Source organism: Gobio gobio (genome assembly GCF_949357685.1).
Source record: "Gobio gobio genome assembly, chromosome: 7".
NCBI classification, from domain to species: Eukaryota; Metazoa; Chordata; class Actinopteri; order Cypriniformes; family Gobionidae; genus Gobio; species Gobio gobio.
Window position 1 is genome coordinate 52,869,180 of NC_137103.1, and position 72,089 is coordinate 52,941,268.

General features: G+C 41.7%; 1 protein-coding gene across 1 annotated transcript; it reads right to left on the minus strand.

The window, feature by feature from the left end:
- Nucleotides 1–32,779: 32,779 nt before the first annotated feature.
- On the minus strand, nt 32,780–36,678 carry tbr1b (T-box brain transcription factor 1b; the record flags this gene model as incomplete). The annotated part of the gene is made up of 6 exons (XM_079821392.1): nt 32,780–33,635; nt 34,175–34,236; nt 34,324–34,482; nt 34,946–35,067; nt 35,339–35,493; nt 35,996–36,678. 6 exons carry the CDS (start codon nt 36,676–36,678, stop codon nt 32,780–32,782), a joined length of 2,037 nt encoding a protein of 678 aa, XP_079677518.1.
- Nucleotides 36,679–72,089: the final 35,411 nt, after the last annotated feature.

Here is a 72,089-nt window from a genome sequence, read left to right on the forward strand (position 1 = left end):
AAAGTCACTGGGGTCTAATGTTGTTTGGCCTTCAAAATAAAGAATGCATGACTGTGAGTAAATGATGACCAACTTTTAATTTTGGGGAGATGTATCTCTTTAAAGCAGCATTAGGGGTCTGTCAGAGAGGGCAGAGATTAGCGAGCGTGCCGTGATGGTTCTCATCGGTTTAATTGGATGAAGGAGATAATCATATTGAAAGCATCCTGAAAGTGGCAGATGGAGGAGAATATCACTATCAGCTGCAGCAGGACAAATCCATTCCCAGTGCAGTAAACGCTGTAGCGGCACACAGATGAGCTCTTTCACTATACATTTTGATATGTATTGCGCTTTTCACAATACACATTGTTTCAAAGCAGCTTTATAATATCTTAATATCTCCATACCTTTCAGTTGCATTTGGCAGATTAGAGATGTGTGATATGTACATTTTGCGATGATTCAAGCAATCAAGCATTTGAGATTTGCTAAAGTAGCTATTTTTTGTTTTATGCGAGTATACTCTATGTATGTTATCTAACTTTATAGACAGAGCTGAGTGTACTGTATGTGGTTGGATATACTTGCAGTAGTTGTTTAACTTATAATTAAGTATTAATTAATTCAGTGATTATGCATATAATACTTAAATAGCTGTTTGACCAGAGATGCGCAAATGGCAATGCTGCCTGCGAAGTCATTGCAGTGAAGCAACGCATCAAGTTTTTTCAGACACACCTGTTGTGTGTTGTTGCTTTCCGATACATGCTGATTCAAAAATATACGCAAGTATCAGTGTTGCCATAAGGGGTGCTATACTGGACATTTGCATGAACTATTTTCTTCAGACAGATTTATACTAATGTCAAGCCAGGGCCATTTTTAATGTAATAATGCTCGGTGGGTATTGTAGAGGCACGATATAGGTTAACTAGACTGGGTAAACCCAAGCCGTCGATTTGATTTCGCCCTTCAACTCAGTCTGGAAACCAGTACATACATTTCTACTGCTTCTGTTACACTTTTGCGGGAACCAATCACAGACTGGCTTATCCACCTGGCGTGCTATTGGCGAGTTTAACACGATGACGGATAGAGAAGCCCGTTGATCACGCCTCTTGTGGTCTGATTGGTTGAAGGACTATCCAATTGCGTAAAGAGTCATTTAATTTATGTTCATTTATCGTGCCTCTTGTGCAGTAGAAAATACAGAGCAGACTCCCCAGACCAATGTTCAATCTTAAAACGAACTTGGTCTGGTGATAGCCAGACAATAGGCTAACCACACTCACTTTAGCATTTCATAATATTATTATTTTTTGACTCTATAAAGCTTTCTTCTCTTATTTGCACCTCCAAAAGGAGTGTGTTTTTGCGCCACTGGATTGTTAAAGGATCAGTGTGGTATATAAAACTATAACGGGCACTTGTATAGTAAAATGTGTTAATTCACAACATTAATACATCCTTTATTAAATCACTTTTAACACATCTTTACGGATGGTGTTGAATGCTGAATCGATTCATTCAGTTCAAATAGTGCTTAATGCAAACAGTGTCGTACACACAGAGGGCTGAGCGTTGTGTTAGTTAAAGGGGAAGTTCAAGCGTCAATGAGTAACAAAGACCACACTGAATCAGTATTTATTCTTGTTACTTTCATGTGACTGATCAAGCTTTTATACGTAGTTTGCGGTAAATTTGGAAACATTTCCAAATTGTATTTGTATATATTTGTTAATAAGGATTACATTTCCAAATGATATTAATAAGGATTAAAATGAATACCAGTAATACCATGTTGCTTTTTAAGATTTGGCTGAGGGGTGCCAATAAGGATTTCGACTAGGGCGTCAAAATGGCTAGACACGGCCAAAATAACATTTTTACAGAATCTTGCTAGAGCATGTTAGTTAAACTGCTAAATATGTTTATGGCTGGCATATGTTTATGGATGGCATAAATAACACATCTGATTTAATGGCACAGATATCTGAAGGAAACTTAATTGCCCCCCAGAGAGGAAAGCATCTGAATGCATGTAAAATGCATTGCAATATTCATTCATTCATTCTTCGCACACACATATATATATTAATTTTCATTCTGTTTTTAACCAATACTTTTCAGTATTGAATTATATATTTTAGTTTAGCATTTATTCCGCTTAGTTTGCCATCTAAGAAGGACTTTTTTATTCTTTATAAGTAGCCAAAAAAAGGTTTCTTAACCTTGTAAATATGTCATATAAAATAATAGTCATGCATATTTTATTTTGTTGACTATCATATTTGATACACCAGGCTTTTAAGGCTCATATAGTGTAATATAATTAGAATATGGAGATCATATACTGTATTTGAGGAGGAAAAAACACCTTAAAGTTATTCAGAGGGCCAAACTGAGCAAAAATGTGTGCTATAGTGCAGTTGCTGATATTTATAAGGCCAAAAAGTAAGATTTGTAAGATTGTAATGTAAATCAATGAGATCTTCATAACAGTATAGCAGATACTTACATAAAATGCACATAAATATCAGTCATCACTCTATATTTTCCAATATGTCTTAGTAAGATGATATTTAAATGTTTCGTTTAATGATCAAAGCTCTAGTTTCAAAACATATAATGCAATGCAGTGATGATTGAAGCCTGATGAACATATTTGATATTTTTTCTAAAAAATTATGTATAGATCCTTAAGTGTTCATCTTGACATATTACTAACACTATAAAAGTTATTCTTACATTTGCTTTTTTAAAACCAGTAAAGATTTCACAGCATAAAGACTCATAAACGACAATATGAAAAGGGAAGATTTTACAATTAAACTAAAAGGCTTTTACTTTCTAAAAAAGTATTAACTATCAATCAGATGAAATATTAAATATGATATAGTAGGCTTTATAGGGTTTGACCTTTGGGAGACCGTCCAGAAATCACCTATAATGCATTCAAATGGTGTCCACTCTCAGAATGTAAAGCAACTCTATCACATTGAACCAGCCCTAGAAAGAAAGCGAGGGATGAAGCTTGACAGTGTCAGAGATCTGGATTCATGGGCGGTCTTGGCCGACATCTGCAGCACGCTAACCTGTTTCTGACTGTAGCGGCAAAGGCTTCCAGCGCCCCTCCTCCACACCACTAACCCGCATCTGATCAATGACATTCAGCCTGCAGAAAACACTGCTGCATTCGCTGCATTACACACACACATACACACACAACTCTGCACTACTGCACACTGTTAACAATGCACAGATGCACACAACAGTTTTAACGCTCTAAATCATATGCATAATGCATATTATCTGTCAGTTCAATAACAGAATCAAGGCCATTCGTTCACTAAATCCTTGAACTTTTGCATGCAGCCGACAACACAAGCATCCCGGTCATACCTGAGAGTCCAGACGGCTGTAAAGGTCCAAATTCTGCATAGTCCAGGTCTTTCTTGTCAGCTCCAGAATTAGTCAGGACGGTTTCACCTCATGCAGCATGCAGTGCAACTGATCTACAACTTCAGCGCATGCACAACACACACACACACACACACAGCTTAGTCCAGCGATTACAGCTGGGACATCAGCACCGTCCCTCGCATGCAAACTTACACTCTTTATCTTGCGCTGTCTCTCTCTCTCTCATAGGGAGGAACTGCTTCTCATCCTGGGGGTGCACCACTGTATTCTGCCCGCCTCCTCCCCAGAGGCATGCTGGGATAAACTGCTGACCTGTCAGAAGAGGCCTGACCTTGTTCTCTCTCTCTTTTTACACTCATGGTTCTCACCAAGGAGGTCTAATATACCTGGAGAAAACTATCTGTTAGCATTTCCATTCTCCTCAGTGGCAGTTCTTGGCTGGCGTGTGACCAACAGGAAGAACTACTTGAGCCAATCACTTCAGCCAAAAATATGACGGATCAGACTAATCAATCTAGAGCTAGGAAACACAACATCATGAAAATACTGATATCTTCACTGTCAATCCTGACACAGACAACAGCACTATTTCACAATTTTAACAGCCTTCAAAATATACCAGTGAATACCGTTTCCATGAAAGGGTGTACATGGTCTTAGGTAGGTGGTACAAGTACCATCCAAATGGATGGCAGGACCCAAGGTTTCCCAGCAGAACATTGCCCAAAGCATCACTGCCTCCGCCGGCTCGCCTTCTTCCCATAGTGCACCTGGTGCTATGTGTTCTCCAGGTAAGCCACGCACACGCACCCGACTATCCACGAGATGTAAAAGAAAATGTGATTCATCAGACTAGGCCGCCTTCTTCCATTGCTCCGTGGTCCAGTTCTGATGCTCCCATGCCACTGTCGGCGCTTTTGGTTGTGGACAGGGGTCAGCATGGGCACCCTGACTGGTCTGCGGCTATGCCACCCCAAACACTGATCAGTATGTATATAGCTGTGTATTAAACGATATTAGCAATATTCAGCACAATATTTGACCGGACACACACACACAGACACACATGTAATTATATAGCCTAATATATATATTGCATAATTATAAATCACACACATATATATATATATATAATTGGACATCTTTTTATCATTTTACATATGCACCGATTTGAACATTTTGTCTGATACCGATAACCGATAATTCTTTACATTTTAAAGCCGATAACCAATATATTGGCATAAAAAAGTATATAATTTTTGAGAGCCTTTAGAGTCTCACCATTAAAAGCCACGTCCCAAGCACACAATTATGAGGTTCTCAGTATAATTGTATGTATCATAATAATAGATTTGCTCTGCACATGTTGCACTGAACTGTCTTTTCCTTTTGGAAGTGATTTCAAGCAATTCAAAACCATCATGGTGAACAGTGCGCATCTGAAGCTTCTCAGCAGAAGGAAATAATATATTATTTATCGGCTTTAATATATCGGCCAAATCAGGCCTATACCGATATGGTGGCCAATATATCATGCATTTCTAATTAAAAACATCTACAATCTTATGGGTTTGGAGCTGGTGACACAATTTCTTTGTTTATTTTTGGGTGAGCAGCGCTAATGAAAATATTTACAGATTGGCAGATGCTTTTATCCAAAGCGACTTGCATTGCATTCAAGGTTTACATTTTATATGGATGTCCATGGGAATGTTCATGCATTCCCTGGGAATCGAACCCATGGTCTTGGCGTAAGTGCTTAGTTTCAGGTACAGGAATGCTGGAAAAGAATCAACTCTAAAAAATGATTCTGTCAAGAGTTTCGGGTTTGAGCTCTCTCCCTCTACTACTATCACTCAAGCTGTTTGTGATGTCGCTGATTGTCACCGCACCTGTTCCTTCTCTACCCTGATTCTCTCTGCTACTTTCCTCAGCAGTTCTCTCAGCCTCCTTGTCTGTGGTCTTTGCTTTATCTGCAAGTGACTCTACATTGGTCAAGTTTGGTAGTCGTGTCCTGTCGTGTCTCAGCTGGCTGTGTTCGTCACACCTGTTCTCTGCCCTGCCCTGCCCTAACCTAACCCTAACCCTAACCTAACCCTAACCCTAACCCTAACCCTAACCTAACCCTAACCCTAACCCTAACCCTAACCCTAACCCTAACCCTAACCTAACCTAACCTAACCTAACCTAACCCTAACCCTAATCCTGTCTGCGGTAAGGTGTCTGCCGACTGGAGACTGAGTAGCATTATCTGCTTGTCTGCAACGGAGCCAGGTTCTTTCATCGACATGTTATTGACTTTTACGTTTGTTCCAGATCAGCGTCCTCCGCACGGCTGACTGCCTTTGTCTCCATTAGAGATTGTCATGTCATTGTGCCTGCCTTCGCTCTTGGGTCCTCTGTTTCACCTGACAGATTCAATATGAATGCATTGCTTGTGAATGATTTGCACTCTACATAAGAACAATGTCTATCTGATGATAACGCATGACTACAAAATGTATTTCCATGGCTGTCCCAGCTTTTGAAAACACAATTTATAAAAAATGAAAAAAATCCATACTATCCTGCACGAAAAGCAATATTCTGAAAAACTTTTCATCCTTCACCCTTTCCTGTCCCTGTCTGACATACAGGCGTTAGCTTGTGTAACACAGATTCAGAACAAATATAGAAGCAGATCAAAAGCTCTCAGACAACAGAGGAAACTCGATTTGAGTGTCGGTGTGATGCATTTCACTGATCTTTTGCTGCTGCACAGCAGGATTTCCTCTCTATCTCCCAAAACTGAAAGAATCATTAAATGAAAATCCTCCCAAAAGCGCCAGTGCATCTAATAATGCTGCATTGTAAGATCAGAGGAGAATGATTTAAAAACATGCTTTAATGCTGTGGTTTATGTGATATAAATCTCTGTAACTACGCATGGTGGCACCACTGACGTTTCAAGGTCTTTTCTGACTAAAAACCTGCAGAAAAGAAGCAAAATGAGCATGTGGTGAGCAGTGTCCTTTGACAGATGACAGATTTATAACACCTTTTGGTATATCTAGACATTGAGATGCTGCCTGAATGCATAAGTGGCATACTGAGAAAAACAACATGAGGAAGAAACTGCTGCGCGAGGAGATCAAGCATACCGTGCTTTTTTTGTTACATTTTGATGGCAGTGAATTGTCCTTCCCTAATCATGCATCTGTATTGACAGTGTTGACAATTGCTGACAGGATACAGCATTCATCAAGTCAAAATATATGGGCAGTTTCTTTGTCAATCAAATCCAATCCATCCATGTATGATCCAGCCCAGTGTAAAACACGATTCTGGCATTATATAAAGTGTATTAAACATTTCTACTTACCACACTTTGTCTTCCAGGAGAGGTGACCACCTGCAAAATACAAATATTTACAGATCAAATTCATGTCATTGGTTTGGTCTCGCTAATTCTTCATATTTTAGCACACAGCATTCACACACATTTAAAACACCATTTCAACTGCTTCATAGTGTTCAAGTGCAGTGCATACTATATTGTGGGTTTGTGTTTGGGATATAATCCATTAAATAGTTACAGTATACTTAAAAACCATTGTGAATCTGACTGTTCTTGTCAGCTGGTGAGTGGAGCTAAGCTGGTGTTTCAGTTCATTTTCTAAGAGACATTAGTCACAGGCTCAGAATTGTGGGATTGACAGCAGAGTGCAGCAAGAGTCAAAAAGTTGCATAATGCTGAACTGTTAGCAAATGAGAGGCGAACACTGCTGACGTCTGTCAAAAGCATTTCAAAATCTGAAAAGGTGCTGGAGTTTCACTCCATCACAATGATACAAACTAATGCATTTAATTCAAATTAAAAAAAGCCGCTTGCATGCTTTCATTGCACCTAAACCATGCTAAACAAAAGCATATTAAATTGACACCATATGAATAGTTTGAGCATTCAGATATGAACTAGAATCATGCATATACACCGATCAGGTGAAGTGAATAACACTGATTATCTCTTCATCACGGCACCTGTTAGTGGGTGGGATATATTAGGCAGCAAGTGAACATTTTGTCCTCAGAGTTGATGTGTTAGAAGCAGGAAAAATGGGCAAGCGTAAGGATTTGAGCGAGTTTGACAAGGGCCAAATTGTGACGGCTAGACGACTGGGTCAGAGCATCTCCAAAACTGCAGCTCTTGTGGGGTGTTCCCGGTCTGCAGTGGTCAGTCTCTATCAAAAGTGCTCCAAGGAAGGAACAGTGGAGAACCGGCAACAGGGTCATGGGCGGCCGAGGCTCATTGATGTACGTGGGGAGCGAAGGCTGACCCGTGTGGTCCGACCAAACAGACTTGCTCAAGAAGTTAATGCTGGTTCTGATAGAAAGGTGTCAGAACACACAGTGCATCTCAGTTTGTTGCGTATGGGGCGGCATAGCCGCAGACCAGTCAGGGTGCCCATGCTTACCCCTGTCCACCGCCGAAAATGCCTATGGGAAGAAGGCAAGCCGGCGGAGGCAGTGATGCTTTGGGCAATGTTCTGCTGGGAAACCTTGGGTCCTCCATCCATGTGGATGTTACTTTGACACGTACCACCTACCTAAGCATTGTTGCAGACCATGTACAGCCTTTCATGGAAATGGTATTCCCTGGTGGCTGTGGCTCTTTCAGCAGATAATGCGCCGCCACAAAGCAAAAATGGTTCAGGAATGGTTTGAGGAGCACAACGAGTTTGAGGTGTTGACTTGGCCTCCAAATTCCCCAGTTCTCAATCCAATCGAGCATCTGTGGGATGTGCTGAACAAACAAGTCCGATCCATGGAGGCCCCACCTCACAACTTACAGGACTTAAAGGATCTGCTGCTAACATGTGCACAACTCCAGGAACCTTGGAGTTGTGATTGATGATCTAAAATTCACTGACCACATCACTGCAACAACCCGGTCCTGCAGATTTGCATTATACAACATTAGGAAGATTAGACCCTTCCTATCAGAGTATGCCACACAACTCCTGGTCCAAGCTCTTGTTCTCTCAAGACTTGAATACTGTAATGCTCTTCTAGCGGGCCTTCCGGCATGCACTATCAAACCCTTGCAACTGATCCAGAATGCAGCGGCGAGGTTGGTCTTTAATGAGCCGAAGAGAGCGCACGTCACGCCTCTCCTCATCAGTCTGCACTGGCTGCCAATAGCTGCTCGCATCAAATTCAAGGCACTGGTGCTCGCCTTCAAAACATCCACTGGCTCTGCACCAATATACCTAAACTCGCTCGTTCAGACTTACACACCCACCAGGAACTTACGTTCTGCCAGTGAACGACGCCTTGTGGTGCCATACCAGAGAGGCATGAAATCGCTCTCAAGGAGCTTTTCCTGGGCTGTTCCCACCTGGTGGAATGACCTGCCGATCTCAATTCGTGCGGCCGAGTCTGTAGCCATTTTCAAAAAACACCTAAAGACACATCTCTTCCAGCAGCACCTGACCAATCAAGAATAGCACTTATTATATTCATTTTCTGTCTGCCTATTTTTATTTATTTTAAATAAATAAATAAATCTGTCCTGTGTGTTCTGTGCTAGATTAACTGAGACTTGTTACAGCACTTGCATACTGTTGCCCTTGACTGTTCTAGTTGCTTCTTTTGCTCTCATTTGTAAGTCGCTTTGGATAAAAGTGTCTGCTAAATGACTAAATGTAAATGTAAATGTAACATCTTGGTGCCAGATACCACAGCACACCTTCAGGAGTCTAGTGGAGTCCATGCCTCGACAGGGCTGTTTTGGAAAAGGGGGACCAACACAATGTCATAATGTTAAGCCTGATCGGTGTATATGATAAACTGAAAGCAATCACTGAAGACGCACACAAACTATGTTTTGATTGGATTGAATGGGGTGGTGTAGACCTGAAATAATCTGAACAACAACAAAAAATTAAGCATGCAAAACGCTTGAATCTGACTATTTTCTCAATGGGATTCAAAAATACCTTGTGCACATTAGCAGGGCCATGATCCGTCGATGTTTATGTTTTGCATCAAACAAACATGCTTATGATTATTTTAGGTCTAATGTCTTATGAAAAAACCTCTTCTGACATAAATGTCAGCTTTCTTTTTATATACAGTCAGCAAGGCAGCTCTGTTTGGAATATATGTAACACACAAATAAACGGTTATGTAAATTGTTTAGGATTCATATACCTGTTGTACCTTTACAGGCGCTAAAGCTGCACTCATCTGGTGTTTTGGACGGCATTGAGCGGATTTCTTCTGGGTCTAATTTTACCCCCCAAAAGAGAGACATTTAACAGAGGAGGTACCAGGACATCTTGCCTTTCAAACACAATAATCCTGGATATCCAAAGAGCACCAATTAGTTTTAAAACAATCTCAGAAGCTTAATATCTGCTAAAGGCCATTACATGAGCATCTCTAGTGGATTATCCAAAAACAGAGGGAGAAGACTTAGGACATGTTTTTATTCTACTACTGACACATTATCAGTACATTCACTGAATTCATATCGAGATTACAAGCTCTAGACTACAACAGCAGATTAGTCCAGACAATACACATAATTGGCTCTCATCTATCACCGTCTTGGAGGCACAATTCACCTGGTTCAGCGTGACGCTCAATATCAACAGATGTAAGTGCTCACTGTTTATTTTCCATTAGGCAATAATAAGCAGCTTTGACTCACGCTGAGCGGAAAATGTTTTTCAGTGTAATCTCAAAAATAAAGCTTAGCTTTGTCTTATCAGAAAGCTTTGAAAAAGCCATCATTATATTGTCCTGTGATACCAGACGACATCATGTGTGTGTGTTATCTACTTCAAAATGTAAGTGTCAAATTTTTAGTGTAACCATTCACCCATAAAAGATTCCCTTACACCTTAAATAGACGTCTACACATCTAAATATCATGACCTTTTAAATCATTAATATCATTACTCTAATGTATTATTTGAACTAAATTTGCCATGACAGAAAAAGGTCAAAATATATGATATTTTTGCTGACCTTAACACACAATTATGAGAGTCTACAGGGTCCTTTATATGATGTAATTTCCTGTCTTATTGCTTTTTTTGTCACCTGACTCCAAAATGTGATCCTGTATAGTGGTTACACCACTGACTTTGATTTGACTGACTAAAAAGTTTTAATATTAATAATATTATACATTATTAAAATCATATATATATATATATTATTTTTTTATGATAAATTACATACAATTGTTTTACTGCTTTTTTCCCCCTGAAATAATTATACAAAAACTATTATTTAGTCTAAAAATATATATTAAACTTTAATAAACACACAAATGTGGTCCAGGCAACTCCTACATTATCTTCACTGCATGTATATTTAAATATCCTAACAAATAAAGTTATGAAAACTTCTAACTTTGCCCTCTTCTCTTTGAAACTTCTCTTTGCCCTCAGTCAAAACGATTTGGCAGACAACAAATTATAGATTCATGAGACCAAAGATCGCCCGTTAGATCTGCACAAGATTAATTATATCTCATGTTGAACCACTACAGGACATCAGAGCCAGCGGCAAACGTCAGAAGGACTGGCCGAGGAAAGGCTGCTCTCGCCGGGGTTAATGAGCGCTGAGCGCCCGGTGATCACCTGGATCTCACAACTCCAAAAACAAGCAAGATCCTTTTTTTTAAATAGGCTCTCTCTTTATAAATAAACCACAGATTTGAGCTTTAAACAACTACATTCTCACCTGAAAAAGTCTTAAAACTAAATTTTGTGACACAATAACAGTAGTATTTTAAAATTATGCAGAGTTCCTCATCACGCCACTTTACCACATGACAGCTGCGAGCAGGCTCCTGATTGGTTAACGCGGCGCGAATAGACGCCAAATAGACGGCGTCAGACACGAATTCGCTTTAAACGCGTGATTGCACGGAAAAAAGCACCACTTGCGCGTAACGAGCGTATCGCGCAAGACACTCAATTTGCGTCAAATTCGTGTCATGTGCGCGAACTGGACACGCAAATGAGGCGGAATCATGTCCATCACGGCGCGTGAAACGCATTTAACGCAATGCAGGACCTCCAGACACGCGTCAACGCGCCTTTCCATTGAAATCACTCGCTCCAGACGCTCTATTCGCGTTTTTGGTGTTAACGCAGCATTAGGGCTTGTCCGAATCCACTTTTGTTAGTTTAACGACAGAAAAAGGGTTGGCGCAATGCGACACATGATGTGACACAAGTGTTTTTTGCTAGTTTCAGCCCGACACAGTTTTTATTTTCACGTCCACGTTGTTTAAATAGCAAATGGGCGTGCTGGTCTGAAAACCAGGTGTGTTCAGGTGCATTGTTATTTTGAAGCATTGACCAAATGCAGTATTTTTTGTGTTGTTTTAAAGGGCGTGTTAGTAATATGTGCCTATAGGCGGGTGCACAACACACACACACACACACTCTGCTTATTACACACACACAGGGATGCACAGCAGCACACACACATTTTAACATTTAAAATAAAAGGATTCCTCTCTGGAGAAGCGTTCAGTCTTTCCGCTCGCAAATTCCTCCATGTAAATAGTGAATCCGCCATGATGCGAACGCCACTGGCTTTTAAAGGGAATGGGAGATGATTGGTTTATTGCACGTTACGCCCAAAACACACCCATGACTCATTAAGAGACTAGGGACAACCCTTTTAGACCATGTGCAGACCATTTTTCTGTTGTTAAACTATCAAAAGTGGATTCGGACACGCCTTAAGTGCACCTGTGCCATCAGCTTCAGACCATGTGCTCAGATCATTAAAATAGGGCCCCAAGAGTTGTCACGATAGTAATAGATCTAGACAGAAAAAGCATCACATCACTGACCCTTAAATCATAAGTGCTGAGAATGGGTGACACAGCATCCCACAAACAACTCTGATACCTCAGATATCCCCAAATAAACATGTGCTAAAGTGCTTTAAACCACAAACCTAATTAGAACTGTTTTAAGGGTCATTCAAAAGCTCCTTTCCTGCCAGCACTGGATGAATAATGTGATTTGTTCTGAAGTGATTAAAGCTGCTTGGATGATTAAACATTCTACATTTTACTTATAGAGCAGTGCAAGTCCCCAACACACACAAACACACTCAGCGGCTCAGGGTTTGGTCTAAAGGGACTTTGAATCCTTTTTTCCATCTCAATAACATCTTAAAGATTTACACTAAGTCTTGCTCTAAATCTTTAGCAATATATAATAGCATACTAACATTAACCCTGTAAAGCCTGGCATATGAAATGAGTCTGAAAAAATAAACTTTTTTTACTGATCCTTTGGACAAGTTTGCATTTGTGTTTTTGCTGAGGCTTTAATTCCTCATAGTATGATATAGTGAGAATATGGAGCTAATACACATCAAACGGAGCAAAAATATAAAGAAGAAGCTGATGTTTATATGGCCAAAAAGAGAGATTAAATTCCTAAATTCCTATATCTTTATAACAATAGAGCAAAATGCACATAAATATCAGTTGTCACTCTATATCTCCCAATAATATGTCTTAGTAAGATGATATTTAAATGCTTAGTTTTATGACCAAAGGTCTGTCGATTTAAAACATAATACTGCAATGCAATGCAATACAATGAGGATTGAGAGATGAACTGAACAAAACTCAAAAGTCACATTTTAACATCAAGTAAACCAAAGCTGCTTCAGTTCAGTAAATGTTCATCTTGATATATTCCTGAAATCTAAAGTTTACTTTATAAAAATCATTAAAGATTTCACAGCATTAATGCATGTGAACAACGACCTGACCTTTTTACAATTATACTAAAAGTCTTTTAATAGCTCAAAAAAGCATGAACTCTCCATCAGACGACAGAAGGCATGCGGTCGATTGTGTGCAACGGGTTTTTCAGCAACTACATGATCGTGTTGATCATTTAGATGCCTTACAAATGTGTGTAGCAAATGTTATACAGTAGGCTTTATATGGTTAAACTCTTCAATGCATTCTTGCATTCTCCAGACAAACAGTCAAACCAACATTTATTCAGACACCTTCAACATTTTCTCATATTATCACAGTTTATCCAATAGCAGTGCAAGCTCTAAATTCCACCTAACAAATGTTACATTACCAATGTATACACAGGTATGCAATCAAATGTCTGCACATATCTGCACTTTACTGCACATATCTGTCATATTTGCATGGGTTACTTTTGTTTAATTGTACAGTTTCTAATGTGTATGCACTTTCAAAATGAGACAAAATTTCGTTGTACAGCTGTACAATGACAATAAAGTTTTCTATTCTATTCTATTCTATCCGCTATAGTTTAGAAAATGGTGATAAAATATGACAAGAACTCCTCTTGATAATGTCAGATAACTTTGATTAAAGGTTGAATTTGATAGAAAAGGTATGTACACTCTAAAAATGGTTAAAAAGGTTGGGTTGAAAATGGACAAACCCAGTGTTTGGGTTGTTTTAACCCAGCAATTGGCAAACATTCAACCCAGTCGCTGGGTTAAAACAACCCATTCACAATTGCTGGGTTAAAACAACCCAAACGCTGGGTTAAAACAACCCATTCACTGGGTTAAAACAACCCAAACACTGGATTAAAACAACCCATTCCCTGGGTTAAAACAAACCATTCACTGGGTTAAAACAACCCAAACGCTGGGTTAAAACAACCCATTCCCTGAGTTAAAACAAACTAATTGCTGGGTTAAAACAAACCATTCACTGGGTTAAAACAACCCATTCACTGGGTTAAAACAACCCAATTGCTGGGTTAAAACAACCCAAACACTGGGTTAAAACAACCCATTCATTGGGTTAAAACAACCCAATTGCTGGGTTAAAACAACCCAAACACTGGGTTAAAACAACCCATTCATTGGGTTAAAACAACCCAATAGCTGGGTTAAAACAACTCAAACGCTGGGTTAAAGCATCTCATTCACTGGGTTAAAAAACCCAATTGTTGGGTTAAAACAACCCATTCACTGGGTAAAAACAACCCATTCACTGGGTTAAAACAACCCAAACGCTGGGTTAAAACAACCCATTCACTGGGTTAAAACAACCCAATTGCTGGATTAAAATAACCCAATTGCTGGGTTTGTCCATTTTCAACCCAATTTGGGCTATTTTTAACCCAGCCTTTTTTACAGTGTAATGGGTTAAAATCAACCAATCAGCTGTTAAATTTAGGTACGCAATTAGATAATAGCAATTTAGGTCAACCAATGACCAAGCAAAGCTTCATTTTGTTCAGTCTGTGGTGTCAAAGGTCACATTAGCAATTCAAGAAAAAACACTTAAAACATGCTCAGGTCAAAGTGTCTGAATCATTTTGGTCCCAAATTGTTATCAATTGTATTAGTAGTTTTTGGGTACAATATGTCACAGTTTACTTTATTTTGCTAGCTTACATAAATGAACTATATATAGTGTCCTGCACCCACTATTAAAAAAATGACTGTAATTTGCTGGTCTGATTTTCATCACATTCACATTGCATTCTGTGATTTAAGCCCTTTAAATGACATTTTCTGAAATATATCTTCAGCTCAGTCACCAACCCCTCCCAGTAATGAACCTCAGCCAAGCTTAGACCGCCATCCGTCACGTCGAACAAAAATAGAGTCCACTGCAGCTGGACAAGTTCAAATGAGCTCTACGCTCGGTCAAACTAGGCCTGTCTGAGACACTGCAGCCAGCATGAGGTACAGTACAGCTTTATGAGCACAGATCCGGCCTGTGAATGTGAAGCTTGCAGGGTTTGTCAACCCAGAAACTAGAGAGGAATAACGGTGTGATGTTCTACATTTAACTATGCACATATGCCCCATTTATACCTGAGAAGCGGTGATCTCACAATCTACTGAGGGCCACTTTAGATCAGTGGTCCTCAACTGCTGGGTCTCTATACACCCAAAAAAAAAGAGTACAAAATTGTACCTTGTGAGGTACAAGTGGCCGTCACTGGGGTGGTACCCTTAAGAATACATTTGTGTACCTCTAAGTCAGGGGTAGGCAAGTTCGGTCCTAGAGAGCTGATGTCCTGCAGAGTTTAGCTCCAACCCTACTAAGCCACCATAGTATATAACTCATGGCTCCCAGCATGCATTGCACCCAAGTTGGGTTGAAAATGGACTAACCCAGCAATTGGGTTGTTTTAACCCAGCGGTTTTAACCCAGTTTTAACCAATTGCTGGGTTAGTCCATTTTTAACCCAACTTGGGTTATTTTTAACCCAGCATTTTTAGAGTGTAGAATGTATTTAAAAATCAAAATTCAGAATGTCTGTGGCAAGAAAGTATTTTTGGTGAATATTATTCATTAACATTTTTAGTCAGTGATGTTTAGTCAGTTTTTCTTCATGATCATTTTTGTGTATGGCTTTTTTTTATTTGAACAGATTGTGGTCAAACCACAAACTCACATAAAAGCAGAGTGTCAAACTGCCCAACTAAAGGAAACACTGATCACCATAATGGTCAATAAAACATCAACATCTAAACCTCTGTTAATTCTCAATAAGAGCTTCTATAGATGTCTTTCAGGCGACTCACTAGGACCGAACTTGCCTTCCCCTGCTCTAAGTCGAGGAAAACAATGGTATAATTATACCCTAAGGACCAATTGTGTTCCTTTAAAGGGACAGTTATACGTTCTGTTCCCCAAGGAACAAAGTTGTACCTCCACTGTACCTTTTTTTCCTGAGAGTGTATTAAAGGGATAACTCACCCAAAAATTACCAGACAGTTGACGGTCGCCATTGACTTCTATAGTAGGAAAAAAAAAAAAGTAAATGGCTACCGTCAGCTGTCTAGTTACCAACACTTTTTAAAAAATGTTCATCAGAAGAAAGTAAACCATACAGGTTTGGAACAACGTGAGGGTGAGTAAATGATGAAGAAAATTACATTTTTGGGGTAAACTATCCCTTTAAATACACTAATCAAGTTTTTAACGTTGTTTATATGTCTATGTGGTGTTTTTAATATGCTTTAAAGGTCCCATGGCATGGATTTTTTATTTTATTTTATAATGTTTCCTGAGGTGTACTTACATTGTTAATATGGTTTTTACATCAAAAAATGTCATCATTTAGAAATAAAAAGCATAATTTTCTATACTGATATTAGCCCTCTGGCTTGAATGCTCTGTTTCAAGGGGCGTGTCTGATGTGAGACTTCCGTGAAAACGCCCACTGTTGTGATTGGCTGACATCTTTGCATTTGAAATGAGTATTAGATTATGTGGCGGAGGGGGCGTGGTTTAGCGAGGTCTACAAGCGCTGCCAGAGAGAGAGCGATGGACTGCATGGGGACCAGAGAGACCTTAGAGCTGGAGAAAGATAGCTGATAAAGTTTTATTGTACAGAGTTGTTGAGAGTACAAGTTTATTTTGTTTGTATCTGAGAGTTCTGAATAAACACGAGTCGGAGTCACGTGACCCTGTCTTCTTCCTCCTTATTCTACTAACTTTGTAACATGTGGAACCCCTCTTGAATACTTGTACTACGTTTTTTTATCATTGCAGCTGTCGAGATGAACGAATCGTCAAAGTGTTGATTGTAGTACAACCCCAAATCAGAAAAAGTTGGGACAGTATGGAAAACGCAAAAAATAAAAAAAGAAGTGATTTCTAAATTTACTTTGACTTGTATTTCATTGCAGACAATATGAACACAAAATAGTTCATGTTTTGTCTGGTCAACTTCATGTCATTTGTAAATATGCATCCTTTCCTGTCATTCAGACCTGCAACACATTTAAAAAAAAAGTTGGGACAGTAAAGCATTTACCACTTTGTAATGTTGCCATTCCTTTTCACAACACCAAGTGATGAAGTGTTTCAGGTGTAATTTTGTCCCATTCTTCCTGCAAACAAGTCTTAAGGTGGGCAACAGTACGGGGTCTTTGTTGCCACACATTCTCTATTGGAGACAGGTCGGGACTGCAGGCAGGCCAGTCAAGTACCCGAACCCTCTTCCTCCGCAGCCAGGACTTTGTTATGTGTGCAGAATGTGGTTTTGCATTGTCTTGTTGAAATATGTATGGACGTCCCTGGAAAAGATGTCTTCTTGAAGGCAGCATATTATGCTCCAAAATCTCTATGTACTTTTCAGCATTAATGGTGCCTTCACAGAAGTGCAAGTTACCTTTGCCAAGGGCACTGACACAACCCCATACCAAGACAGACCCTGGCTTTTGGACTTGTTGCTGGTAACAGTCTGGATGATCCTTTTCTTCTTTGGTCCGGAGCACACGGCGTCCATTCCTCCCAAAAAAAACCTCAAATACTGATTCATCAACACCTCCAGCCTGGTCAAGAAGGCTCACCAGCGCCTCTTCTTCCTGAGGACACTGAGGAAGAATCAGCTCTCCTCGGCTATCCTGGTGAACTTCTATCGCTGCGCAATAGAAAGCATCCTGACCAACTGTGTGGCAGTGTGGTATGGGAGCTGCTCTGTTGCGGAGCGCAAGGCACTGCAGCGGGTGGTGAAAACTGCCCAGCGCATCACAGGGACTCCACTGCCTGCCATCGAGCACATCCAGAGGAAACGCTGTCTGCATCGAGCTCGCAGCATCCTCAAGGACTCCTCTCACCCAGCCCACAGACTGTTTTCTCTCCTGCCCTCCGGCAGGCGTTTCAGGATCCACCGGACCAGGACCAGCAGACTAAAGAACAGTTTTTTCCCCAGAGCTGTCTCTTTATTGAACTCAAACCCCCGTTGATCCACTTCCCTCATAAACTAATAACTCTCCTACCTCACATCTTCCTTCACTTTGTTATTTGCACTACCGACTGTTTATTACAGTAACAACTGTTTACATATGCATCTTGCACTGCCATATCTTAACTGGATTATGCTCATTTGCACTGCCGACTGTATTTATAGTACCAATGTTTACATTTGCATTTTGCACTGTACTTCTAACTGTAATATGCAACCACTTTCCACTGCACTTTCCACTTTTTTTTCCGGATAGCTCTGTCCATAATTTATTGCACTACCCTAATCCACTGCTATTCCTCATATTAGCCTAACATATTATTGTATACCTCTATCTGTAAAATTCTGTTTATAGTAATAGCCATCTGTATATTGTATTCATAGTACATATTCACCTGTAAATTCTGTTTATAGTAATAGCCATCTGTATATTTATTCACTGTACATATTCACCTGTAAATTCAGTTCTGTTTATAGTAATAACGTCTCTCTATTTATACATATTTATACATATTCAGTACATATCCATGTCCTGCACTTACGCATCCATTGTATATCCTGCACTTGCTGCTATTGCACTTCTGGTTAGACCTAAACTGCATTTCGTTGCCTTGTACTTGTACTTGTGTAATGACAATAAAGTTGAATCTAATCTAATCTAATCTGACCACAGTACACGTTTCCACTGTGTGATGGTCCATCCCAGATGCCTCAGAGCCCAGAGAAGTCGACGGCGCTTCTGGACACTGTTAACACAGGGCTTCCTTTTGGCACAGTACAGTTTTAACTCGAGCCCCTGCCCTTTTTCAAAATGAATCAAAAGTGCCCCTCTCAGACAAATATCAAGGATAATATCGTGGTCAATAAAACTAAATAAATGTGATTGTTATAACATGACAATGTATACAATAGTAACGGACGGCTCAAAAGTCGGACAATTTCTGTTGAGGCGTTGCCGTAACGCATTGCTATGGGTTGCGTGCGTTTTGATTGACTGCTGATTTTCCACTGTTCGGAAGCGGCTCTCGAGCCAAATATGGTCCTTTCAGAGAGCGTGTGGCCTCGCGGGAAAAAAGTAAACCAATATTTTTTTTTTCATCCATAATCAGAGCTAATGTGTTGATTTAATTACAAATCTATATATTATATATTTTAAAGTATTACACAATTCACCAATGCCCGTTTGTCATGTATATACACCAACCAATCGTGATCTGGCAAAGCAAGTTCAAATTCCATTGGGCATTTGGAGCGGTAATTTTCTCTTCTTATTCATAAATCGGTAGAAAATGACATGGAAAGACGAACTAACGTTTGTGGAACGATTTCCTGCGGTTTGTCTCATTTTATAAATTGCATCACTGACAAAATGGATTTTAACTGACAACAAACAAATCACTGTACAAAACCATGCAGCAGCAAAAGTCGCATTAATGGTAAGTAGTGTTAAATTCACTTGTATTTATGTATATTGATACACGTTTTACAATTTAATGAAACTATCAAAACCCAAGTGCCACAGGCCTATTATGTGAATTGTAGGCTGGCGAAATGGTTACGTGAAAGGACTTTATTTAACGTTACCATTTTTGAATATTATGCAGCATTATGAAAGAAGTCTCTTATGTTCATCAAGCCTGCATTTATTTGATAAAAAAACACCAATATTGTGAAATATTATTAAAATAATGGTTTTCTATTTTAAAATAATTTAAAATATAATTTATTCCTGTGATCACAGCTGGATTTTCAGCATTACTCCACTCTTCAGTGTCACATGATCTTTCAGAAATCATTCTAATATGAGGATTTAATGTCAATGCTGGAAACTGTGATACTCTTTTCAAGATTGTTGGATTAATACAAAGTTAAAAAGAACATAATGTAATATATTTCACAATAGTAGGCTACTGTTTTTTCTGTATTTTTTATTAAATAAATGCAGGCTTGATGAGCATATATATATATATATATATATTGCCCCTTTTTTACATTTGAGCCCCTGCCCCTGAAGAACTCTCTGCACGGCCCTGTTGTTCAGCTTAGGCTTGCGCCCTTGTCCTTTATGCACTGAAATTCCTCCAGATTCCTTGAATCTTTTAATTATGTTATGCACTGGTGAATGTGAAATATCCAAATCTCTTCCTATCTTTCTTTGAGGAACATTGTTTTTAAACATTTCAATAATTTTCTCACGTACTTGTTGGCAAACTGGCGATCCTCGGCCCATCTTTGCTCCTAAAGGATTAAACCTTTCTTGGATGCTGCTTTTGTACCAAATCATAATTACAATCACCTGTTGACATCACCTGTTTCAAATCACATCATTATTTAACCATTTTACCTCATTACTAGCCCTAAATTGCTCCTGTCCCAACTTTTTTTGAAATGTGTTGCAGGTCTGAATGACAGGAAAGGATGCATATTTACAAATGACATGAAGTTGACCAGACAAAACATGAAATATTTTGTGTTCATATTGTCTGCAATGAAATACAAGTCAAAGTAAATTTAGAAATCACTTCTTTTTTTTTTTATTTGCGTTTTCCATACTGTCCCAACTTTTTCTGATTTGGGGTTGTATTATTTTTCTATCTTTTCCCATCACATGTAAGGCTGCAGTGATGAGCATTGAGTACACAGACAGTCTGTTGATCACGTGAATGCAGTGATCTCGTCATTGCAACGCTATTTCTCTCACAAAATGCTTTGACCACAACTAACAGCAAAAACGACATCGACATGAACACAGTAAGAGCTTTGTGCAGCATAACAGCGTCATTCGTTATAATGGCAGTTTGGGCAAGTGTGCAGATACACTCGCGACGTGTGATTGACAGCTCCGAACATTATAAAGAGAGTTCTTTGATCGCTCTCTGTAGTTTAATCATTTAAATAACGGATTTGTTTCATGCTACTAACAGAAACTATGTGAAGTTGATTGTTTAGTCACTGGCTTGATTCACTGATGCATTACGCTTAGGGCATCAAGATGGCCAGTGGCGGGACTGACAGTATTAAACGATCTAGAAAGAAAGTCTGAGTGCACTTGAATGATTAGCTACACATCAGAAATCACTGATCACAGATCAGGCATTAATGAACACTTTTACTGACTGTTTGTGGTGGTGTTGTCGAATCCATATCGTAAAAGCCTGTGCTGACATTGCGACTAAAATAAACGGAATCCATTTTCTCCAAATTCTCTGGGTGGACAAAGCAGAGGAAGGGGAGGTAACATTTCCCCGTATGACGGCATAAAGGGAAGATTCCAGATCAGCTCGTCTGAGCTCTCATTTTCTCAAAGGCAGAGCAGGACATCCAGAACTCGGTTTACACCTATCAAAATTCCTAGCCACTTAGGGACCATATACAGGCTAGGGGAACTCATATTAATATTAAAAAACCTCATCAAATGGAAATTTCATGCCATGGGACCTTTAAAACTTCAGTGGAAAAAAAGCATGTCAAAAACGTGGTTTGAAATCGCTGGTTTCTGACATCACAAACGACCTTGTAACCAATCACGTTAATGTGTGGGCGGGGTTTAGCATATCATTAACTATGATCGCTCTGAAGCAGTGGAGTCTCAAGAGAAGCCAGGTTATCCCGGTATATTTTTGATATGAAAAATCATAAATCATAAAATACATTTAGCAATATAGCAGGTAAATTATGTATATGATGTATATTACGATGTTATGGTGAACTATATGCATTTCTCTTCTGACGTTCAGTGATGTTCAAAGCATTTCTAAGGATGCTGATTTTTAGAAGGCAGACTGAGATGGCGAACGGGAACATAGTTTGTGTAACATTAGCAACAATCAAGCAAAAGGCTAGCATTTACTTCAGGAAAATTGAGCGAGTGGGTCTCTGAGCTGGAGTGAGTGAGTGGAGGGGGGACTCATTTGCATATTTATGGATTATGCACATACTAGTTACTGCGTATAATAGTTAAATTCAAGCTATTTAAAGGCATGAACACATCTTTTCACAGGAATACAACGCGAATTCCAGATATATTGGGACGTTTTTTTTTTTTTTTTTATAAAATGAAAACAAAAAGACCTCGATGCCCAGACGTCTTCAAACTGTTTTGAAAAGAAGAGGAGATGCTACACCATGGTAAACATGTCCCCGGCCCAACTATTTTGAGACCTGTAGCAGGCATCAAGTTTGAAATGAGCTCCTTTAGTGTAAAATGTCTCCGTTTAAACATTTGTTATATTATCTATGTTCTATTGTGAATAAAATATTGGCTCATGTGATTTGAAAGTATTTTATTTTTCATTTTAGTCCAATTTAAAAAACGTCCCAACATTTCCGGAATTCAGGTTGCATTTAAATATGTCTTTTTGGTGATCAAAAGATGAGTTTTAAGGGATAACACAAATGACTATTGAACATTATTGACTTTAAATGAACATAGGCGAAATATCAATATCAAAACCACTTGATGTCCAACGGAGTCCTGAAGAAAAAACAGTTGAGAATCATTACAAAGCATCTGTTAAATGCATTTGTTGCCATTGAGCTGGTTTCATTTTATAATGGTCATTAAAACGCTATAGATCATGTGATTCCTCATGGCCTGATCTATTGCCCCAGGGTCACAGATAAGCTCAGTCACAGTGGGATTTGTGAATTAAAATGACAGCTGTTGAAACCGCTCTCTGATGGAATCATTAGATCCTGGATTAAAACACAGACTATCATCTACTGCCGTTTATATTGAGAAGACATGACATCTAACTTTAAAGGGTTAGTTCACCCAAAAATGAAAATTCTGTCATTAATTACTTACCCTCATGTCGTTCGACACCCGTAAGACCTCCGTTCATCTTCGGAACAGAAATGAAGATATTTTAGTTGAAATCTGATGGCTCTGAAAGGCCTCCATTGGCACAATGGCACTTTAAACACTCAAGACCCTTAAAAGGTACTAAAGACGTCGTTACAAAGTCCATCTCACTACAGTAGTTCTAAAATAACTTTATGAATCGGCGAGAATAGTTTTTGTGCGCAAAAAAACCCTAAATAACGATTTACATAGTGATGACGATTTCAAAACAAGCTGAAATTTGGCGATTCAAACTGCTGATTCGACGTGCTGATTCATAACGCTTCGAAGCTTCATGATGCCTTGTTTTTAAATCGTCATCACTATGTAAGTCGTTATTTAGGGTTTTTTTGCGCACAAAAACTAATATCGCCGATTCATAAAGTTATTGTAGAATGACTGTAGTGAGATGGACTTTGTAACAACGTTTTTAGTACCTTTTAAGGGTCTTGAGAGTGAACCGTGCATTGTGCCAATGGAGGCCTTTCAGAGCCATCAGATTTCAACTAAAATATCTTCATTTGTGTTCTGAAGATGAACGGAGGTCTTACGGGTGTCGAACGACATGAGGGTAAGTAATTAATGACAGAATTTTCATTTTTGGGTGAACTAACCCTTTAAGAGATGGTTTACTAGTAATTGGATAAATGTCACTAAAAGTTTCACCAAATTCAACATTTTAATAGAATCAACATTGATCTGACTGAATAACACACTATTGTCTTACAGAGCTGCTAATAGCGGTTTCACTGATGAACTTTACAGTTATTGAGCGGAACTGAATCAACATTGATCTGACCTGTGCTGGATTATGACACTATTGTCTATTTACCTAGAGCTTTACAGCAGAATCTGAATTAGTCTCATATATGACGTTTACATCATTGATTCTGTTTATCACTGTAAAGCTGCTTTGAAACAATCTGTATTGTATTAAGCACTATAGAAATAAAACTGACTTGACTATTACCACCTTGTTTCAACCCAAAAGAGAAAGAAAGAATAACTTTATTTGGTAACGCTTTATTTTACAGTGTCCTTTTTACACGTTACATGTTACATGTAGTTACTACACCCTTAATGTGTCTGTGTTACAGTGTAATTATAAATTTAAGAACTGTGTAATAATAACTAACTATGTACTTATTACAGGGTTTGGTTGAGGGTTAGTAGCATGTATTTATGCATAATTTACTGTAATTACTATAGTAACTACATGTAACGTGTAACAAGGACACTATAAAATAAAGGCAGCACTTTAGTTTAGGGTCCAATTTTCACTAATTGCTTATAAGCATGCATATTACTAGCTGTTTATTAGTACTTATAAAGCACATAGTAATGTCTTATTCTGCATGACCATATTCTACATCTCTTAATCCTCCCCACCCCAGCCTACATTTAACAACTACCGTACTAACTATTAAGAAGCAGTAAATTAGTTTATTGAGGCAAATGCCATAGTTATTAGTGAATAAGTGAGAATTGGCCACTAACATATTAGTTACTGTATTACTAAACTTAACTATTAAAGCTATTAATAAGCAATAATTAGGAGTTTAAGGGCAGTCATAGTTAATCGTGAGAATTGGACACTAAAGTGTGACCAAATAAAGAAATAATATTTTGCATAATTAATCCTATTTTAGAACCATTAAAATTGTATGCCAGTACAGTATACAGTAGCTATGTTACATTTTAAACATTAGGCTAATAATTTTTTACATCACAGTAATAAGAATTTGATATGAAATGTAGCCTATGCCTAATTACCGTGGAAAAAAGGCAATTAGGCTTCATTTTCTTTCTTTTCAGATTATATTATATCGTTTTTTTCTCATATGCGAGTTTGCTTAAGTTCACTCGTGGTACAAATCAACTTTCTTATCAAAATCGTCATCCTCACCAGACGAAAATTAACATGCAAACACACACATGTGTGCTGATATAATCTACGATGAGAACCTGTGGCTGAAACAGAGCCTCGCGCGTTAATAACAATCCGTCCCGATTTGCGACATATGCAATGCAGTGAAATGCTGAAACTGTAACATGCGTGACGCCTTCGGACTGCAGATGCGCAAGACACTCACGAGCAACGAGTCATTCCGTCAATCTCTCAAGGTCTCGCACACATCCACTCACTCACTCAGAACATACGATCCCTGATCGGACAGATGTAGTGCATTCGCCGCGTTATAGCAGCTGGTTTAAGAGCGTCTTACCGGGGGCAGCAGAGGCTCCATTTGAGCGCCTTGGTCCTTCACGTCCATCTTCTGTACCTGTGGAACAGAACAGATCTAGTGCGTGTAGTGCGTACTGCGTGTAGCGGCAGATGATGTGCTCACATATTTAGTGCAGTGATATTATCACCGAGCGCACTCATAAGGGCGCATGGAGCTGCTGTGTGACGCAGTTGTGGGTAGTAGGACTTTAACTCCACAGGGGAGGGGGCATTATGTTATAGTGCCTCGGAAAATATCTGGACTGACTGGGCCTTATAAGAGAAATTAGAGACGTTTTGAACAAATAACTAGGGAAGTCACCTGATGGAGTTTGGGTGTCTTGCCACTGTCGCCACTGGCTTGGGGACACAACATTATTTAATGTTCAACATTATTGATCTGACTGTACCGATGCGGTTGTTTGAGAACTGGGCTGAGCTGGACGATAACAATTTATAGATCAAATGAATCATTTTGATGATATTATGTAAAATGCCTCAGTGTTTTTGTCCATATGAAAGTTTCAGATTTTTTTTTTATATCTTTCGTGTTTCACAGAGGAAAGAAAGTCAGGTTTGGGCAAATATATATGTAGGGAAAGTGGGGGAGACCACAGGATTTAGTCACCTGATGGAGTTTGGGTTCCTTGCCATTGTCGCCTCTGGCTTCGGGACACTTAATATTCAACAATATTATTGATCTGACTGCTACCGATGCGGTTGTTTGAGAACTGAACTGAGCTGGACGATAACAATTTATAGTTGAAATGAACTAATTTAATAGTTGATGATTTGCAAAGGAACTGAATCAACACTGAACTGACTTCAGCTGAACAAATGCATCTAAAGCTGCTTTGAAACCATCTGTATTGTATAAAGCGCTATATTAGTGCTCACGTATATCTGTAATGTGTTTTTTGTCTTAATAATCCAGTTACACAAATGCTTATTTTAACACCTAATTTAAAACTGCCTTAAAGGAATAGGCTAGTTCACCCAAAACTAAACATTTTGTCATCAAATCATTTACTCACTTTTTTCTTCTTTGCAACACAAAAGCTGATATTTTGTAAAATGCCTCAGTGTTTTTATCCATATGAAAGTTTCAGAATTTTTTTTGAATATCTTTCATGTTACACAGAGGAAAGAAAGTCAGGTTTGGGCAAATATCCACTCACCTAAAGGATTATTAGGAACACCTGTTCAATTTCTCATTAATGCTATTATCTAATCAACCAATCACATGGCAGTTGCTTCAATGCATTTAGGGGTGTGGTCCTGGTCAAGACAATCTCCTGAACTCCACACTGAATGTCAGAATGGGAAAGAAAGGTGATTTAAGCAATTTTGAGCGTGGCATGGTTGTTGGTGCCAGACGGGCCGGTCTGAGTATATCACAATCTGCTCAGTTACTGGGATTTTCACGCACAACCATTTCTAGGGTTTACAAAGAATGGTGTGAAAAGGGAAAAACATCCAGTATGCGGCAGTCCTGGGCGAAAATGCCTTGTTGATGCTAGAGGTCAGAGGAGAATGGGCCGACTGATTCAAGCTGATAGAAGAGTAACTTTGACTGAAATAACCACTCGTTACAACCGAGGTATGCAGCAAAGCATTTGTGAAGACACAACATGCACAACCTTTTAGCGGATGGGCTACAACAGCAGAAGACCCCACCGGGTACCACTCATCTCCACTACAAATAGGAAAAAGAGGCTACAATTTGCACAAGCTCACCAAAATTGGACAGTTGAAGACTGGAAAAATGTTGCCTGGTCTGATGAGTCTCGATTTCTGTTGAGACATTCAGATGGTAGAGTCAGAATTTGGGGTAAACAGAATGAGAACATGGATCCATCATGCCTTGTTCCCACTGTGCAGGCTGGGAAAGTTTGGGAAAAGATATGGGAACCGTGAGCAGATAATGACGTTTTCATTAGAATATTTGGCTCGCTTCTATAATGTATTATTATTTTGGTGGGTGGCTAGATGGTAACCCTTGTTCTGAGAAATGTCTTGTGAGATTTACATGTGATAAAGGTCAACTAGGCCTATATGAAGGTCAACATTAAGTAGCCTATTTAATGGCAAGATCCAATAGATCCCATTTTCCTGTAATTGTGAAAATATTTTCTTGGTACACTCTAAAAAAAAAAAGGTTCTATATTGCACCAAAAATGGTTCTTGGCTCGTAATCATAGGGGAACCTTTTTTAGTGCTATATAGCACCAATTTTGGTGCTTCAGTGGTTCTTCAGCGGTTCTTCAGAGGTTCTTCACCGGTTCTTCAGAGGTTCTTCACCGGTTCTTTGACTAAGGTGCTATATAGCACCTCTGAAGAACCGCTGAAGAACCACTGAAGCACCAAAATTGGTGCTATATAGCACTAAAAAAGGTTCCCCTATGATTACGAGCCTTTTTTTTTAGAGTGTATGTTTGGCTACAGAAAGTGTCTCACTATACAGTAACCTAGCTCATGTCTCTCCTATGTACACCAATCAGGCATAACATTATGACAGGTGAAGTGAATAACACTCTTTTTAACACTCTGATTATCTCGTCATCACCTGCTAGTGGGGGGGATATATTAGGCAGCAAGTGAACATTTTGTCCTCAGAGTTGATGTGTTAGAAGCAGGAAAAATGGGCAAGCGTAAGGATTTGAGCGAGTTTGACAAGGACCAAATTGTGATGGCTAGACGAATGTGCAATACCTGAGTACTGTACATTTTGGATGGCTCCCTTTTCTGGACCATTCAGTTCAGGTCAAATGATGATTTATTCACATGTACTCCATCACGTCTACTGCACTCTCAAAATTCTGGCCAGTTGATAATACCGAAAATATCGAAATCAACGGCAGGCGGTTGATGCTTTTCCTATTTAGCACCTAAACTCTGGAACAGTCTTCCTAATATTGTACGGGAAGCAGACACACTCAGTCAGTTTAAATCTAGAATAAAAACACATATCTTTACTATGGCATACACATAAAACACTTTTTCAATTAAATGATTGTTAGGCTGCATTAACTAGGTCAGCCGGAACCGGGAACACTTCCCATAACACCTGATGTACTCGTTATATCATCAGAAGAATGGCATCTACGCTAATGTTAGTTTCTCTGTTTTATCCCGAGGTTTACTGCAGTCAGCCGGATCCAGGCCGTATCCAGATCAGATGGTGGACCTGACCCCAGACATAACCAACGCAAGACCCTGAAGTGTCTGCAGAGACTGTGTCAATTAGACGCCCACTGGAATTGCCTCATCGACACGGCATCCTCGTCTAATAATAAAACCTGTCTCCGGCGTGTTGCCTCCGATCTTTCGAATATTGCACTTTAATAATTGTTTCATCAATACAGCATCCTCAATAAACCCGTCTCCGGCGTGATGACTCCGATTGTTCGAATATCCCTATTTAATAATTGTTATATCGACACATCATCCTCATTAAACCCGTCTCCGGCGTGTTGCCTCCGATCTTTCGAATATTCCGATCTATTATGACCTCTGACCTGTAAAGTTGCCAGAATAATAATCATACGCTGTTTGTTAATTGGCCAGAGGAGAACTGGCACCCCGACTGAGCCTGGTTTATTTTCCTCCATTTGGTCACCTGATGGGGTTTTGGTTTCCTTGCCACTGTTGCCTCTGGCTTGGCTTGCTCAGTTGGGGACACTCAATTTTTCAGCTAAATATCCAAATAAATCTAATTATTAAACTAAATTAACCATATAAACTAAATTACTGATCTAAAGCCAACATTGTCACTGTATAATTGAAATGAACTGATGACATCACCGTTTTCTCCAGAACGGCTATACAGCTGAATAAAATTATGTTGCATTATTTTGCTGTTTAACACTGTGAAGCTGCTTTGAAACAATCTGCATTGTTAAAAGCGCTATATAAATAAAGTTGACTTGACTTGACGACTGGGTTACTTTAACACTTACCACCTACCTAAGCATCGTTACTTTCATGAAAACGGTATTCCATGGTGGCTGTGGCTCTTTCAGCAGATAATGCGCTGCCACAAAGCACAAATGGTTCAGGAATGGTTTTAGGAGCACAACAACGAGTTTGAGGTGTTGACTTGGCCTCCAAATTCCCCAGATCTCAATCCAATCGAGCATCTGTGGGATGAGCTGAACAAACAAGTCCAATCCATGGAGGCCCCACCTCGCAACTTACAGGACTTAAAGGATCTGCTGCTATCATCTTGGTGCCAGATACCACAGCACACTTTCAGGGGTCTAGTGGAGTCCATGCCTCGACGGGTCAGGGCTGTTTTGGCCGCAAAAGGGGGACCAACCCAATATTAAGTCATAATGTTATGCCTGATTGGTGTATGTGATCTATATAATAATAATCGTTGTCATAGTATTACATTTATGGGGATAATGCACCTACTGCTTTATTTGTTACAATGACTCTGATTTGCTCGGAAACAGTCTTATAGTCATGACGTGCTTTTATATTAAGAGCCAAAAATGTCCAGCTGCCCTTTTAAACCTGTCATGTACTACCACAGTTAGGCACTATGGCTGAACTTATTCATTTGGATGAAGCTGATATTATAAAAAAAAATTATAATTCCCTTTTTCTGTTGCATTTCTATTCTAACTTGATAGTTTATGTTTAAATGTCATTGCATTAGATAGCCGAAGCAAGTATCATGTGCTCAAAGATGCACATGATTCCCTTTTCTTCATCATTTCCCTTGTGCTATCTTTCTTTAAAATAAATCTAATGCAATACAATGTACACTGTAAAAAAAAAAATTCAGGTCTCCAATTTAACATTTTCTAGTGACTGATCACATCTAAACTTTTTAGTTGGCCAAATTTAATTTCTGTGAATTAAATTGCATCAATTCACAGAAATTAAATTTGGCCAACTGAAAAATTTAGATGGGATCGGTCAATAGAAAATTTTCAATTGGAGACCTGATTTTTTTTAATAGTGTATTATCCAAATGCTTTTTGGGCTACTGTATATTTTGGTACTTTCTTAATTCTTATATTTAATAATAATACATTATATATAAATGAATATAGTTATTTAATTTCATTGTAGCATAATATTTAATCATATCAAGCTATATTATAATTATATACTATGTAAAATAATAATGCAAGTGTCTATTGTTTCATCTTTATGACCGTGTCGCCATCTAGTGTTCGCAATTTTGTAATACAGGTTTAAGGGTTTATAGGGGCTGACCTGATTAATAGTGAAATATGCTGGCTTTTTCCCCAGACATCAGATTTTTGAAACAAATATGAACGTTAATCTCATAATTATATATTGGAGCTCTTAAATAACTAATTTAAAAGGTTGCTTTATTTACTAGGCAGCCTATCATTGAACCACAAGGAGGCAGCAAACTATCAAAAAACATACTATTTCTCAAATCAATAGCTGACTTCAGTATACTAAAACACTACTGTGTTTCTGTTTTTGTATGGCATGAGGGAAAGTAAGAGTAGTATGATCGTATGCTATTCTGAATTCAGTTGATTTGTTAGGATCAGCCCACAACACTGCATATGTTGCATTGCTCCCTTGAATCAAGCTGATTATTTGTATTAAATAAAGGAGATATCCAAATGAGTACTGTACATTTCGGATGGTTCCCTTTTCTGGACCATTTAGTTCAGGTCAAATGATGATTTATTCACATGTAAATAAATATGCATTATAGTGGGCTATATCAGGACCAGGATTAAGAGCCAATGGTGTAGCGTTGCAGGGACATTTTATAGATCGGTTTAAAACTCTGGACAGCTTATGAAATCTTGGTGGCAACTGTAAGATGGTCTCAAATGTACTTGTTCGGTACCAAAATAGTGTACAAAGTCTGCTTTTGGCAAAAGTGCTTCTTTATATGGACATAAATAAGATGAAATAGATTAAAGACTTGTATAATGTTGTGTTAAACATATTCTACAGTGGACCCAAAAGGTCTTTGGATGCAAGTCGCGGTTGAAAACAATTGCATTATAATAAATATCAAAACAACTCTATCAACTAAACTAAGTTAAATTTCCTGAGCCATTTTTTTTTTTTTTTTGCAAGGAAGTGGTGCCAAAGTTGATCATGGATGTCAACATTAATTTATACCTTTATGAGGCTGTGTTGTTCATTTAAGTAAAATACTTCAAATGAATCAGTTAACTGAAAAGGTCAGTTATACAAGCCTCTAATAAAATATATAGTTGCACCTCGCTATTTTTTTTTTTTTTTTTTCGTGGGAACTGGTAATTTCTGGCCCTGATATCCTAGAGAGTAATTAATTTTTGTGCTATTTTTCGTTATGCATGCCACTTGGTTTGATGTCTTGTTAAATCCAATGACACTGATGTAATAGGGCTACTGTAAATAACAGCCAACAGCATTTTCCCCATCTAAAAATACAGTTGAATTAAACGAGTAACCAATAGAAAACTGCCAAAAACGTTGTTCTGGGCGATTTGCTTATTTGTTGCATTGCATGACTACATTTTATTATGAAAATGCATCGTACAGGCAACAAAATTCACATTGTGACTGGCGTTATCTCTAAAACAGAGAAAATAGAACAGGAAATATTTGGTTTTGAAATCAGCTTAGTTTGAATCTTGTGTACTTCGCCCGGGTTTCACATTCTGTCATATTTATTGCAATTAAGCACACCACAATTACATTATCTTTACACATTAGCAGGCCTAACGCGCGTATTTTCTCATGAGAAAACAGCCCATGAAATACAAATGAAAATGTCTGGTTTGGAAATACGTGAAGTGATAGGCTAGTCTAGGTTTTGAACTCTACAAAAAAAAAAAAAAAAAAAAAAAAAAGATAATGAGATGGGGCGGTTACAAACATACCTTTACAACAACATTCACAAAATGAAACTACAGACTATTATATTTACGAACAGACGACGCGACTCTAAAAAGCAACATCAATATAAGCTTACATAAAAACCGACCTCTGACAGGACATGCGTCCGCCATTTTATTTCCTGTCAGAGGAACTCCTTTTGGCGGGCTTTTCAACGGCTACTTACAATTCAGTCAGACCATCGTTTCTGTCATAATAATAACGACAGGAACCGGGAACCTACGTGAGTTGTATTCTTATTTTTTCAAACATCAAAATATTTAATATAGTATGTAGCTATTCGAAGGAACAAACGTAGCTCACGTACGGTTCTAAGTAGTACATTAAACATAAACCTAATCCGGTTTTCTATATTGTACATCAACGAGAAAAACCACAAATGGATAGATAAATACAGTTATGTACAGAACTTTTATACTTACAATAGGTTTGACAGTTAGAACCTTAAAATGTCATTTTGGAAACGAGAACCGCTTACATGATCTCAAGCTCAAAGTTTCCGTTAAAAACGCGACGCGCTTGATGACGTCATTCGAACGCGGCGGCCGAGATCGGTCGCATATGTGAATAAATAAACAAATAAATAAATAAATAAAGCACATAAATAGGAATAAATAGTCACTTGTGAATCCTTGAACACATGAGCCATGCATTAGCTGTTCCGAGTTTCTAACTGTGGGGGTAAAAGCTGTAGTAGCCGATGTCCTTGGAGCAGTTTTTCTCGCATTCCCTCGGCGTCAACATTTCAGATTTTAATGGAGACGATGTCTCTGAAACCGGCGTGGCAGATGGCGAAATCCTCCTCCGCTTGGCTTGCTCAAAAATCCCAGAATCGCTCGAATCGATCGACTTAATTGAGGACGGGGTTTCTATCCAGCTGGATTCAGACAGGTCTTTGGGTTTGGACTCATCCGCCCCGCCTAGCGGTGACCTCTCGGGCGCGATGGCGATGGCGTCTCCGTCCTCGAGGCCAGGGACCAGGTAACTGGAGGAGGTCGTTCTGCTCCCTACGGAGTTGGACGGCCAGCACGACAGGACGGAGCTGGACTTGCTGCAATATTGCGGTGGCGTGCGCGTGCCCCACCCCGGCGGCTCGCCGTAATACCCCAGAGGTCTGTTGGAGCATCCCGCCCCGGGCAGGGGCAGCGCTTTAACTCCGGCAGCTGCGTACGACAGAAGGGTGGCCGCGTTACCGGCGAAATCAGCAGCCGCGGCAGCATCGTATGCCGAGGCGGCAAAGTCCAGTCGATTGTTGGCAGGGGTGACAAACCATCGCTGCGGGGAGGCCACCGTGGTCTCCTCGGTTTGTTGCGGGGAGAGCAAGCTGTTACTAAGTGGGACGCTGCGGTCCGTGCCAGGAGCGCCTCCGACGCCAGGGTGAAAGCGGGACTTGGCATACGAGCTGACAAATTGGTCCTGCAGGAAAGAACCAGTCATGGCATATCTTGCGCCAGGCATGATCTGAGAGCGCGGAGAGTCACCCGGGGACGGCGTCAACCGATCGATGTCGCACCCTGTGTAGACACTGGAGAAAGATGGTGGACAAACACGTTAACGTTGCATACGAGATGCGTAAATAAAGCGTTGCAAATGTGCACGAGAGCAGAAACTTGATATCAATTTTCCATTCTGTGCGTAATTGCGCGAATTAAACAAATTAGCGATGCGCACGGACATTGCACTAATATAGCTTATAAATATTACAATTTGTAAAATAACTAAACTGTGTTTGTTGGGATGATGCGAATACAAATAAGCAACACACACATGTTATTAATACATAGTCAATAAAATCAGATTTGACTGACACTTAAAAAAACGAGCAAATTAAATAAAGCAAGTGCACACACGACTCATAATAATATAATCACATTGGAGCACTTGTTATGGTCTTTAAAACTGAGAAATGCGCACGCACAAATACATGATGTGTTTTGGTTAAACTCAGGCAGAATTAAAAATGCATTTCATGTGCATCTAAATTATTTCGTTTTTTAAATTAACTACATTTATGTCTGATCAAGGGTCAGACCATTTAAACAAGAAAAAACAATTAAAACTTACGTGTCATAATTGTCACGGAATCCTTTTGCAAATGGATTGTGGTCGATTTTGAGCTGCGTGATCTGCAATCAACAACAACAAAACATTACACACTTAAAAACTCTCCCATAAATCCATGTAATTTTCAGAAATCCGCTCGTCTTTCTTACATCAGTGTTTTGATACGCGGTGACCGCGATGAACTGCGTCTCCGGGAAGGTGAAGGTCTGCACCCGCCCGGGTTGGCTCGTGTCCTCGGTTCCGTCCTCGTTCACCTGCACCACATGCAGTCGAGGCTGGTATTTATGCAGCGACTGCAGGACGACCATCTGCGGGAATTCAAGCGAAAAAACGCGAGTCAGAGAACATCTCCTCACGCGTCTTTACCCTCGCGCGGTTCCATTCCGACCACCAACATAGATCTAATTTAGCCATGCATTCCACAAAATGTACGCTCGTTTTTACATTAACTAGCTTATCATTATTATTATTATTTTAATATTTGTTATGGTTGGGGAAAATTGACAACAACGGACCTATATGTAAAAGGTAGCATATTTTCATTTTTTCCCAGTTAAATGATCTTACCACAAAAAATAGTGTAATTTTATATTTACAAACATATTAAATAATAAATCTAACGAAATTCATATTTTGAGGTCTGTAAAATGCTATCCGAAAAATAAATATTTTCTAAACACAGAAATGCGCAGCATTCTTGATGCAGCCTGAATGCATGACTCAGGACTGAAATTACAAATATATAAACAAATCTAGAGATCAATAACTGACCTGTCCTGTGTTGTTGGTTGCTCCTTTATTGTTGGTTAGTTTAAGTTTTCCAAAGGATATCTCTTGACGCATCCAGTGCGCACCGGTGTTTGGCGAATCCGGGTGCATGTACACTCTGTTTCCTGTTCACAAATATCAGAATTGGAATGTTAGTGCTGAGGTTGCACAACAACAACAACAACATAGTAATAATAAAATAATAATAATAATAATATGAAAAATAATAATCTGAGTCTTAATCAAATCAATGGTATTTGACAGTTATATAACAGGCTATATAATAATAATAATAATAATAATAATAATAATAATAATAATAATAATAATAATAATAATATTGCTTTATTATTAGAAATAAACCTAAATGTATTATGCTGGGGGTATTTTGTTCACCTGTTACATTCGTGTCCGCTTTGCCGCACGGAACCCATTTTCCTCCTTGAAAGCGCCAGTGGTTCGGATCCGCGAGAATCACGTCCACAAAGATATTATAATGCGCCGTTGGATCAAGACCAGATATGTTGAAACTCAAAAACGGGAACATACGCCTGAGGGTACATACAATTTCAGGTTTCAATGCACAATTCTGTAGCAAAGTTTGCAATCTTTAAATCATATAGGTATATAATAAAATATTATATATTTAAAAAATCGAAAATGATAAGCACAAAACGAAAATGTAAATATCTTGGAAAAGCAAATTGGAAAACAAAAAATACTTTGGATTAATAAAGACAAAGGATATACCCTGAATATTAAATGGGTATAAATGTTTGTGAAACAAATCCGAGGAATAAAAATATATATACAAATAATAGAGTTGGAAATAAATGAGGAAAATAGTAGGCTGACCTCAAATCAAATGATTTTAGTTTTTTGATAATGCAGAGTGAAAGGAAAAAAAGCACAAATATTTGACGGATATATATCATATAATATTTGCTGTGCTCGTGTAATTTTCCCACGACTCATTACCTTAATTTGTTCAGGTATTTGCGTAACGAAAACATCAATTTGTGGTCTCTATGCCCGTAATTGCAAAACACCTACCGTCCCTGCTTGGTAATAATCATCTCCGTTTGATGTCTGTGAAATTTAAGCCACAAGGCCCTGTTGCAGAGGTAAACCTGCGCTTTACCGGGCACGAGCCCGGCCTGAGCGGAGGAAAACTGGTAGAAAGCCGTGCCTTGGTACGCGTGTCCATACTGTTGCGCGTACGGGTAGCCCGCGGTCGGGTAGCCTTGCGCGGAGGAGTTGCTCAAGAGGCTGTTGTAGGCTCCGTTCGTGATGACCGGATGGTGTGCCATGTAGCGGCTCGGGCTGCCGATGGAGAACGCCGGGTGCGTCGGCGCATGCTGACTCGGGTAGGGAAACATGCTGGTGGGACTCGGCTGGACTTGACTGGACTGAGACAGGAGATACCGTTCTCCTGCAGATCCATCGAAAGTGTGACGACTGTCGGCGACTCCGTCTAGATCAGGAGAGAGTTTGCCTCGCTGGACGTCCCCTGATGAGTCCTTCGAGTCGGCGAAATTGTCTGCCTCTGACTGATTCGTCATCCCAGCGGAGTTTTTTTTCAGAGGTGAACTTCTCTCCAGGTTGTCGCCGATGGATATAATAGGGTAGTCCTGCAAGGCGAGCTCAGACGCTTGTGCGTTTGGGTAGCCACTGCCCACAATCATACATTTCTTGGAGCGCGCGAGAGCTGGCGAGATGCAACGCTCGAGCTGCATCGCTCGATGACAAATAGCAATTAACGCGAGCGCGAGAGAAAACTAACGCCTTCCTGCGGTTCGAGCTATTTTGTGCAAGACGGCAAATTAGCCAATTGACACTATAGGCTGCAATCACGCAAGGCTTTGCTTTTCAGTCCTCGGTCTGCATGCTTAATGAAGCAACTTTTGCTATTGGTTAACACGTGACGGTAATTTAATTAGACAGAACTTAATTAGTGTAATCAAGGAGGCTCACGCGCCACAGTGTATTCACTTCTGCTGGTCATCCATGTTTGTATGCTGTGGTCTGTGGAAATTGGGGCTCGCGCGATTCTTCAGTATAGCCCACTAAGTAGTGCAAATAAACCCCATTGTCTTCCGTTACATATTTCAGCTGCACAGAAGTCACGAAAACTTCATTATTTATTATTTAAAACGCTTGAAATGACACGCCTCGCGCCCTAGCTAAAATGTTTGCGTTATAGCGTGAAATATTGGCTTCTCTTGAAGATCTGTTTACTGGTCCCAAGGCATATAAATATTGTATGTGGATGGACTACTCCAAGTTATGCATGCGACGCTTCAAAACATGCCTGAAACAATCAAATCAGGCACGAGTCAATCCAACCAAGCGCTTTTTTCTTCAAATGCATGTATAAAATGTGTTTTTTATAATAGGCTATATCTTGAAATGATTAGTAATGTTTTCCCCCAAAAGAGCAAAGCATTAACAGCTCTAATTCGCATCTTATAATTAACTCCAAAAGGCACGCGCACTGAACCTGGATGATATTACAATTAAATTGCAATACAAAGATACTATACTTTCTGCATTTAAGAGGAGCGCGTGAGAGAGATTAGTTTCCTCAAATATCCAGAAATGTTTTTGGCACATAACGAAAACGTCTTTTATTCGAGGGGGGGGGGGGGGGGGGGGGGGGATGACGCATCTTAAAAAATTATTTTGCCACTGTTTGTTGTATTTTAGTCATTGCGCGCTTTTCCAAAACGTGACGGCTACTGGCGAGCGTGTGTCTTCCCTCATAAATCTTACAATTAGTTTTCGGAGCTTTACCTAATCAGCCCTCACTTGTGCCTAGTAACACGTTTGTCAGAATCCCAGCGGTCATCTGATATAGGAGTCACATCGTCCTCCCCCTCGCCGGCCTGAAATAGGTTCTTCTTATCAGTTCATCTCACCTGTCTCTCCGGCACAACTGACTCTACACGAGCGATTAGAAAACACCGAGGCTCTGTTCTGGCCCTTTAAATGAGACAAAAACACACTTAGCATCGCGGTATCAGGTTCAAAACTTTATTAGAATGATTATAAATGTAAAAAAACAAATCGAAATATTTAATGTGCAAAATAATTAATTGAAAACAATTGTGGGTTTGTTTCAGTTTTTTTAATCAAACTATTACCTTGAACTGCACGAGCCCAACAATCTGCAACAATCTGACACAGACTGAATAGGACATTTGACAATTTTGTGAATGCATAACACCACGAGTGTGATTTAACAGCATAACACATAGAAACAAACACTGGGCCAAATATTGTTTTAGTATTAGCCAGTGACAGATGAATTTGCGCCAAAATACCAGTTTGATTGGGTGACGTAAACAACAAAAGAAATGGGAAGTATTTTCTCCTCTCTGCCATCCTAACAAAATTCGCCATTCCCCATCTACATACTGTTCTTATTATAGTAACTGCAATAACTGGGTAATAACTAGGTACTAACCCTGAAGCTATGCCTAAACCTAACCTTGACCCATGTAGTGACCTTATATTGCCAGTACTTTCTTAAGGCTATACGTGAGTGCACATACTGTAAAATAAAGTGCAACCCATAATTCAATGCTTCATTGCATGTTATTATTTGCATTAAGCTGTTTTTCCCCTGCTGTTGCAACCCAGCTACTTCTATTTAGGGATCTAGAAATATTAAATGATTAAGCATTAAACATTTCTCCAGCATTCACATACATAGAACAAATATATGTGTGTGTGTGTGTGTGTGTGTATATAATATATATATACACACAATTATATATTTATATACACTATTTTATATATATATATATATATATACTTATATATATATATATATATATATATATATATATATATATATATATATATATATATATATATATATATATATATATATATATAATGTTTTATGTATGTGAATGCTGGAGAATCATGTTTTGTACAGGCTACAATATATATATATATATATATATATATATATATATATATATATATATATATATATATATATATATATATATATATATATATATATATATATATATATATATATATATACACACTCTAAAAAATGCTGGGTTAAAAATAACGGGTTTTTGGGTTGAAAATGGACTAACCCAGCAATTGGGTTGTTTTAAGCAAACATTTAAACCAACCGCTGGGTTAAAACAACCCAATTGCTGGGTTAGTCCATTTTCAACCCAACTTGGGTTATTTTTAACCCAGCATTTTTTAGAGTGTGTATAATATATATAAAATCATGTTTTATGTATGTGAATGCTGGAGAAATAAATGTATAAATGTAAATATAAAATGTATAGTTCTATATGTATATTCCAAGACCTATACATACACACACACACACACACACACACACACACACACACACACACACACACACACACACACACACACACACACACACACACACACACACACACACACACACACACACACACACATGCACGCTTCATATGCCTCCTATGTCTATATATATATATATTTATATACAAACAAATAGATATAAATAAAATTAAATCGATAGCTGGGAACAAGAAGTCACATTTCTGAAAAGTGCATTATTAACTGATTACATACGGTTTACACTTTAATAATATCTGTCAAATGGGTTTTTTAGTTAGTCAGAAGAACATATTAAAAATAAATTAAGGTTATTTTTAAATTATTACTTTCACACACAAATCTTAAAGGACCCAAAGCATAAAGAGAGTAAAGTCAACAACAAGCTCCTTGCAGAATCTCCCTTCATCTCTTATATTGAGGAAATCTTCTGATCTATGATATTTAGTCACACAGGTGCACCTCATAATGTCCCAACTGATTCACAAGCCCAAGAAAACGCATGTTTAGGGGTGCAAAACAGCTCCTGTCTTCTGGAAAGGGGATACAGGCAGAGGTGAGTTGTTGTGAGTCCTAATGAAGAGGCTTCCATCTCCGAGGCTAACAAGAAGGGTCATTATAACAGGGCAATGGGGTCCAGTAATCTATTCTCCTGGAACATGCATGCACGGGCTTGCCTGCACCCTACCAGCAAGGCGAGCGGCCATCTTCTCATCCTCATTACCGGATTATTTGCCTTTCCTCCCTTTCTCCTCCTCTTTAATAGGCTACCGACAGGCTTTGCTGCGAGGCCTTATTGTTGAATTAGCCGGGCATGCGCCTACCCGAAGAGTTTGTTTTTCTCCCCCTACTTGTTTTTTTGTGCTCTCCTTTTGTTGTGTATTAGCCCCCTGTACTTTGCACTTATTAGCGCAGTCAGTGGCCACAATCGCCGAGGGGCCGTCGTGATTAGGAACGGTAAGGCCAGCCGCTCCCTCAGGGAGTCATTGTGTTGGATGGAGAGCTTTTCCATCATCAGGTGGGTACAAACACACTGCGCTGACCCACGCGAGCAGCTGTGTCTCTAACAGATTTCATTAAAAGCTTTTCCATTAGAATGAATTTTACATTGTTTTAAAACAATCTGTATCGTATAAAGCACTATATAAATGAAGGTGATGATATTGAAAGGACCTCTAATGAAGTGAAAACAGCTTGTGTAGAGGACATCACCCTGGAGGTCGGACCGCAGATTCTTCATTAGTCGTCCACCGATGAACAGGCCAAACAGATTGAAACACAATCAAGACAATGCCAAAGACGGGACATTATAACCTGAAAAATCACATATTAAAGTTCTCACAGATTCTTCACTGCGCTATTGCATTTGTTATAAAATGACAACAACCGCCTAGATGTACACAATACATCTGATGCCACCTAAATCAAGAAGACAATGCAGAGGACGAAACACTATAACCTGAAAATCACATGTGAAAGTTTTTGTGTTACTCAGCTCCTGGGTCAGATGTAACAACCCAGTGTTTGGGTAGTTTTTGTGTAACACAGATCCTGGGTCAGACGTAGCAACCCAGTGTTTGTGTAGTTTTTGTGTTTCCCAGATCCTGGGTTAGACGTAACAACCCATTTTTGGGGTAGTTTTGTTTTATCCTGCTCCTGGGTCAGACGTAACGAGTCTGTTTTTGGGTAGTTTTTGTGTTACTCAGATCCTGGGTCAGACGTAACAACCCAGTGCTTGGGTAGTTTTTGTGTTACCCAGCTCCTGGGTCAGACGTAACAACCCAGTGTTTGGGTAGTTTTTGTGTTACCCAGCTCCTGGGTCAGACGTAACAACCCAGTGTTTGGGTAGTTTTTGTGTTACCCAGCTCCTGGGTCAGACGTAACAACCCAGTGTTTGGGTAGTTTTTGTGTTACCCAGCTCCTGAGTCAGACGTAACAACCCAGTGTTTGGGTAGTTTTTGTGTTACCCAGCTCCTGGGTCAGACGTAACAACCCATTTTTGGGTAGTTTTTGTGTTACCCAGCTCCTGAGTCAGACGTAACAACCCAGTGTTTGGGTAGTTTTTGTGTTACCCAGCTCCTGGGTCAGACGTAACAACCCAGTGTTTGGGTAGTTTTTGTGTTACCCAGCTCCTGAGTCAGACGTAACAACCCAGTGTTTGGGTAGTTTTTGTGTTACCCAGCTCCTGGGTCAGACGTAACAACCCATTGTTTGGGTAGTTTTGTGTTACCCAGATCCTGGGTCAGACGTAACAACCCATTGTTTGGGTAGTTTTGTGTTACCCAGATCCTGGGTCAGACGTAACAACCTAGTGTTTTGGTAGTTTTTGTGTTACCCAAAACCTGGGTCCGAAGTAACAACCCAGTGTTTGGGTAGTTTTTGTGTAACCCAGATCCTGGGTCAGACGTAACAACCCAGTGTTTGGGTAGTTTTTGTGCTACCCAGATCCTGGGTCAGACATAACAAGCTAGTGTTTTGGTAGTTTTTGTGTTACTCAGCTCCTGGGTCAGACGAAACAACCCAGTGTTTGGGTAGTTTTTGTGTTACCCAGCTCCTGAGTCAGACGTAACAACCCAGTGTTTGGGTAGTTTTTGTGTTACCCAGCTCCTGAGTCAGACGTAACAACCCAGTGTTTGGGTAGTTTTTGTGTTACCCAGCTCCTGGGTCAGACGTAACAACCCAGTGTTTGGGTAGTTTTTGTGTTACCCAGCTCCTGAGTCAGACGTAACAACCCAGTGTTTGGGTAGTTTTTGTGTTACCCAGCTCCTGGGTCAGACGTAACAACCCATTTTTGGGTAGTTTTTGTGTTACCCAGCTCCTGAGTCAGACGTAACAACCCAGTGTTTGGGTAGTTTTTGTGTTACCCAGCTCCTGGGTCAGACGTAACAACCCAGTGTTTGGGTAGTTTTTGTGTTACCCAGCTCCTGAGTCAGACGTAACAACCCAGTGTTTGGGTAGTTTTTGTGTTACCCAGCTCCTGGGTCAGACGTAACAACCCATTGTTTGGGTAGTTTTGTGTTACCCAGATCCTGGGTCAGACGTAACAACCCATTGTTTGGGTAGTTTTGTGTTACCCAGATCCTGGGTCAGACGTAACAACCTAGTGTTTTGGTAGTTTTTGTGTTACCCAAAACCTGGGTCCGAAGTAACAACCCAGTGTTTGGGTAGTTTTTGTGTAACCCAGATCCTGGGTCAGACGTAACAACCCAGTGTTTGGGTAGTTTTTGTGCCACCCAGCTCCTGGGTCAGACGTAACAACCCAGTGTTTGGGTAGTTTTTGTGTTACCCAGCTCCTGAGTCAGACGTAACAACCCAGTGTTTGGGTAGTTTTTGTGTTACCCAGCTCCTGGGTCAGACGTAACAACCCATTTTTGGGTAGTTTTTGTGTTACCCAGCTCCTGAGTCAGACGTAACAACCCAGTGTTTGGGTAGTTTTTGTGTTACCCAGCTCCTGGGTCAGACGTAACAACCCAGTGTTTGGGTAGTTTTTGTGTTACCCAGCTCCTGAGTCAGACGTAACAACCCAGTGTTTGGGTAGTTTTTGTGTTACCCAGCTCCTGGGTCAGACGTAACAACCCATTGTTTGGGTAGTTTTGTGTTACCCAGATCCTGGGTCAGACGTAACAACCCATTGTTTGGGTAGTTTTGTGTTACCCAGATCCTGGGTCAGACGTAACAACCTAGTGTTTTGGTAGTTTTTGTGTTACCCAAAACCTGGGTCCGAAGTAACAACCCAGTGTTTGGGTAGTTTTTGTGTAACCCAGATCCTGGGTCAGACGTAACAACCCAGTGTTTGGGTAGTTTTTGTGCCACCCAGATCCTGGGTCAGACATAACAAGCTAGTGTTTTGGTAGTTTTTGTGTTACTCAGCTCCTGGGTCAGACGAAACAACCCAGTGTTTGGGTAGTTTTTGTGTAACACAGATCCTGGGTCAGACGTAACAACCCAGTGTTTGGGTAGTTTTTGTGTAACACAGATCCTGGGTCAGACGTAACAACCCAGTGTTTGGGTAGTTTTTGTGTCACTCAGCTCCTGGGTCAGACGTAACAACCCATTTTTGGGTAGTTTCTGTGTTACCCAGATCCTGGGTCAGACGTAAAAACCCATTTTTGGGTAGTTTTTGTGTTACTCAGATCCTGGGTCAGACGTAACTAGTCTGTTTTTGGGGTAGTTTTTGTGTTACTCAGATCCTGGGTCAGACGTAACAACCCATTTTTGGGGTAGTTTTGTTTTATCCAGCTCCTGGGTCAGACGTAACGAGTCTGTTTTTGGGTAGTTTTTGTGTTACTCAGATCCTGGGTCAGACGTAACAACCCAGTGTTTGGGTAGTTTTTGTGTTACCCAGCTCCTGGGTCAGACGTAACAACCCAGTGTTTGGGTAGTTTTTGTGTTACCCAGATCCTGGGCCAGACGTAACAACCCAGTGTTTGGGTAGTTTTTGTGTAACCCAGATCCTGGGTCAGACGTAACAACCCAGTGTTTGGGTAGTTTTTGTGTAGCCCAGGTCCTGCGTCAGACATAACAACCCAGTGTTTGGGTAGTTTTTGTGTTACCCAGAACCTGGGTCCGAAGTAACAACCCAGTGTTTGGGTAGTTTTTGTGTAACCCAGATCCTGGGTCAGACGTAAAAACCCAGTGTTTGGGTAGTTTTTGTGTTACCCAGATCCTGGGTCAGACATAACAACCCAGTGTTTGGGTAGTTTTTGTGTTACTCAGCTCCTGGGTCAGACGTAACAACCCAGTGTTTGGGTAGTTTTTGTGTAACACAGATTCTGGGTGAGATTTAACAACCCAGTGTTTGGGTAGTTTTTGTGTTACTCAGATCCTGGGTCAGATGTAACAACCCAGTGTTTGGGTAGTTTTTGTGTTACTCAGATCCTGGGTCAGACATAACAACCCATTTTTGGGGTCGTTTTTGTGTTACTCAGATCCTGGGTCAGACGTAACAACCCAGTGTTTGGGTAGTTTTTGTGTTACCCAGATCCTGGGTCAGACATAACAACCCAGTGTTTGGGTAGTTTTTGTGTTACTCAGCTCCTGGGTCAGACGTAACAACCCAGTGTTTGGGTAGTTTTTGTGTTACCCAGATCCTGGGTCAGACGTAACAACCCAGTGTTTGGGTAGTTTTTGTGTAGCCCAGGTCCTGCGTCAGACATAACAACCCAGTGTTTGGGTAGTTTTTGTGTTACCCAGAACCTGGGTCCGAAGTAACAACCCAGTGTTTGGGTAGTTTTTGTGTAACCCAGATCCTGGGTCAGACGGAACAACCCAGTGTTTGGGTAGTTTTTGTGTTACCCAGATCCTGGGTCAGACATAACAACCCAGTGTTTGGGTAGTTTTTGTGTTACTCAGCTCCTGGGTCAGACGTAACAACCCAGTGTTTGGGTAGTTTTTGTGTAACCCAGATCCTGGGTCAGACGTAACAACCCAGTGTTTGGGTAGTTTTTGTGTAGCCCAGGTCCTGCGTCAGACATAACAACCCAGTGTTTGGGTAGTTTTTGTGTTACCCAGAACCTGGGTCCGAAGTAACAACCCAGTGTTTGGGTAGTTTTTGTGTTACTCAGATCCTGGGTCAGACATAACAACCCAGTGTTTGGGTAGTTTTTGTGTTACTCAGCTCCTGGGCCAGACGTAACAACCCAGTGTTTGGGTAGTTTTTGTGTAACACAGATTCTGGGTGAGACGTAACAACCCAGTGTTTGGGTAGTTTTTGTGTTACTCAGATCCTGGGTCAGACGTAACAACCCAGTGTTTGGGTAGTTTTTGTGTTACTCAGATCCTGGGTCAGACATAACAACCCATTTTTGGGGTCGTTTTTGTGTTACTCAGATCCTGGGTCAGACGTAACAACCCAGTGTTTGGGTAGTTTTTGTGTTACCCAGATCCTGGGTCAGACATAACAACCCAGTGTTTGGGTAGTTTTTGTGTTACTCAGCTCCTGGGTCAGACGTAACAACCCAGTGTTTGGGTAGTTTTTGTGTAACACAGATTCTGGGTGAGACGTAACAACCCAGTGTTTGGGTAGTTTTTGTGTTACTCAGATCCTGGGTCAGACGTAACAACCCAGTGTTTGGGTAGTTTTTGTGTTACTCAGATCCTGGGTCAGACATAACAACCCATTTTTGGGGTCGTTTTTGTGTTACTCAGATCCTGGGTCAGACGTAACAACCCAGTGTTTGGGTAGTTTTTGTGTTACTCAGATCCTGGGTCAGACGTAACAACCCAGTGTTTGGGTAGTTTTTGTGTTACTCAGATCCTGGGTTAGACATAACAACCCATTTTGGGGTAGTTTTTGTGTTACTCAGATCCTGGGTCAGACGTAACAACCCATTTTTGGGGTAGTTTTGTTTTATCCAGCTCCTGGGTCAGATGTAACGACTCTGTTTTTGGGTAGCTTTTGTGTTACTTCGTTCCTGGGTCAGACGTAACAACCCAGTGTTTGGGTAGTTTTTGTGTAGCCCAGATCCTGCGTCAGGCATAACAACCCAGTGTTTGGGTAGTTTTTGTGTTACCCGGAATCTGGGTCCGAAGTAACAACCCAGTGTTTGGGTAGTTTTTGTGTAACCCAGATCCTGGGTCAGACGTAACAACCCAGTGTTTGGGTAGTTTTTGTGTTACCCAGATCCTGGGTCAGACGTAACAACCCAGTGTTTGTGTAGTTTTTGTGTTACTCAGCTCCTGGGTCAGACGTAACAACCCAGTGGTTTGGTAGTTTTTGTATAACACAGATCCTGAGTCAGACGTAACAACCCAGTGTTTGGGTAGTCTTTGTGTTACTCAGATCCTGGGTCAGACGTAACAACCCAGTGTTTGGGTAGTTTTTGTGTTACTCAGATCCTGGGTCAGACGTAACAACCCATTTTTGGGGTAGTTTTGTTTCATCCAGCTCCTAGGTCAGACGTAACGAGTCTGTTTTTGGGTAGTTTTTGTGTTACTCAGATCCTGGGTCAGACGTAACAACCCATTTTTTGGGGTAGTTTTGTTTTAACCAGCTCCTGGGTCAGACGTAACAACCCAGTTTTTGGGTAGTTTTTGTGTAACACAGATTCTGGGTGAGACGTAACAACCCAGTGTTTGGGTAGTTTTTGTGTTACTCAGATCCTGGGTGAGACGTAACAACCCAGTGTTTGGGTAGTTTTTGTGTTACTCAGATCCTGGGTTAGACATAACAACCCATTTTTGGGGTAGTTTTTGTGTTACTCAGATCCTGGGTCAGACGTAACAACCCATTTTTGGGGTAGTTTATGTGTAACCCAGCTCCTGGTCAGACGTAACAACCCAGTGTTTGTGTAGTTTTTGTGTTACTCAGATCCTGGGTCAGACGTAACAACCCAGTGTTTGGGTAGTTTTTGTGTTACCCAGATCCTGGGTCAGACGTAACAACCCAGTGTTTGGGTAGTTTTTGTGTAGCCCAGGTCCTGCGTCAGACATAACAACCCAGTGTTTGGGTAGTTTTTGTGTTACCCAGAACCTGGGTCCGAAGTAACAACCCAGTGTTTGGGTAGTTTTTGTGTAACCCAGGTCCTGGGTCAGACGTAACAACCCAGTGTTTGGGTAGTTTTTGTGTTACCCAGATCCTGGGTCAGACATGACAACCCAGTGTTTGGGTAGTTTTTGTGTTACTCAGCTCCTGGGTAAGACGTAACAACCCAGTGTTTGGGTAGTTTTTGTGTTACTCAGATCCTGGGTCAGACATAACAACCCATTTTTGGGGTCGTTTTTGTGTTACTCAGATCCTGGGTCAGACGTAACAACCCAGTGTTTGGGTAGTTTTTGTGTTACCCAGATCCTGCGTCAGACATAACAACCCAGTGTTTGGGTAGTTTTTGTGTTACTCAGCTCCTGGGTCAGACGTAACAACCCAGTTTTTGGGTAGTTTTTGTGTAACACAGATTCTGGGTGAGACGTAACAACCCAGTGTTTGGGTAGTTTTTGTGTTACTCAGATCCTGGGTCAGACGTAACAACCCAGTGTTTGGGTAGTTTTTGTGTTACTCAGATCCTGGGTTAGACATAACAACCCATTTTTGGGGTAGTTTTTGTGTTACTCAGATCCTGGGTCAGACGTAACAACCCATTTTTGGGGTAGTTTATGTGTAACCCAGCTCCTGGTCAGACGTAACAACCCAGTGTTTGTGTAGTTTTTGTGTTACTCAGATCCTGGGTCAGACGTAACAACCCAGTGTTTGGGTAGTTTTTGTGTTACCCAGATCCTGGGTCAGACGTAACAACCCAGTGTTTGGGTAGTTTTTGTGTAGCCCAGGTCCTGCGTCAGACATAACAACCCAGTGTTTGGGTAGTTTTTGTGTTACCCAGAACCTGGGTCCGAAGTAACAACCCAGTGTTTGGGTAGTTTTTGTGTAACCCAGGTCCTGGGTCAGACGTAACAACCCAGTGTTTGGGTAGTTTTTGTGTTACCCAGATCCTGGGTCAGACATGACAACCCAGTGTTTGGGTAGTTTTTGTGTTACTCAGCTCCTGGGTAAGACGTAACAACCCAGTGTTTGGGTAGTTTTTGTGTAACCCAGATCCTGGGTCAGACGTAACAACCCAGTGTTTGGGTAGTTTTTGTGTAACCCAGGTCCTGGGTCAGACGTAACAACCCAGTGTTTGGGTAGTTTTTGTGTTACCCAGATCCTGGGTCAGACATGACAACCCAGTGTTTGGGTAGTTTTTGTGTTACTCAGCTCCTGGGTAAGACGTAACAACCCAGTGTTTGGGTAGTTTTTGTGTTACTCAGATCCTGGGTCAGACATAACAACCCATTTTTGGGGTCGTTTTTGTGTTACTCAGATCCTGGGTCAGACGTAACAACCCAGTGTTTGGGTAGTTTTTGTGTTACCCAGATCCTGCGTCAGACATAACAACCCAGTGTTTGGGTAGTTTTTGTGTTACTCAGCTCCTGGGTCAGACGTAACAACCCAGTTTTTGGGTAGTTTTTGTGTAACACAGATTCTGGGTGAGACGTAACAACCCAGTGTTTGGGTAGTTTTTGTGTTACTCAGATCCTGGGTCAGACGTAACAACCCAGTGTTTGGGTAGTTTTTGTGTTACTCAGATCCTGGGTTAGACATAACAACCCATTTTTGGGGTAGTTTTTGTGTTACTCAGATCCTGGGTCAGACGTAACAACCCATTTTTGGGGTAGTTTATGTGTAACCCAGCTCCTGGTCAGACGTAACAACCCAGTGTTTGTGTAGTTTTTGTGTTACTCAGATCCTGGGTCAGACGTAACAACCCAGTGTTTGGGTAGTTTTTGTGTTACCCAGATCCTGGGTCAGACGTAACAACCCAGTGTTTGGGTAGTTTTTGTGTAGCCCAGGTCCTGCGTCAGACATAACAACCCAGTGTTTGGGTAGTTTTTGTGTTACCCAGAACCTGGGTCCGAAGTAACAACCCAGTGTTTGGGTAGTTTTTGTGTAACCCAGGTCCTGGGTCAGACGTAACAACCCAGTGTTTGGGTAGTTTTTGTGTTACCCAGATCCTGGGTCAGACATGACAACCCAGTGTTTGGGTAGTTTTTGTGTTACTCAGCTCCTGGGTAAGACGTAACAACCCAGTGTTTGGGTAGTTTTTGTGTAACCCAGATCCTGGGTCAGACGTAACAACCCAGTGTTTGGGTAGTTTTTGTGTAGCCCAGGTCCTGCGTCAGACATAACAACCCAGTGTTTGGGTAGTTTTTGTGTTACCCAGAACCTGGGTCAGACATAACAACCCAGTGTTTGGGTAGTTTTTGTGTAACCCAGATCCTGGGTCAGACGTAACAACCCAGTGTTTGGGTAGTTTTTGTGTTACTCAGATCCTGGGTCAGACATAACAACCCAGTGTTTGGGTAGTTTTTGTGTTACTCAGCTCCTGGGCCAGACGTAACAACCCAGTGTTTGGGTAGTTTTTGTGTAACACAGATTCTGGGTGAGACGCAACAACCCAGTGTTTGGGTAGTTTTTGTGTTACTCAGATCCTGGGTCAGACGTAACAACCCAGTGTTTGGGTAGTTTTTGTGTTACTCAGATCCTGGGTCAGACATAACAACCCATTTTTGGGGTCGTTTTTGTGTTACTCAGATCCTGGGTCAGACGTAACAACCCAGTGTTTGGGTAGTTTTTGTGTTACCCAGATCCTGCGTCAGACATAACAACCCAGTGTTTGGGTAGTTTTTGTGTTACTCAGCTCCTGGGTCAGACGTAACAACCCAGTTTTTGGGTAGTTTTTGTGTAACACAGATTCTGGGTGAGACGTAACAACCCAGTGTTTGGGTAGTTTTTGTGTTACTCAGATCCTGGGTCAGACGTAACAACCCAGTGTTTGGGTAGTTTTTGTGTTACTCAGATCCTGGGTTAGACATAACAACCCATTTTTGGGGTAGTTTTTGTGTTACTCAGATCCTGGGTCAGACGTAACAACCAATTTTTGGGGTAGTTTTGTTTTATCCAGCTCCTGGGTCAGATGTAACAACCCAGTGTTTGGGTAGTTTTTGTGTTACTCAGATCCTGGGTCAGACGTAACAACCCATTTTTGGGGTAGCTTTGTGTTACTCAGATCCTGGGTCAGACATAACAATCCATTTTTGGGGTAGTTTTTATGTTACTCAGATCCTCGGTCAGACGTAACAACCCATTTTTAGGGTAGTTTTGTTTTATCCAGCTCCTGGGTCTGACGTAATGACCCAGTGTTTGGGTAGTTTTTGTGTTTCTCAGATCCAGGGTCAGACGTAACAACCCAGTGTTTGGGTAGTTTTTGTGTTACTCAGATCCTGGGTCAGACGTAACAACCCATTTTTGGGGTAGTTTTTGTGTTACTCAGATCCTGGGTCAGACATAACAACCCATTTTTTGGGGTAGTTTTTGTGTTACTCATATCCTGGGTCAGACGTAACAACCCATTTTTGGGGTAGTTTTTGTGTTACTCAGATCCTCGGTCAGATTTAACAACCCATTTTTGGGGTAGTTTTGTTTTATCCAGCTCCTGGGTCAGACGTAACAACCCAGTGTTTGGGTAGTTTTTGTGTTACCCAGATCCTGGGTCAGACGTAACAACCCAGTGTTTGGGTAGTTTTTGTGTTACCCAGATCCTGGGTCAGACGTAACAACCCAGTGTTTGGGTAGTTTTTGTTTTACTCAGATCCTGGGTCAGACATAGCAAACCAGTGTTTGGGTAGTTTTTGTGTTACTCAGATCCTGGGTCAGACGTAACAACCAGGTGTTTGTGTAATTTTTGTGTAAACCAGCTCTTGTGTCAGACGTAACAACCCAGTGTTTATGTGTAACCCAGCTCCTGGGTCAGACGTAACAACCCAGTGTTTGTGTAGTTTATGTGTAACCCAGCTCCTGGTCAGACGTAACAACCCAGTGTTTGTGTAGTTTTTGTGTTACTCAGATCCTGGGTCAGACGTAACAACCCATTTTTGGGTAGTTTCTGTGTTACGCAGATCCTGGGTCACACGTAACAACCCAGTGTTTGGGTAGTTTTTGTGTTACTCAGCTCCTGGGTCAGATGTAACAACCCAGTGTTTGGGTAGTTTTTGTGTTACCCAGAACCTGGGTCCGAAGTAACAACCCAGTGTTTGGGTAGTTTTTGTGTAACCCAGGTCCTGGGTCAGACGTAACAACCCAGTGTTTGGGTAGTTTTTGTGTTACCCAGATCCTGGGTCAGACATAACAACCCAGTGTTTGGGTAGTTTTTGTGTTACTCAGCTCCTGGGTAAGACGTAACAACCCAGTGTTTGGGTAGTTTTTGTGTAACCCAGATCCTGGGTCAGACGTAACAACCCAGTGTTTGGGTAGTTTTTGTGTAGCCCAGGTCCTGCGTCAGACATAACAACCCAGTGTTTGGGTAGTTTTTGTGTTACCCAGAACCTGGGTCCGAAGTAACAACCCAGTGTTTGGGTAGTTTTTGTGTAACCCAGATCCTGGGTCAGACGTAACAACCCAGTGTTTGGGTAGTTTTTGTGTTACTCAGATCCTGGGTCAGACATAACAACCCAGTGTTTGGGTAGTTTTTGTGTTACTCAGCTCCTGGGCCAGACGTAACAACCCAGTGTTTGGGTAGTTTTTGTGTAACACAGATTCTGGGTGAGACGTAACAACCCAGTGTTTGGGTAGTTTTTGTGTTACTCAGATCCTGGGTCAGACGTAACAACCCAGTGTTTGGGTAGTTTTTGTGTTACTCAGATCCTGGGTCAGACATAACAACCCATTTTTGGGGTCGTTTTTGTGTTACTCAGATCCTGGGTCAGACGTAACAACCCAGTGTTTGGGTAGTTTTTGTGTTACCCAGATCCTGCGTCAGACATAACAACCCAGTGTTTGGGTAGTTTTTGTGTTACTCAGCTCCTGGGTCAGACGTAACAACCCAGTTTTTGGGTAGTTTTTGTGTAACACAGATTCTGGGTGAGACGTAACAACCCAGTGTTTGGGTAGTTTTTGTGTTACTCAGATCCTGGGTCAGACGTAACAACCCAGTGTTTGGGTAGTTTTTGTGTTACTCAGATCCTGGGTTAGACATAACAACCCATTTTTGGGGTAGTTTTTGTGTTACTCAGATCCTGGGTCAGACGTAACAACCCATTTTTGGGGTAGTTTATGTGTAACCCAGCTCCTGGTCAGACGTAACAACCCAGTGTTTGTGTAGTTTTTGTGTTACTCAGATCCTGGGTCAGACGTAACAACCCAGTGTTTGGGTAGTTTTTGTGTTACCCAGATCCTGGGTCAGACGTAACAACCCAGTGTTTGGGTAGTTTTTGTGTAGCCCAGGTCCTGCGTCAGACATAACAACCCAGTGTTTGGGTAGTTTTTGTGTTACCCAGAACCTGGGTCCGAAGTAACAACCCAGTGTTTGGGTAGTTTTTGTGTAACCCAGGTCCTGGGTCAGACGTAACAACCCAGTGTTTGGGTAGTTTTTGTGTTACCCAGATCCTGGGTCAGACATGACAACCCAGTGTTTGGGTAGTTTTTGTGTTACTCAGCTCCTGGGTAAGACGTAACAACCCAGTGTTTGGGTAGTTTTTGTGTTACTCAGATCCTGGGTCAGACATAACAACCCATTTTTGGGGTCGTTTTTGTGTTACTCAGATCCTGGGTCAGACGTAACAACCCAGTGTTTGGGTAGTTTTTGTGTTACCCAGATCCTGCGTCAGACATAACAACCCAGTGTTTGGGTAGTTTTTGTGTTACTCAGCTCCTGGGTCAGACATAACAACCCAGTTTTTGGGTAGTTTTTGTGTAACACAGATTCTGGGTGAGACGTAACAACCCAGTGTTTGGGTAGTTTTTGTGTTACTCAGATCCTGGGTCAGACGTAACAACCCAGTGTTTGGGTAGTTTTTGTGTTACTCAGATCCTGGGTTAGACATAACAACCCATTTTTGGGGTAGTTTTTGTGTTACTCAGATCCTGGGTCAGACGTAACAACCCATTTTTGGGGTAGTTTATGTGTAACCCAGCTCCTGGTCAGACGTAACAACCCAGTGTTTGTGTAGTTTTTGTGTTACTCAGATCCTGGGTCAGACGTAACAACCCAGTGTTTGGGTAGTTTTTGTGTTACCCAGATCCTGGGTCAGACGTAACAACCCAGTGTTTGGGTAGTTTTTGTGTAGCCCAGGTCCTGCGTCAGACATAACAACCCAGTGTTTGGGTAGTTTTTGTGTTACCCAGAACCTGGGTCCGAAGTAACAACCCAGTGTTTGGGTAGTTTTTGTGTAACCCAGGTCCTGGGTCAGACGTAACAACCCAGTGTTTGGGTAGTTTTTGTGTTACCCAGATCCTGGGTCAGACATGACAACCCAGTGTTTGGGTAGTTTTTGTGTTACTCAGCTCCTGGGTAAGACGTAACAACCCAGTGTTTGGGTAGTTTTTGTGTAACCCAGATCCTGGGTCAGACGTAACAACCCAGTGTTTGGGTAGTTTTTGTGTAGCCCAGGTCCTGCGTCAGACATAACAACCCAGTGTTTGGGTAGTTTTTGTGTTACCCAGAACCTGGGTCAGACATAACAACCCAGTGTTTGGGTAGTTTTTGTGTAACCCAGATCCTGGGTCAGACGTAACAACCCAGTGTTTGGGTAGTTTTTGTGTTACTCAGATCCTGGGTCAGACATAACAACCCAGTGTTTGGGTAGTTTTTGTGTTACTCAGCTCCTGGGCCAGACGTAACAACCCAGTGTTTGGGTAGTTTTTGTGTAACACAGATTCTGGGTGAGACGCAACAACCCAGTGTTTGGGTAGTTTTTGTGTTACTCAGATCCTGGGTCAGACGTAACAACCCAGTGTTTGGGTAGTTTTTGTGTTACTCAGATCCTGGGTCAGACATAACAACCCATTTTTGGGGTCGTTTTTGTGTTACTCAGATCCTGGGTCAGACGTAACAACCCAGTGTTTGGGTAGTTTTTGTGTTACCCAGATCCTGCGTCAGACATAACAACCCAGTGTTTGGGTAGTTTTTGTGTTACTCAGCTCCTGGGTCAGACGTAACAACCCAGTTTTTGGGTAGTTTTTGTGTAACACAGATTCTGGGTGAGACGTAACAACCCAGTGTTTGGGTAGTTTTTGTGTTACTCAGATCCTGGGTCAGACGTAACAACCCAGTGTTTGGGTAGTTTTTGTGTTACTCAGATCCTGGGTTAGACATAACAACCCATTTTTGGGGTAGTTTTTGTGTTACTCAGATCCTGGGTCAGACGTAACAACCAATTTTTGGGGTAGTTTTGTTTTATCCAGCTCCTGGGTCAGATGTAACAACCCAGTGTTTGGGTAGTTTTTGTGTTACTCAGATCCTGGGTCAGACGTAACAACCCATTTTTGGGGTAGCTTTGTGTTACTCAGATCCTGGGTCAGACATAACAATCCATTTTTGGGGTAGTTTTTATGTTACTCAGATCCTCGGTCAGACGTAACAACCCATTTTTAGGGTAGTTTTGTTTTATCCAGCTCCTGGGTCTGACGTAATGACCCAGTGTTTGGGTAGTTTTTGTGTTTCTCAGATCCAGGGTCAGACGTAACAACCCAGTGTTTGGGTAGTTTTTGTGTTACTCAGATCCTGGGTCAGACGTAACAACCCATTTTTGGGGTAGTTTTTGTGTTACTCAGATCCTGGGTCAGACATAACAACCCATTTTTTGGGGTAGTTTTTGTGTTACTCATATCCTGGGTCAGACGTAACAACCCATTTTTGGGGTAGTTTTTGTGTTACTCAGATCCTCGGTCAGATTTAACAACCCATTTTTGGGGTAGTTTTGTTTTATCCAGCTCCTGGGTCAGACGTAACAACCCAGTGTTTGGGTAGTTTTTGTGTTACCCAGATCCTGGGTCAGACGTAACAACCCAGTGTTTGGGTAGTTTTTGTGTTACCCAGATCCTGGGTCAGACGCAACAACCCAGTGTTTGGGTAGTTTTTGTTTTACTCAGATCCTGGGTCAGACATAGCAAACCAGTGTTTGGGTAGTTTTTGTGTTACTCAGATCCTGGGTCAGACGTAACAACCAGGTGTTTGTGTAATTTTTGTGTAAACCAGCTCTTGGGTCAGACGTAACAACCCAGTGTTTATGTGTAACCCAGCTCCTGGGTCAGACGTAACAACCCATTTTTGGGGTAGTTTATGTGTAACCCAGCTCCTGGTCAGACGTAACAACCCAGTGTTTGTGTAGTTTTTGTGTTACTCAGATCCTGGGTCAGACGTAACAACCCAGTGTTTGGGTAGTTTTTGTGTTACCCAGATCCTGGGTCAGACGTAACAACCCAGTGTTTGGGTAGTTTTTGTGTAGCCCAGGTCCTGCGTCAGACATAACAACCCAGTGTTTGGGTAGTTTTTGTGTTACCCAGAACCTGGGTCCGAAGTAACAACCCAGTGTTTGGGTAGTTTTTGTGTAACCCAGGTCCTGGGTCAGACGTAACAACCCAGTGTTTGGGTAGTTTTTGTGTTACCCAGATCCTGGGTCAGACATGACAACCCAGTGTTTGGGTAGTTTTTGTGTTACTCAGCTCCTGGGTAAGACGTAACAACCCAGTGTTTGGGTAGTTTTTGTGTTACTCAGATCCTGGGTCAGACATAACAACCCATTTTTGGGGTCGTTTTTGTGTTACTCAGATCCTGGGTCAGACGTAACAACCCAGTGTTTGGGTAGTTTTTGTGTTACCCAGATCCTGCGTCAGACATAACAACCCAGTGTTTGGGTAGTTTTTGTGTTACTCAGCTCCTGGGTCAGACGTAACAACCCAGTTTTTGGGTAGTTTTTGTGTAACACAGATTCTGGGTGAGACGTAACAACCCAGTGTTTGGGTAGTTTTTGTGTTACTCAGATCCTGGGTCAGACGTAACAACCCAGTGTTTGGGTAGTTTTTGTGTTACTCAGATCCTGGGTTAGACATAACAACCCATTTTTGGGGTAGTTTTTGTGTTACTCAGATCCTGGGTCAGACGTAACAACCCATTTTTGGGGTAGTTTATGTGTAACCCAGCTCCTGGTCAGACGTAACAACCCAGTGTTTGTGTAGTTTTTGTGTTACTCAGATCCTGGGTCAGACGTAACAACCCAGTGTTTGGGTAGTTTTTGTGTTACCCAGATCCTGGGTCAGACGTAACAACCCAGTGTTTGGGTAGTTTTTGTGTAGCCCAGGTCCTGCGTCAGACATAACAACCCAGTGTTTGGGTAGTTTTTGTGTTACCCAGAACCTGGGTCCGAAGTAACAACCCAGTGTTTGGGTAGTTTTTGTGTAACCCAGGTCCTGGGTCAGACGTAACAACCCAGTGTTTGGGTAGTTTTTGTGTTACCCAGATCCTGGGTCAGACATGACAACCCAGTGTTTGGGTAGTTTTTGTGTTACTCAGCTCCTGGGTAAGACGTAACAACCCAGTGTTTGGGTAGTTTTTGTGTAACCCAAATCCTGGGTCAGACGTAACAACCCAGTGTTTGGGTAGTTTTTGTGTAGCCCAGGTCCTGCGTCAGACATAACAACCCAGTGTTTGGGTAGTTTTTGTGTTACCCAGAACCTGGGTCAGACATAACAACCCAGTGTTTGGGTAGTTTTTGTGTAACCCAGATCCTGGGTCAGACGTAACAACCCAGTGTTTGGGTAGTTTTTGTGTTACTCAGATCCTGGGTCAGACATAACAACCCAGTGTTTGGGTAGTTTTTGTGTTACTCAGCTCCTGGGCCAGACGTAACAACCCAGTGTTTGGGTAGTTTTTGTGTAACACAGATTCTGGGTGAGACGCAACAACCCAGTGTTTGGGTAGTTTTTGTGTTACTCAGATCCTGGGTCAGACGTAACAACCCAGTGTTTGGGTAGTTTTTGTGTTACTCAGATCCTGGGTCAGACATAACAACCCATTTTTGGGGTCGTTTTTGTGTTACTCAGATCCTGGGTCAGACGTAACAACCCAGTGTTTGGGTAGTTTTTGTGTTACCCAGATCCTGCGTCAGACATAACAACCCAGTGTTTGGGTAGTTTTTGTGTTACTCAGCTCCTGGGTCAGACGTAACAACCCAGTTTTTGGGTAGTTTTTGTGTAACACAGATTCTGGGTGAGACGTAACAACCCAGTGTTTGGGTAGTTTTTGTGTTACTCAGATCCTGGGTCAGACGTAACAACCCAGTGTTTGGGTAGTTTTTGTGTTACTCAGATCCTGGGTTAGACATAACAACCCATTTTTGGGGTAGTTTTTGTGTTACTCAGATCCTGGGTCAGACGTAACAACCAATTTTTGGTGTAGTTTTGTTTTATCCAGCTCCTGGGTCAGATGTAACAACCCAGTGTTTGGGTAGATTTTGTGTTACTCAGATCCTGGGTCAGACGTAACAACCCATTTTTGGGGTAGCTTTGTGTTACTCAGATCCTGGGTCAGACATAACAATCCATTTTTGGGGTAGTTTTTATGTTACTCAGATCCTCGGTCAGACGTAACAACCCATTTTTAGGGTAGTTTTGTTTTATCCAGCTCCTGGGTCTGACGTAATGACCCAGTGTTTGGGTAGTTTTTGTGTTTCTCAGATCCAGGGTCAGACGTAACAACCCAGTGTTTGGGTAGTTTTTGTGTTACTCAGATCCTGGGTCAGACGTAACAACCCATTTTTGGGGTAGTTTTTGTGTTACTCAGATCCTGGGTCAGACATAACAACCCATTTTTTGGGGTAGTTTTTGTGTTACTCATATCCTGGGTCAGACGTAACAACCCATTTTTGGGGTAGTTTTTGTGTTACTCAGATCCTCGGTCAGATTTAACAACCCATTTTTGGGGTAGTTTTGTTTTATCCAGCTCCTGGGTCAGACGTAACAACCCAGTGTTTGGGTAGTTTTTGTGTTACCCAGATCCTGGGTCAGACGTAACAACCCAGTGTTTGGGTAGTTTTTGTGTTACCCAGATCCTGGGTCAGACATAACAACCCAGTGTTTGGGTAGTTTTTGTGTTACTCAGCTCCTGGGTAAGACGTAACAACCCAGTGTTTGGGTAGTTTTTGTGTAACCCAGATCCTGGGTCAGACGTAACAACCCAGTGTTTGGGTAGTTTTTGTGTAGCCCAGGTCCTGCGTCAGACATAACAACCCAGTGTTTGGGTAGTTTTTGTGTTACCCAGAACCTGGGTCCGAAGTAACAACCCAGTGTTTGGGTAGTTTTTGTGTAACCCAGATCCTGGGTCAGACGTAACAACCCAGTGTTTGGGTAGTTTTTGTGTTACTCAGATCCTGGGTCAGACATAACAACCCAGTGTTTGGGTAGTTTTTGTGTTACTCAGCTCCTGGGCCAGACGTAACAACCCAGTGTTTGGGTAGTTTTTGTGTAACACAGATTCTGGGTGAGACGTAACAACCCAGTGTTTGGGTAGTTTTTGTGTTACTCAGATCCTGGGTCAGACGTAACAACCCAGTGTTTGGGTAGTTTTTGTGTTACTCAGATCCTGGGTCAGACATAACAACCCATTTTTGGGGTCGTTTTTGTGTTACTCAGATCCTGGGTCAGACGTAACAACCCAGTGTTTGGGTAGTTTTTGTGTTACCCAGATCCTGCGTCAGACATAACAACCCAGTGTTTGGGTAGTTTTTGTGTTACTCAGCTCCTGGGTCAGACGTAACAACCCAGTTTTTGGGTAGTTTTTGTGTAACACAGATTCTGGGTGAGACGTAACAACCCAGTGTTTGGGTAGTTTTTGTGTTACTCAGATTCTGGGTCAGACGTAACAACCCAGTGTTTGGGTAGTTTTTGTGTTACTCAGATCCTGGGTTAGACATAACAACCCATTTTTGGGGTAGTTTTTGTGTTACTCAGATCCTGGGTCAGACGTAACAACCCATTTTTGGGGTAGTTTATGTGTAACCCAGCTCCTGGTCAGACGTAACAACCCAGTGTTTGTGTAGTTTTTGTGTTACTCAGATCCTGGGTCAGACGTAACAACCCAGTGTTTGGGTAGTTTTTGTGTTTCCCAGATCCTGGGTCAGACGTAACAACCCAGTGTTTGGGTAGTTTTTGTGTAGCCCAGGTCCTGCGTCAGACATAACAACCCAGTGTTTGGGTAGTTTTTGTGTTACCCAGAACCTGGGTCCGAAGTAACAACCCAGTGTTTGGGTAGTTTTTGTGTAACCCAGGTCCTGGGTCAGACGTAACAACCCAGTGTTTGGGTAGTTTTTGTGTTACCCAGATCCTGGGTCAGACATGACAACCCAGTGTTTGGGTAGTTTTTGTGTTACTCAGCTCCTGGGTAAGACGTAACAACCCAGTGTTTGGGTAGTTTTTGTGTTACTCAGATCCTGGGTCAGACATAACAACCCATTTTTGGGGTCGTTTTTGTGTTACTCAGATCCTGGGTCAGACGTAACAACCCAGTGTTTGGGTAGTTTTTGTGTTACCCAGATCCTGCGTCAGACATAACAACCCAGTGTTTGGGTAGTTTTTGTGTTACTCAGCTCCTGGGTCAGACGTAACAACCCAGTTTTTGGGTAGTTTTTGTGTAACACAGATTCTGGGTGAGACGTAACAACCCAGTGTTTGGGTAGTTTTTGTGTTACTCAGATCCTGGGTCAGACGTAACAACCCAGTGTTTGGGTAGTTTTTGTGTTACTCAGATCCTGGGTTAGACATAACAACCCATTTTTGGGGTAGTTTTTGTGTTACTCAGATCCTGGGTCAGACGTAACAACCCATTTTTGGGGTAGTTTATGTGTAACCCAGCTCCTGGTCAGACGTAACAACCCAGTGTTTGTGTAGTTTTTGTGTTACTCAGATCCTGGGTCAGACGTAACAACCCAGTGTTTGGGTAGTTTTTGTGTTACCCAGATCCTGGGTCAGACGTAACAACCCAGTGTTTGGGTAGTTTTTGTGTAGCCCAGGTCCTGCGTCAGACATAACAACCCAGTGTTTGGGTAGTTTTTGTGTTACCCAGAACCTGGGTCCGAAGTAACAACCCAGTGTTTGGGTAGTTTTTGTGTAACCCAGGTCCTGGGTCAGACGTAACAACCCAGTGTTTGGGTAGTTTTTGTGTTACCCAGATCCTGGGTCAGACATGACAACCCAGTGTTTGGGTAGTTTTTGTGTTACTCAGCTCCTGGGTAAGACGTAACAACCCAGTGTTTGGGTAGTTTTTGTGTAACCCAGATCCTGGGTCAGACGTAACAACCCAGTGTTTGGGTAGTTTTTGTGTAGCCCAGGTCCTGCGTCAGACATAACAACCCAGTGTTTGGGTAGTTTTTGTGTTACCCAGAACCTGGGTCAGACATAACAACCCAGTGTTTGGGTAGTTTTTGTGTAACCCAGATCCTGGGTCAGACGTAACAACCCAGTGTTTGGGTAGTTTTTGTGTTACTCAGATCCTGGGTCAGACATAACAACCCAGTGTTTGGGTAGTTTTTGTGTTACTCAGCTCCTGGGCCAGACGTAACAACCCAGTGTTTGGGTAGTTTTTGTGTAACACAGATTCTGGGTGAGACGCAACAACCCAGTGTTTGGGTAGTTTTTGTGTTACTCAGATCCTGGGTCAGACGTAACAACCCAGTGTTTGGGTAGTTTTTGTGTTACTCAGATCCTGGGTCAGACATAACAACCCATTTTTGGGGTCGTTTTTGTGTTACTCAGATCCTGGGTCAGACGTAACAACCCAGTGTTTGGGTAGTTTTTGTGTTACCCAGATCCTGCGTCAGACATAACAACCCAGTGTTTGGGTAGTTTTTGTGTTACTCAGCTCCTGGGTCAGACGTAACAACCCAGTTTTTGGGTAGTTTTTGTGTAACACAGATTCTGGGTGAGACGTAACAACCCAGTGTTTGGGTAGTTTTTGTGTTACTCAGATCCTGGGTCAGACGTAACAACCCAGTGTTTGGGTAGTTTTTGTGTTACTCAGATCCTGGGTTAGACATAACAACCCATTTTTGGGGTAGTTTTTGTGTTACTCAGATCCTGGGTCAGACGTAACAACCAATTTTTGGGGTAGTTTTGTTTTATCCAGCTCCTGGGTCAGATGTAACAACCCAGTGTTTGGGTAGTTTTTGTGTTACTCAGATCCTGGGTCAGACGTAACAACCCATTTTTGGGGTAGCTTTGTGTTACTCAGATCCTGGGTCAGACATAACAATCCATTTTTGGGGTAGTTTTTATGTTACTCAGATCCTCGGTCAGACGTAACAACCCATTTTTAGGGTAGTTTTGTTTTATCCAGCTCCTGGGTCTGACGTAATGACCCAGTGTTTGGGTAGTTTTTGTGTTTCTCAGATCCAGGGTCAGACGTAACAACCCAGTGTTTGGGTAGTTTTTGTGTTACTCAGATCCTGGGTCAGACGTAACAACCCATTTTTGGGGTAGTTTTTGTGTTACTCAGATCCTGGGTCAGACATAACAACCCATTTTTTGGGGTAGTTTTTGTGTTACTCATATCCTGGGTCAGACGTAACAACCCATTTTTGGGGTAGTTTTTGTGTTACTCAGATCCTCGGTCAGATTTAACAACCCATTTTTGGGGTAGTTTTGTTTTATCCAGCTCCTGGGTCAGACGTAACAACCCAGTGTTTGGGTAGTTTTTGTGTTACCCAGATCCTGGGTCAGACGTAACAACCCAGTGTTTGGGTAGTTTTTGTGTTACCCAGATCCTGGGTCAGACGCAACAACCCAGTGTTTGGGTAGTTTTTGTTTTACTCAGATCCTGGGTCAGACATAGCAAACCAGTGTTTGGGTAGTTTTTGTGTTACTCAGATCCTGGGTCAGACGTAACAACCAGGTGTTTGTGTAATTTTTGTGTAAACCAGCTCTTGGGTCAGACGTAACAACCCAGTGTTTATGTGTAACCCAGCTCCTGGGTCAGACGTAACAACCCAGTGTTTGTGTAGTTTATGTGTAACCCAGCTCCTGGTCAGACGTAACAACCCAGTGTTTGTGTAGTTTTTGTGTTACTCATATCCTGGGTCAGACGTAACAACCCAGTGTTTGGGTAGTTTTTGTGTTACCCAGATTCTGGGTCAGACGTAACAACCCAGTGTTTGTGTAGTTTTTGTGTTACTCAGCTCCTGGGTCAGACGTAACAACCCAGTGGTTTGGTAGTTTTTGTATAACACAGATCCTGAGTCAGACGTAACAACCCAGTGTTTGGGTAGTCTTTGTGTTACTCAGATCCTGGGTCAGACGTAACAACCCAGTGTTTGGGTAGTTTTTGTGTTACTCAGATCCTGGGTCAGACGTAACAACCCATTTTTGGGGTAGTTTTGTTTCATCCAGCTCCTAGGTCAGACGTAACGAGTCTGTTTTTGGGTAGTTTTTGTGTTACTCAGATCCTGGGTCAGACGTAACAACCCATTTTTTGGGGTAGTTTTGTTTTAACCAGCTCCTGGGTCAGATGTAACAACCCAGTTTTTGGGTAGTTTTTGTGTAACACAGATTCTGGGTGAGACGTAACAACCCAGTGTTTGGGTAGTTTTTGTGTTACTCAGATCCTGGGTCAGACGTAACAACCCAGTGTTTGGGTAGTTTTTGTGTTACTCAGATCCTGGGTTAGACATAACAACCCATTTTTGGGGTAGTTTTTGTGTTACTCAGATCCTGGGTCAGACGTAACAACCCATTTTTGGGGTAGTTTATGTGTAACCCAGCTCCTGGTCAGACGTAACAACCCAGTGTTTGTGTAGTTTTTGTGTTACTCAGATCCTGGGTCAGACGTAACAACCCAGTGTTTGTGTAGTTTTTGTGTTACCCAGATCCTGGGTCAGACGTAACAACCCAGTGTTTGGGTAGTTTTTGTGTAGCCCAGGTCCTGCGTCAGACATAACAACCCAGTGTTTGGGTAGTTTTTGTGTTACCCAGAACCTGGGTCCGAAGTAACAACCCAGTGTTTGGGTAGTTTTTGTGTAACCCAGGTCCTGGGTCAGACGTAACAACCCAGTGTTTGGGTAGTTTTTGTGTTACCCAGATCCTGGGTCAGACATGACAACCCAGTGTTTGGGTAGTTTTTGTGTTACTCAGCTCCTGGGTAAGACGTAACAACCCAGTGTTTGGGTAGTTTTTGTGTTACTCAGATCCTGGGTCAGACATAACAACCCATTTTTGGGGTCGTTTTTGTGTTACTCAGATCCTGGGTCAGACGTAACAACCCAGTGTTTGGGTAGTTTTTGTGTTACCCAGATCCTGCGTCAGACATAACAACCCAGTGTTTGGGTAGTTTTTGTGTTACTCAGCTCCTGGGTCAGACGTAACAACCCAGTTTTTGGGTAGTTTTTGTGTAACACAGATTCTGGGTGAGACGTAACAACCCAGTGTTTGGGTAGTTTTTGTGTTACTCAGATCCTGGGTCAGACGTAACAACCCAGTGTTTGGGTAGTTTTTGTGTTACTCAGATCCTGGGTTAGACATAACAACCCATTTTTGGGGTAGTTTTTGTGTTACTCAGATCCTGGGTCAGACGTAACAACCCATTTTTGGGGTAGTTTATGTGTAACCCAGCTCCTGGTCAGACGTAACAACCCAGTGTTTGTGTAGTTTTTGTGTTACTCAGATCCTGGGTCAGACGTAACAACCCAGTGTTTGGGTAGTTTTTGTGTTACCCAGATCCTGGGTCAGACGTAACAACCCAGTGTTTGGGTAGTTTTTGTGTAGCCCAGGTCCTGCGTCAGACATAACAACCCAGTGTTTGGGTAGTTTTTGTGTTACCCAGAACCTGGGTCCGAAGTAACAACCCAGTGTTTGGGTAGTTTTTGTGTAACCCAGGTCCTGGGTCAGACGTAACAACCCAGTGTTTGGGTAGTTTTTGTGTTACCCAGATCCTGGGTCAGACATGACAACCCAGTGTTTGGGTAGTTTTTGTGTTACTCAGCTCCTGGGTAAGACGTAACAACCCAGTGTTTGGGTAGTTTTTGTGTAACCCAGATCCTGGGTCAGACGTAACAACCCAGTGTTTGGGTAGTTTTTGTGTAGCCCAGGTCCTGCGTCAGACATAACAACCCAGTGTTTGGGTAGTTTTTGTGTTACCCAGAACCTGGGTCAGACATAACAACCCAGTGTTTGGGTAGTTTTTGTGTAACCCAGATCCTGGGTCAGACGTAACAACCCAGTGTTTGGGTAGTTTTTGTGTTACTCAGATCCTGGGTCAGACATAACAACCCAGTGTTTGGGTAGTTTTTGTGTTACTCAGCTCCTGGGCCAGACGTAACAACCCAGTGTTTGGGTAGTTTTTGTGTAACACAGATTCTGGGTGAGACGCAACAACCCAGTGTTTGGGTAGTTTTTGTGTTATTCAGATCCTGGGTCAGACGTAACAACCCAGTGTTTGGGTAGTTTTTGTGTTACTCAGATCCTGGGTCAGACATAACAACCCATTTTTGGGGTCGTTTTTGTGTTACTCAGATCCTGGGTCAGACGTAACAACCCAGTGTTTGGGTAGTTTTTGTGTTACCCAGATCCTGCGTCAGACATAACAACCCAGTGTTTGGGTAGTTTTTGTGTTACTCAGCTCCTGGGTCAGACGTAACAACCCAGTTTTTGGGTAGTTTTTGTGTAACACAGATTCTGGGTGAGACGTAACAACCCAGTGTTTGGGTAGTTTTTGTGTTACTCAGATCCTGGGTCAGACGTAACAACCCAGTGTTTGGGTAGTTTTTGTGTTACTCAGATCCTGGGTTAGACATAACAACCCATTTTTGGGGTAGTTTTTGTGTTACTCAGATCCTGGGTCAGACGTAACAACCAATTTTTGGGGTAGTTTTGTTTTATCCAGCTCCTGGGTCAGATGTAACAACCCAGTGTTTGGGTAGTTTTTGTGTTACTCAGATCCTGGGTCAGACGTAACAACCCATTTTTGGGGTAGCTTTGTGTTACTCAGATCCTGGGTCAGACATAACAATCCATTTTTGGGGTAGTTTTTATGTTACTCAGATCCTCGGTCAGACGTAACAACCCATTTTTAGGGTAGTTTTGTTTTATCCAGCTCCTGGGTCTGACGTAATGACCCAGTGTTTGGGTAGTTTTTGTGTTTCTCAGATCCAGGGTCAGACGTAACAACCCAGTGTTTGGGTAGTTTTTGTGTTACTCAGATCCTGGGTCAGACGTAACAACCCATTTTTGGGGTAGTTTTTGTGTTACTCAGATCCTGGGTCAGACATAACAACCCATTTTTTGGGGTAGTTTTTGTGTTACTCATATCCTGGGTCAGACGTAACAACCCATTTTTGGGGTAGTTTTTGTGTTACTCAGATCCTCGGTCAGATTTAACAACCCATTTTTGGGGTAGTTTTGTTTTATCCAGCTCCTGGGTCAGACGTAACAACCCAGTGTTTGGGTAGTTTTTGTGTTACCCAGATCCTGGGTCAGACGTAACAACCCAGTGTTTGGGTAGTTTTTGTGTTACCCAGATCCTGGGTCAGACGTAACAACCCAGTGTTTGGGTAGTTTTTGTTTTACTCAGATCCTGGGTCAGACATAGCAAACCAGTGTTTGGGTAGTTTTTGTGTTACTCAGATCCTGGGTCAGACGTAACAACCAGGTGTTTGTGTAATTTTTGTGTAAACCAGCTCTTGGGTCAGACGTAACAACCCAGTGTTTATGTGTAACCCAGCTCCTGGGTCAGACGTAACAACCCAGTGTTTGTGTAGTTTATGTGTAACCCAGCTCCTGGTCAGACGTAACAACCCAGTGTTTGTGTAGTTTTTGTGTTACTCAGATCCTGGGTCAGACTTAACAACCCATTTTTGGGTAGTTTCTGTGTTACGCAGATCCTGGGTCACACGTAACAACCCAGTGTTTGGGTAGTTTTTGTGTTACTCAGCTCCTGGGTCAGATGTAACAACCCAGTGTTTGGGTAGTTTTTGTGTTACCCAGAACCTGGGTCCGAAGTAACAACCCAGTGTTTGGGTAGTTTTTGTGTAACCCAGGTCCTGGGTCAGACGTAACAACCCAGTGTTTGGGTAGTTTTTGTGTTACCCAGATCCTGGGTCAGACATAACAACCCAGTGTTTGGGTAGTTTTTGTGTTACTCAGCTCCTGGGTAAGACGTAACAACCCAGTGTTTGGGTAGTTTTTGTGTAACCCAGATCCTGGGTCAGACGTAACAACCCAGTGTTTGGGTAGTTTTTGTGTAGCCCAGGTCCTGCGTCAGACATAACAACCCAGTGTTTGGGTAGTTTTTGTGTTACCCAGAACCTGGGTCCGAAGTAACAACCCAGTGTTTGGGTAGTTTTTGTGTAACCCAGATCCTGGGTCAGACGTAACAACCCAGTGTTTGGGTAGTTTTTGTGTTACTCAGATCCTGGGTCAGACATAACAACCCAGTGTTTGGGTAGTTTTTGTGTTACTCAGCTCCTGGGCCAGACGTAACAACCCAGTGTTTGGGTAGTTTTTGTGTAACACAGATTCTGGGTGAGACGTAACAACCCAGTGTTTGGGTAGTTTTTGTGTTACTCAGATCCTGGGTCAGACGTAACAACCCAGTGTTTGGGTAGTTTTTGTGTTACTCAGATCCTGGGTCAGACGTAACAACCCATTTTTGGGGTAGCTTTGTGTTACTCAGATCCTGGGTCAGACATAACAATCCATTTTTGGGGTAGTTTTTATGTTACTCAGATCCTCGGTCAGACGTAACAACCCATTTTTAGGGTAGTTTTGTTTTATCCAGCTCCTGGGTCTGACGTAATGACCCAGTGTTTGGGTAGTTTTTGTGTTTCTCAGATCCAGGGTCAGACGTAACAACCCAGTGTTTGGGTAGTTTTTGTGTTACTCAGATCCTGGGTCAGACGTAACAACCCATTTTTGGGGTAGTTTTTGTGTTACTCAGATCCTGGGTCAGACATAACAACCCATTTTTTGGGGTAGTTTTTGTGTTACTCATATCCTGGGTCAGACGTAACAACCCATTTTTGGGGTAGTTTTTGTGTTACTCAGATCCTCGGTCAGATTTAACAACCCATTTTTGGGGTAGTTTTGTTTTATCCAGCTCCTGGGTCAGACGTAACAACCCAGTGTTTGGGTAGTTTTTGTGTTACCCAGATCCTGGGTCAGACGTAACAACCCAGTGTTTGGGTAGTTTTTGTGTTACCCAGATCCTGGGTCAGACGCAACAACCCAGTGTTTGGGTAGTTTTTGTTTTACTCAGATCCTGGGTCAGACATAGCAAACCAGTGTTTGGGTAGTTTTTGTGTTACTCAGATCCTGGGTCAGACGTAACAACCAGGTGTTTGTGTAATTTTTGTGTAAACCAGCTCTTGGGTCAGACGTAACAACCCAGTGTTTATGTGTAACCCAGCTCCTGGGTCAGACGTAACAACCCAGTGTTTGTGTAGTTTATGTGTAACCCAGCTCCTGGTCAGACGTAACAACCCAGTGTTTGTGTAGTTTTTGTGTTACTCATATCCTGGGTCAGACGTAACAACCCAGTGTTTGGGTAGTTTTTGTGTTACCCAGATTCTGGGTCAGACGTAACAACCCAGTGTTTGTGTAGTTTTTGTGTTACTCAGCTCCTGGGTCAGACGTAACAACCCAGTGGTTTGGTAGTTTTTGTATAACACAGATCCTGAGTCAGACGTAACAACCCAGTGTTTGGGTAGTCTTTGTGTTACTCAGATCCTGGGTCAGACGTAACAACCCAGTGTTTGGGTAGTTTTTGTGTTACTCAGATCCTGGGTCAGACGTAACAACCCATTTTTGGGGTAGTTTTGTTTCATCCAGCTCCTAGGTCAGACGTAACGAGTCTGTTTTTGGGTAGTTTTTGTGTTACTCAGATCCTGGGTCAGACGTAACAACCCATTTTTTGGGGTAGTTTTGTTTTAACCAGCTCCTGGGTCAGACGTAACAACCCAGTTTTTGGGTAGTTTTTGTGTAACACAGATTCTGGGTGAGACGTAACAACCCAGTGTTTGGGTAGTTTTTGTGTTACTCAGATCCTGGGTCAGACGTAACAACCCAGTGTTTGGGTAGTTTTTGTGTTACTCAGATCCTGGGTTAGACATAACAACCCATTTTTGGGGTAGTTTTTGTGTTACTCAGATCCTGGGTCAGACGTAACAACCCATTTTTGGGGTAGTTTATGTGTAACCCAGCTCCTGGTCAGACGTAACAACCCAGTGTTTGTGTAGTTTTTGTGTTACTCAGATCCTGGGTCAGACGTAACAACCCAGTGTTTGTGTAGTTTTTGTGTTACCCAGATCCTGGGTCAGACGTAACAACCCAGTGTTTGGGTAGTTTTTGTGTAGCCCAGGTCCTGCGTCAGACATAACAACCCAGTGTTTGGGTAGTTTTTGTGTTACCCAGAACCTGGGTCCGAAGTAACAACCCAGTGTTTGGGTAGTTTTTGTGTAACCCAGGTCCTGGGTCAGACGTAACAACCCAGTGTTTGGGTAGTTTTTGTGTTACCCAGATCCTGGGTCAGACATGACAACCCAGTGTTTGGGTAGTTTTTGTGTTACTCAGCTCCTGGGTAAGACGTAACAACCCAGTGTTTGGGTAGTTTTTGTGTTACTCAGATCCTGGGTCAGACATAACAACCCATTTTTGGGGTCGTTTTTGTGTTACTCAGATCCTGGGTCAGACGTAACAACCCAGTGTTTGGGTAGTTTTTGTGTTACCCAGATCCTGCGTCAGACATAACAACCCAGTGTTTGGGTAGTTTTTGTGTTACTCAGCTCCTGGGTCAGACGTAACAACCCAGTTTTTGGGTAGTTTTTGTGTAACACAGATTCTGGGTGAGACGTAACAACCCAGTGTTTGGGTAGTTTTTGTGTTACTCAGATCCTGGGTCAGACGTAACAACCCAGTGTTTGGGTAGTTTTTGTGTTACTCAGATCCTGGGTTAGACATAACAACCCATTTTTGGGGTAGTTTTTGTGTTACTCAGATCCTGGGTCAGACGTAACAACCCATTTTTGGGGTAGTTTATGTGTAACCCAGCTCCTGGTCAGACGTAACAACCCAGTGTTTGTGTAGTTTTTGTGTTACTCAGATCCTGGGTCAGACGTAACAACCCAGTGTTTGGGTAGTTTTTGTGTTACCCAGATCCTGGGTCAGACGTAACAACCCAGTGTTTGGGTAGTTTTTGTGTAGCCCAGGTCCTGCGTCAGACATAACAACCCAGTGTTTGGGTAGTTTTTGTGTTACCCAGAACCTGGGTCCGAAGTAACAACCCAGTGTTTGGGTAGTTTTTGTGTAACCCAGGTCCTGGGTCAGACGTAACAACCCAGTGTTTGGGTAGTTTTTGTGTTACCCAGATCCTGGGTCAGACATGACAACCCAGTGTTTGGGTAGTTTTTGTGTTACTCAGCTCCTGGGTAAGACGTAACAACCCAGTGTTTGGGTAGTTTTTGTGTAACCCAGATCCTGGGTCAGACGTAACAACCCAGTGTTTGGGTAGTTTTTGTGTAGCCCAGGTCCTGCGTCAGACATAACAACCCAGTGTTTGGGTAGTTTTTGTGTTACCCAGAACCTGGGTCAGACATAACAACCCAGTGTTTGGGTAGTTTTTGTGTAACCCAGATCCTGGGTCAGACGTAACAACCCAGTGTTTGGGTAGTTTTTGTGTTACTCAGATCCTGGGTCAGACATAACAACCCAGTGTTTGGGTAGTTTTTGTGTTACTCAGCTCCTGGGCCAGACGTAACAACCCAGTGTTTGGGTAGTTTTTGTGTAACACAGATTCTGGGTGAGACGCAACAACCCAGTGTTTGGGTAGTTTTTGTGTTATTCAGATCCTGGGTCAGACGTAACAACCCAGTGTTTGGGTAGTTTTTGTGTTACTCAGATCCTGGGTCAGACATAACAACCCATTTTTGGGGTCGTTTTTGTGTTACTCAGATCCTGGGTCAGACGTAACAACCCAGTGTTTGGGTAGTTTTTGTGTTACCCAGATCCTGCGTCAGACATAACAACCCAGTGTTTGGGTAGTTTTTGTGTTACTCAGCTCCTGGGTCAGACGTAACAACCCAGTTTTTGGGTAGTTTTTGTGTAACACAGATTCTGGGTGAGACGTAACAACCCAGTGTTTGGGTAGTTTTTGTGTTACTCAGATCCTGGGTCAGACGTAACAACCCAGTGTTTGGGTAGTTTTTGTGTTACTCAGATCCTGGGTTAGACATAACAACCCATTTTTGGGGTAGTTTTTGTGTTACTCAGATCCTGGGTCAGACGTAACAACCAATTTTTGGGGTAGTTTTGTTTTATCCAGCTCCTGGGTCAGATGTAACAACCCAGTGTTTGGGTAGTTTTTGTGTTACTCAGATCCTGGGTCAGACGTAACAACCCATTTTTGGGGTAGCTTTGTGTTACTCAGATCCTGGGTCAGACATAACAATCCATTTTTGGGGTAGTTTTTATGTTACTCAGATCCTCGGTCAGACGTAACAACCCATTTTTAGGGTAGTTTTGTTTTATCCAGCTCCTGGGTCTGACGTAATGACCCAGTGTTTGGGTAGTTTTTGTGTTTCTCAGATCCAGGGTCAGACGTAACAACCCAGTGTTTGGGTAGTTTTTGTGTTACTCAGATCCTGGGTCAGACGTAACAACCCATTTTTGGGGTAGTTTTTGTGTTACTCAGATCCTGGGTCAGACATAACAACCCATTTTTTGGGGTAGTTTTTGTGTTACTCATATCCTGGGTCAGACGTAACAACCCATTTTTGGGGTAGTTTTTGTGTTACTCAGATCCTCGGTCAGATTTAACAACCCATTTTTGGGGTAGTTTTGTTTTATCCAGCTCCTGGGTCAGACGTAACAACCCAGTGTTTGGGTAGTTTTTGTGTTACCCAGATCCTGGGTCAGACGTAACAACCCAGTGTTTGGGTAGTTTTTGTGTTACCCAGATCCTGGGTCAGACGTAACAACCCAGTGTTTGGGTAGTTTTTGTTTTACTCAGATCCTGGGTCAGACATAGCAAACCAGTGTTTGGGTAGTTTTTGTGTTACTCAGATCCTGGGTCAGACGTAACAACCAGGTGTTTGTGTAATTTTTGTGTAAACCAGCTCTTGGGTCAGACGTAACAACCCAGTGTTTATGTGTAACCCAGCTCCTGGGTCAGACGTAACAACCCAGTGTTTGTGTAGTTTATGTGTAACCCAGCTCCTGGTCAGACGTAACAACCCAGTGTTTGTGTAGTTTTTGTGTTACTCAGATCCTGGGTCAGACTTAACAACCCATTTTTGGGTAGTTTCTGTGTTACGCAGATCCTGGGTCACACGTAACAACCCAGTGTTTGGGTAGTTTTTGTGTTACTCAGCTCCTGGGTCAGATGTAACAACCCAGTGTTTGGGTAGTTTTTGTGTTACCCAGAACCTGGGTCCGAAGTAACAACCCAGTGTTTGGGTAGTTTTTGTGTAACCCAGGTCCTGGGTCAGACGTAACAACCCAGTGTTTGGGTAGTTTTTGTGTTACCCAGATCCTGGGTCAGACATAACAACCCAGTGTTTGGGTAGTTTTTGTGTTACTCAGCTCCTGGGTAAGACGTAACAACCCAGTGTTTGGGTAGTTTTTGTGTAACCCAGATCCTGGGTCAGACGTAACAACCCAGTGTTTGGGTAGTTTTTGTGTAGCCCAGGTCCTGCGTCAGACATAACAACCCAGTGTTTGGGTAGTTTTTGTGTTACCCAGAACCTGGGTCCGAAGTAACAACCCAGTGTTTGGGTAGTTTTTGTGTAACCCAGATCCTGGGTCAGACGTAACAACCCAGTGTTTGGGTAGTTTTTGTGTTACTCAGATCCTGGGTCAGACATAACAACCCAGTGTTTGGGTAGTTTTTGTGTTACTCAGCTCCTGGGCCAGACGTAACAACCCAGTGTTTGGGTAGTTTTTGTGTAACACAGATTCTGGGTGAGACGTAACAACCCAGTGTTTGGGTAGTTTTTGTGTTACTCAGATCCTGGGTCAGACGTAACAACCCAGTGTTTGGGTAGTTTTTGTGTTACTCAGATCCTGGGTCAGACGTAACAACCCATTTTTGGGGTAGCTTTGTGTTACTCAGATCCTGGGTCAGACATAACAATCCATTTTTGGGGTAGTTTTTATGTTACTCAGATCCTCGGTCAGACGTAACAACCCATTTTTAGGGTAGTTTTGTTTTATCCAGCTCCTGGGTCTGACGTAATGACCCAGTGTTTGGGTAGTTTTTGTGTTTCTCAGATCCAGGGTCAGACGTAACAACCCAGTGTTTGGGTAGTTTTTGTGTTACTCAGATCCTGGGTCAGACGTAACAACCCATTTTTGGGGTAGTTTTTGTGTTACTCAGATCCTGGGTCAGACATAACAACCCATTTTTTGGGGTAGTTTTTGTGTTACTCATATCCTGGGTCAGACGTAACAACCCATTTTTGGGGTAGTTTTTGTGTTACTCAGATCCTCGGTCAGATTTAACAACCCATTTTT